Source organism: Papaver somniferum, chromosome 10, assembly GCF_003573695.1.
Source record: "Papaver somniferum cultivar HN1 chromosome 10, ASM357369v1, whole genome shotgun sequence".
Lineage (NCBI taxonomy): Eukaryota > Viridiplantae > Streptophyta > Magnoliopsida > Ranunculales > Papaveraceae > Papaver > Papaver somniferum.
In genome coordinates this window covers 21127542-21199630 of record NC_039367.1, presented here as the reverse complement: position 1 = coordinate 21199630, position 72089 = coordinate 21127542, and the positions used below count along the sequence as shown (strand labels likewise).

At 35.7% G+C, this 72089-nt stretch overlaps 1 protein-coding gene and 1 pseudogene across 1 annotated transcript; one reads left to right on the top strand and one right to left on the bottom strand.

Moving 5' to 3' along the window:
- The first annotated feature begins 28918 nt into the window (after window positions 1-28918).
- On the top strand, window positions 28919-33218 carry LOC113315383 (annotated as a pseudogene).
- A 5731-nt stretch (window positions 33219-38949) lies between these two features.
- Window positions 38950-45057, bottom strand: LOC113315381 (hypersensitive-induced reaction 1 protein-like). The gene is made up of 2 exons (XM_026563671.1): window positions 44821-45057; window positions 38950-39291 (listed from the first exon to the last, which is right to left on the bottom strand). Exons 1-2 carry the CDS (start codon window positions 45055-45057, stop codon window positions 38950-38952), a joined length of 579 nt encoding a protein of 192 aa, XP_026419456.1.
- Between the last annotated feature and the right edge of the window lie 27032 nt (window positions 45058-72089).

Below are 72089 nucleotides of genomic sequence, written 5' to 3'. Positions count from 1 at the left end.
ACGGAATTATAAAAAGATTTTAGTGATGGGCGTAATTTAAAAAGACATTCCACTTTCACGTATTTGTAAAATGCGTGTACTGGAAGACGCAGTTTTTAAAACCGTTTTCTTAAACACAGTTAGAAGAACCACACCAGGCAGGTTTTTAAATACCTTGTACTTTCGAAACGAAATTCAAAAACACGTTTACTGATGGAGGTAATTTAAATATGCGTTTCAACATAGACGGTATTTATAAGAACGTGATGCTATATTTGAGAATTGCCAAAAACAGTTTTCAAATATGGAAACTTGATTTGGCAATTTGGCAACAAATATGACTTTTGACAATCAACAGTGCTTTGTTTTGTTGCCAAATATGGTTTTCGGCAACAACGCTGCGGCTACTCTTAATAATGACGGTGATAAAAGTGATTTCTTAATAAACTTGAAACTCAAACAAATTTACCGATTTTTTGTTGAAAACTACGAGATAATGTTTTAAATAACAAAAAAATATTTTTTATAGGGTTTCATGTATATGTTTTCCTTGTTTCTTTGATAATGTTTCTCTATCGACCAAATCGGAGTAGAATTCGTTGACATGGTTATAATGACATAATTTTAACATGGTAGCACCCTTTTCTCTAGAAAATCTAAAAGACGATTAATTTGAAGCTAAGATTTTGGTGATATGTTCCTCGTATAAAACTCTACATTCTTACCAAAATTGAGAGTATTCCGATATACTAAACTTCACAATCCACAAATTTTAATTTCAACTGTTAATCTTCAATGGTTGATATTCAAAATGGTAAACGATGGTATTATACATCTTGGAATGCTCTAATTTTTGGTAGGAGTGTAGAAACTTATAATAAGAAAATGTCATTAAAAAAGTAGCTTCAAATTCATTACCAGTTAAGTTTAATGGAAAAATAGTCCTAAAATGTCAAGATTATGTCATTATAACCATGTCAACGGATCCGACCTCAAACCAAAATTATCAAAATTTTAGTTTTTTTTCTAATAATTATATCTAGCCACTCTCACAAGTCAGAAGTTGTAAAAGTGATCTAAAACACCAAGAGATACTCTAGTTAGTAATGGGCAAACGGGGAACTTTCGGGACCCATTAGTTGTATCTCATTTCATACAATTAAGAGGCAACGTCTCATGTACATTTTGCTATAAAAGCCTACAAGGAGAGAGCCCAAAAATGAGTACAAAAATAAATAAATAATGACTAACATCTTCATGGAAGCTTCAATCGGTTGAAACGACTAAAAGCATTTTGATCGCGCATTGCTTAAGCGTTCGTGATCTAGTAACGTTATAATCAACTAATTTACATACACATTCGTTATGATAATACTTGTGAAAATATTTGTTGATTAATACCGGCTCGAATTTAACTAGATTAAGTAACTGCCGTTCATATCTTAAAATGGTTGGTTGTGATAATATTAGACTAAAAAATATTCTAGCAGCGACTAATCTAAATACATCATTGCCGAAATCCAAAAACATATGTAGTATATATTAAATTTTGATGCGTAAAAATGTTTACATGTTCATAAGTGATAGTGGAAAAACGCCAACAAATATGGAGTCCGAATTTGTGCACACTCCTTTGAAGAGCGTGCACGCAACAAACCAATTCTACTGATTGTTGAAACAAACCCGTTAAACATATATTAAAATCATTTCTTTTATTATTTTTTATTAATTACAGTTCATTAACAGAAATAAATATATATTATACTCCCTCCGTTCTTTTTTAATATGCAAGTTTTTATAAATAAAAGTTTCAAAAAAATAAGCCAGTTTCTTAATTGGGAAAGTCAAATGTTACTTTAATTTTTTGGGACCACTTTTCTCTTAACTTCTTTTGGTGACAAGTGTCATGTGGACCACTTCACTTTACTTCTTTTGCTAACAAGTGTTACGGGGACCATTTCACTTCACTTCTTTCATTGACAAGTGTCATGAGGACCACTTTGAATGATTAGTTCTCTTAATTTTCTTAAATTTCGCTAAAAACAAAAATGGCCCATTAAAAAAGAACGAAGGGAGTAATAACTAATTCATTCTAAAATCTAGGATTCTAAAAATGGATATGGATTTTAGTTGCAAGTTGTAACTACTAAAAGACATGATGATCAAAACAACTTAAGGGTTTTTGGTCCAACGGAATCCCTCAAAGTCGATCAAATATGCGGCAAGGATGATTCAGATTTTATAATTAAAAGGGTCCCAAAAGTACGAAATCATATTTATTTGTGATCAATATTTGATTGCTTTCTATTTTAAAACTTTATCAACTATTGGTTTTAATCTACCAACTACTGGTTTTTTTTGTTTTTTTTTGATAGTTTCTTTGTACTATAATGTTTTGGTGTAAATAGGTTTACGGTGGCATCGATACTACAAAATCAGTCTGTATGGATGATACTTGTCATACTGGTTACAACACGGATTCACAAGATGGTAATGAAACATCTGAAACTGAACATGGTTCACGTATAGAAATGGTAGAACCTGAAATTGGAATGTTGTTCGACACCGCAAAGGAAGCATATGATTTCTACAACAGCTATGCGAGAAAGATTGGTTTTAGTGTGAGAAAAAATAGAACCAACATGAGCAAGGCTGACCGTAATAAGATTTTGAGGTAGTGGCTTATACCAAAGTACAGACACATGCGCAACATGAGCAAGGCTGACCGTAATAAAAAATAGAACCAACATGAGCAACGCCAAAAAAGAAACGAAGAGAAAATCGACGATTTAATTGTATGGCGTCGTTCGAATTTAAGCTCGTCTCTGGTGATAAGTATGCATTGGTTTCTTTCGTATCAGAACATACACATGCTCTTGTCCCACTTCAACAATCACATCTAATAAGGTCGCACAGGAATATTGAACCACCTCAAGTTGAAATTATCGATAAAATGCATGAATCTGGAATTCAACCGTCTGACATTTATCGTTTCATGTGTGAAACTTCTGGTGGAGCTCAAAACCTTAATTTCACTAGAACTGATTGCAAAAATTTGGTCCAGAGAAAAAGAACATCTTGTTTCAAGAATGGTGATGCAGCATGTCTCCTTAAGTACTTCGAACAAAAAAAAAAACAGGAAAACAAACATTTTTTTTGCAAGTTTAGAACCAATGCTGATAACCAGATTCGAGGCGTATTTTTTTGTGATGCTAAGTCGAGGAGGGATTATGGGTTATTTGGTGATGCGGTTTGCTTTGATACAACATTCAGAACAAATAATTATGATTTGTTATGTGCACCTATTGTAGGCGTCAACAATCATTGGCAGACTACGCTATTCGGTTGTGGTTTCTTGGATGGGGAAACAGGAGATGCAGTCGGGTGGATGTTTTCTACTTTCTTAGAGGCTATGGGAGGTAAGAAGCCAACTAGTATTTTTACGGATCAGTCTCAAGCAATTTCAAATGATGTTCGTGACGTATTTCCTGATTCACATCATGGATTGTGTATATGGCACATACCAAAATGCTGCAAAACATTTGAGTGAAGTTTTTCACGAAAACAGAAACTTTGCCCGTCATTTGAAAGCCTGTATATATGATCCTGAGACAGTAGAAGAATTTGAAAAAGACTGGGATAAGTTGCTTGTTGACTATGACCTTAGAGGCAATGAGTGGGGACCAAATTATATAAACTACGAAAAAAGTGGGCTCAAGTTTCTTCCCATGATCGATTTTGTGCTGGAATGACCACAACTCAAAGAAGTGAGAGCATCAACAAGTTCTTGAAAGCTTATTGTCTTTCTTCATAATAAGAGACTCCAGATCGCCACATGTCGCAGCCACAATCACTCTAGATCGTGGTGAAGCCATGTCAGCAGAAAGTATCTATGTCATCGGTACCTGATTGGCTATTCTAATAAGATATGATCCAGTAGATGATTCCTAAGTTTCCTTCCAAAAGTCGCAACTTCAAGAGTCACGATTTCCATAAGACATAATCCAATAGGAAACCCTAAAGACCCTTCCAACAGTCGCCACTGTTTTAGACTTAGTCCAACACAAAATTCAAACGGCAACTTAAAGAGTCGCCAGACATGCTGCATTGTGTAAACCTAATATATCTAGGAAGGTATCATAAGGGTATATATTGTGTCCTACCCGAATTATATGTTACATAAAAAGCAACTATATCAGTGACAGCTCCCCGTATCAAAATTAAAAACATACCTAAACCTAAGCGTACCTGTTCCAACCGTCGCAACCCATTAAAATTAAATTTTAATCTCAAATCATCACACCGTTTGGCAGTATTATAAATACACACAACAACCAGTACCATGCCTCAACGAACCATAGTTTTTACATTTCGAAAATCCCAAAACAATGGACGCATAAAGCGATCAAACAGCCAGGTACCTCATCATTTACGTGAATTATTCACCACATCTATTTTGCCGAATAACTAATCTAGCAGAACTTCGGAATCGACATTGGAGACAACTATTGATGATATTCTGCATCAATAAAAAGAAAAAAAGAAAAAAAATGAAGATCTTGAGATGGATGATCAAGACCTCAAAAACGCTGTTATATTGAAGTTGGGAAACCAATAAACCTAATCAATAATTCTCTCAAAGAATTCCCAAAGATCACATACCCTCTTCAACAAACCCAAACTTTTGAAGATTTCTTTCGGCTGTAAAAGAGACTGAACATCGAGCAAACATAGGTGTTGTAATGGAGGCAATTGCATCCAAGGTGCCTTCATTTCTGCAAGTGGCGGGAAGGGAAAAATATATGAAGTATCTATGAAAGCATTGGCAGTCGGCTTAAGATCCAGGAAAAATTTGTTTTAACAGTGGCTTCGTCGGGAATAGCTAATGGCAACTGCAAGATGAACTTAGCTTATATAAAGACAACTTTCTTTATTGATGTTTAGAAAATCTCTCAAAACTAAACACAAGCTCTAATCTTACTCATATGATCAACTACAACTTTGGTGATCATATATATATATAGAATTATGAATTCCTTTTCCTAATCCTATTACTTTATTACATGTCTTTCTTTTTTCTTAGAATTAGATGATTTCTAATTCCCTTATGATTACATCAATTTTTTAATCTTGTCCTAACCAACTTGTTAGTGACTTCTATGTTGAAGTTAATCCAACAATAACATCACTTTCATTGCCTGGATGGAGGACAGCTTGATGAAAACTCGGCGTGACATACGAAAGTGGAAAGATGTTAACAAATGGATGAAGATAACATAATGATCATGAAGGTGGAGCTTTTATAGATAACAAACTCCGTGAAATGGTTCCGAACCCTGTACTTGAAATTTGGTTTCTTTTGTCACCACTTCCGCTTATTATTTTTTTTTTTTATACTTCATTTTCATCCATGTCTTTCTCTATTATTCGTTTTACTAGGTGTCCAAAGCATTTACTACTCGCGATGTACATGGTATAATTTTTTAAGGTTAGCTCTATCGCGTTTAACCTGACTGAAAGAGAGAAAACACAACTTATATGATTTTCTCTTTTATACTGCAGTTTAACAATAAAAATGAGCAGGACATGCAGAACTATTTTTTTCTCACGTCAAATTGGAAATCAAGAAGAGTTAAATTTCTTTGATTAGCCTCTGCTAGATTTACAACATTGTTTTCCACTTTGGCCAATAATGATAACCGTCTTAATTACTTTTGGTTAACAGAAAATCAGGCGTCACTTATGGCTCTTCCCCGGGTAATAACAGTGAGTTATTATCTCCACCGCTTCAAGTTTGGATGCTACCGCACTGATCTCCAACACGGGCATTCGGAAGATAAGAAACGGATTTCGAAAAAACGTAATGGCTGCTAATATACCAATTTACAAAAGCATCTAGATGAATAAGAAAAACTCGGAAGCCACAGTAGCAGGCAATGGTTCAAACACCACGAAATAATCGTACGTATCGTATCCCTTGGGCTCAGTTCTGAACTCTGGATTGGTACTTATATATTCATACATGCGATTATTCCTATTCTCAATGGTAAAAGTGGTTCTATTCACAATTTCGTTCATAGGGCTGTACTTTCTCATGCCCTACGTTGTTGTGAATCGGTAGGCTATTCACTTCCAAGTTGTGACAATTCAAGCGGAACTCTTCAAAACTGATAGAAAACGACTTTTCTGTTGCTGGGATGTTCTTTCCTGTACAAGGTGATAACATAACCTTTTGAAAATAATCGTCGCAAATGAAGGATTATATGTCAAAATGTGAATCCATAACATGACAGATATTCATATTAAATTTCATCCTTCAGGCTTTACCTGACTAATAAGATTTTGATGTGGCCATTATGGTTGTGAGGAGCAGACTGCCGCTAATTGATTAGTGAAATTTCACAAAGAAAAATATTCCAGTCTAACATTAACCCTCGTGTTTACTCTCGATTTAGGAGACATGTTTACCAAATTCAGTTGTTGTGCTGGAGAAGATGTGTCTTAACAGGATATATGCTGGAAGATCCGAAGATTCATCCGTCGGTTTACCCAACAAAAGATATGATATATACATTCAACATTTGCAATATGGGTTAAATGTCAAAATGCCCCAATTTGGACTACAACGTTGTGAAAATGCCCTGGACGTTAGGCAAAAGATCAAAATGCCCCATTCCGTTACTTTTACCTTGAATAGTCAAAATCAGTCAAAATTGGTCAAAATACCCCAGCTTGACTAGTCAACTGTATTGTGAATTGGCGATTTTGCCCTTCAATAAAAATGACGGTAGACATGTTGCACGCGTGCTTATAATTTTGTGAGACACGTGGAAAATAAAACGTTGACACGTATGCAATGTAAAACGATGACACGTGGACTGTGGCCGACACCTGTACCATACGAGTGGGTTCGTACTTCTAGTCTTATCTTCAACCTTGGTGTTTCAACCACTGGAAAAAAAAAAAAAACCAGACCGATAGAGAGAGAGATCGAGAGATAGAGAGAAATTTCCAAAAAAGAGAGACAGAGAGAGATCAAGAAAGGATAAGAACAGTGAGGAACCAGATCGAGAAGAGAAGATAAATGAGACGGAGAAGATAAGATCCGCGTTCGAGGACATTGAAGAACATGTAATTTCCCTTTCTTCGTTAAACCCTAATTTTTTTTTTCGATTCGTTTGTTTTTATTGAAACCCAACCTTGTGAAAATGGATTTATGAACTTAGGGTTTCAGAGACTTGAAATGACATTAGGGTTTCAGAAGCTGTAACTAGGGTTTCATGAAACGAAATTAGGGATTATAATTTAGGGTTTTTCAATTTTAGCAGATGAATTGGTTTGTATGATGATTTATAATTGTGTCTCTGTCTCTCTTTCTCTGAATTTTGTCTATCTCTTTTGCTTTATAACCATGCCATGGCTAAGAATTGAATGAATCTACTAAGTGACCTTTGATTTTAGTGTGTTGATTAATTTTGATTACTGCATGATAACCCGTATCTTATATGTTTCAAATTGTATCCACACTTTTCAAATGACCTTTGGATTTAGTGTTTTAGTAACTTGAAGTGCCCTGACTTGAATGTGCACTAGTAGAATTAAGGGATAATTTGTGTTTTTGTATATAATTGAGTGTTTATAGTACAATTCTATTCAGTTGGTCACACTTTGATGCAATTAAATTAGTAAGAAATTGAATTAGGGTCTCAGATAAACAAATTATGTTCAATTTAGCATTTTTATTGGTGGGGTTAGTGGGCTTGATATTTGAAAAGTAAGCATTTTAATTTATGTAACCCCTGTAACAAATTGGGACACTCTTTGAATACTCGGAAGATTTTGATAATATATGTATTTGGAGCCATATCTTACTGAAATTATAAAGAGTTTTAGACACAAAATGAATGGCACATAAAGGTACTGAATGCATATATATCCAGTCAGCTCAGTCAGTTGAACATATGAAAATCACAGTCTGTATTATTTTCGTTTATGATATGCCATCATGGGGAGTTGTTTCACATATGTTTCTAGTGCTCGCTGTAGCAGTGTGAAGCTTAAAAAATGAAAACGGTTCTGAAAATCTATGATCTCTTTTTTTCAAGTAATCATTCGTTATTTCTCGACTGTTCTTACTCCTCGTTCCGTGCATAACAATAACTGAATCGATCGATTCATTTTGCTTTTTGCATTTTGAACTCTTAAAATGTCTAGCACATGTTTCATGTCATGTCTTTGAAATTTGATCTCTGTTGTCTTCAATACCACATTCTCTCAACTAGGTTCTCATAGAGAGACCAGGGATAGTGAGATCGGATAAACGGATAAATAGAGATTCATTTTTAAGGCCAAGACCTAGGGTCGGTAAGAAAGGGAATACACATCTTGGGACATAGTTTAAGGCAAGTATTTCGTTAAAGAGTAGTAGTTTACAAATTAATTGTAATTTTTCAGTGCCTCAATAGAATATTGGACTTTTTAGTTGCACTCTAGTTGTACTATTCTATATAGTCTATACTACTAGCAATCAGTTAGTCTAGTGATAAAATGGTTAAAGGTAACATAATTTGATAATGCTTATGCACAATTTGACTAGGAATGCTGTAATTTCCGTATCCCAGTCATACATGTGCCTTGCCTTAATGGTTCTTGAATATAGAAAAATGCAGTCTCCTCACTTTATATCTGTATTCAATTCACCATGACTGGCACTGCATTCTCTGTGAGAATCAGCAGGACAAGTATTCAGTTCACATTATTAGTGATCTTTTAATGTTTGTGGATGTTTTAAATTGTATAAGTTGCTTTTCAATCTTTTGTTTGCTGTTAAATGTAACTTGAAGTTGCCCTGACTTGCATTTATACTAGTTAGGTGACTCATGTAAAATCATATAGTGGTTAAGTGTGAGCAATTACCCTTGTAATCTCACCCTATAAGCTTGCTGCAATAGAATGAACTCTGTGTAGGGCTTGTTAAATGTTTCATTGATTTGTTTTATTTTTATTTAATGTTTCAGGATGGATAGTGAAGATAGGGATTTCTGGATAACTGATACAGGTGGCAGATTCAAGGACTTGTTATGATTGTAAACCTGGTACAAGTGGAGAGGAATTTATGGCTATGCTAAAGAGAAGATTGGTAAGGGAACAAGGTATGGATCCAAAACTTGGATTGTATTTATTTAATGATGCGGATGGGGATGTTGATGATAAGTGTGAATCAGAAGAGGAAGGCCTTGTTTGCACCAACATCTGCATCAAAGAAATCTGCTGATATACCACTATTGACTATTGTCAAAGGGCAAAGCAGCTGCTACTATACCATCTTCTTCTTCAGATGGTTCCCTGAAAAAAGGTAAGACAACTACACCATCCTCCTCTACTGCAGCTGATGTTGGTGCTAAAAAGAAGGTGACACATCCATCTACTTGTTCTGCGCCTTCTACTGCTTGTTTTAACCGGACATACAATAGCACAGTGAATATCTCTAACCAAACCATCAATATTAATGAACCATCATCTAAAAGGGTTAGAAAGCTAATTCAAAATATCAGTAGGTTTAAATGCTTTCACTTAATGACAGTTAACAATGGGTTCTTCTTTTTTATGCTTTTGTTTGTAATGGCGGACATCTTAATCACTATATGTTTGCAGTACTGATGGTGTTTTTAACTATCATTGTTTATGTAAGTGCAAACAGTTTAACAATTTAAATTATGCAGTGTTGTTTTTTTGGGTAAGAATGCAGTGGTTTGTTATCTCGTTCTAATTTCATTTAAAATTTCTAAATTGCTAGCATTATGTCCATTGAAAAATGGAATGTAAATGGCTTGGATATGTGGCCGTCCATTTTTAATCACATGACACGTGTCTCAATCTAACCATTTAGGATACGGTGGGCATTTCCGAAAAAGACTGTTAGAGTCAATAAAATACACTCTCACGTGAGAGTCATTTGACTCAAATTTCATTGGATAACCGTTGGATCAAAATGCCACGTGGCGTGCACTGGTTCAACCCAATTCTAAAGGTTAGAAATGTAAATGTTTCACAGGTGAGAGTTACATGTGTGGCGAATTTGACCATTTAACTCTCTTTAACGGCTAAACTAACAGATTGGGGCATTTTGATAACATTTTGGGGCATTTTCATCTTTTGCCTAATGTACGGGGCATTTTCACAACCTTGGGGTCTATTTTGGGGCATTCTGCCACTTAAAGATATATTCCAAGAAAATGACGAGAACACCATATAATACCATTCTTAGTATTTTACTTCTCGAGAACAAATTGAGGTGATTCCTTTGTCATTTACATTTTTATGTTTGCTTTTTTGATTATGTTATATTGTTATGCAAGTTTCATTCACCAAATATGTATACATCCTATAGGAATCATGGGAGCTGTTCCGTGGAGAAGACATTCATAGAGGTAGTTGCACTTGAATTTTTTAATAAAATTGCAGCACACTAACACTAAAGATCGTAGAAGTACTACAGTAACTGGGTACACTATTATTCGCCTTATGTTTTCAGAATTAATGGTTAGAATTATTATACAAAAAATTGGCACACTGCTAAAAGACGATGTCATCAAAACAATGACCTGAAATTTGCCCAACCATACATGATAGTCAAATTGAAGTAACCAGAAAATCGAGCACAGTTGGGGAATGAAACAACGAAAAACATTTGGAGAAAGTTGTCATCAAAGATTACCAAATAATGATGCCAAGGTAAAGGTTATGAGGTTGTAGTGCAAAATAATAAAGCAAGGTCAGTTCATGTGAATTGTACGCACAACAGTTACATACTCCCGGTGATAGTTTGCATATATAATTTGAGTACAAATTGCTTGCCCCACATTGAAAATTAGGCCAAAAACTTGAATTCTAGAACCAATAAGAAGAATTGAGAGCTTCCTTTTTTATGGTCGATTTTCTGCACCAAAAAATATTTGGTGCCGAACACCCATGGTTGTTGTATAAATCTTTTCCCAAACCCTAATTTTTATTTTCTTCTACGCCTTCTCTGTTCTCCCTCTATCTCTTTCATTCGTCGTTTCTTCTCAAATCAATTATCCTTTTCTTTCTTATATCTTAGCGCGTTGATTTGGTAATCTCAGACTTTTTATTTTGCTTAGACATCTATTCCCTCCGTTCCTTTTTAATAGGCTGGTTTCCTAAAATAAATGTTTCAAAAAAATAGACTGATTTCCTAATTGAAAAAGTCAAATGTTACTTTAGTTTTGTGAGACCACTTTTCTCTTAACATCTTTTGATGACAAGTGTCATGTGGACCATTTCACTAACTTCTTTTGCTGACAAGTGTCATGGGACCATTTCACTTCACTTCTTTTATTGACAAGTGTTCCCTCTAATATGGTGGTGCCAGAGGATTCTAATTATGGTGAGGTGTCTTGGAAACAAATGATATTATGGTTATGTTGCATGCACCTTGGTGAGCATAGTGTATAGGACTAGCATCTCATGAACAAAATGTCAACAACTCTCTATGAATGTTTTGAGACTTGCACTTTTTTTCTTTAACTTCGCAGGTGAGTTTTTAACAAAGGCCTTCTATTTGTAAGTACATTACCAAAACTATATCTCTCGCTCTAAAGATCATTAAGAAGTTGAAGGTTTTCATTTCAATTTTAAGAAACAAGGAAAATGTACATCAAAAGAGAATGAACCAGGTAACAGACTTGGTGACAAAAAGGTTGGTTATATACTAAAACAAGGATTACAACTTTAACTGTTCATCATTATTGTGGTTAATTTAAAAGGATTCCGTACCTAATATGTGTTTGGTTTAATTGTTTGCAAGTGTGGCAATTTGTTAAAAATCCCTTCTTTTTTTTTTTTTTTTTTGTAGAGAATCGACTCCATATACAGTATGCTATTGCTACGGGGTAGTTTGAAGAAGTAGAATGCACTTAATAGCATCCAGTTCAACATTCCAGCTGCAGCCTTGATGATTACAGGTATACCATGACATTAGAATCCCTTCAACAACCATGACAATCATATTTAATTATTAGATAGCAATTAATAAATAACCCGGTGTACATGGATTATATATGTGGGCATATCTCAATTAGTACTACCTGGCTATAGCTGCCAGTAATATATCGTAAACGTAAAGATCGAAACAACTTTTATTTGACCAGTTAAACTACTTTTGAATTGTACATAGTAAGTTGCCTATGAATCAACAGATCTACCTGCCAGATTTCATTTTCTAGCTTTAAGATTATTGTGCTAGCTGCTTGGGAAGATTAGAGTTTTCTTAAAAAAACCAAGTTCTTTCATGTTTTAGTTAGTACATGTTATTGGGTGTTTCCATGCTTTCTAAATAAATGCACAAAAAGTAGGGGATTGAAAATTTGTACCGTTTTTTTTGTTAGGCTCACAAGTCATGAACAACAATGGCATGTATCATGGGGAGCAGCTTAGATCATCTTATCAATGTGTCAGACACCACCTTAATTTAAGATCTAACAAGTTGCTGGATAGTTATTTCTTATTTATTTAATGATCTTCTAATGGTATTAAAACATTACCAACTCCATTTCTTCTAACTGATTTATGATGTTACCTTCTTTCACTGTTCAATCAGTACTCATATCAATAATATTGATTCTGTTATGTGATGCAGTACCTCTTTCAGTCCACTTGCTTAATTATATTGATTACTTGCATGGGAACATTGCGAGCCACACGCCTAATTTATAGCCGTGTTCGATATGAAAAATTTGTGGAGAAGGTACAGTATCATTACCCAAATTATGGCATATCAAGCATTTGAATAAGAGGAAATGAGGAGGGAACTGTTAAGTTTACTCCAACAAAATATGTGATGTAACCTCTAATACCTCCAACATGATTAGTAACCATTTTCTGTTGCTATAATTTTCCAGATTCGTAGACTGCCGAGTATCACTTCTAATGCAAGTAATGAAGGCTACAGTTGAAGACTAGCTTCGGTCCAATTCTAATTGATTACGAATTCAGTGGGGGAGGATACCACCTGTAGCTAGATTTAGTCAGCGTGTATATATATGTTTAGCCTTCCAAACATGAAACCATTTGGCACATGTATTATAATATTTGCGATGCCACGGTGGAAAAAATCATCCTAATTAATATGATAAAAATTTGTCTCCAGGCTCCTTAATTATTATTTTTTTCTATTAGTGTCATTTTTATGGATGAACTAATGATTAAATTTAAGATTCTCTCATATTTTAATTTGGATGCAAAAACATATGTCCAACGGAGAAAATCTGTCGAGAAAGTTATATATAAATTAGGTTTAGACCGTTGGAGGATCTAAGTGATGATGAAAATTCAGAATGCTTTTGAAGAAATTAAGAACAATGTGATGATAAAATATGAGGCATATTTTATCGCTTCCCCTCTCAATATTTTTCAGCAGAAAATAGTTGAAAGACTACCAAGTAGGGAACTACATTTGTCGTACGTAAACTTTAATGAGTAACATGTCTGCTAAACATAATCCCGTGCAACGCACAGGCAAGATACTAGTTTTAGTAAAGGCAGTATTGTGCTTCCAGAATTTGTCGATAGGTATTCTAAAGATAGACGTGAAAAAGAAAGAGAGGAAGAGCACAAAACATGGCAAACAGAACCTATTATCAATCTTGTAGAGCGGGAAGCATCAAAAGTTTATACTAAGGCGGTGTTTAACATTTTTCAAGAAGAGCTTGGGAAGATGACAGATATATTCTTAGAATTGGTGGAAGATAATGGAACAAGTAACTCGCACATATAAGGCTAGATTTGATGAGGATCGGAGGAAAACTCGCACACTTGTGTACAATCCAGGCGAGAAATCAATTTCTTGCAGTTGTAGAAATGTTGAGTTTACCGGTATCCTTTGCTCACATGCATTAAAGGTTTTTCATGAATTGCAATACAAGAGTCTATCTCCTCGATATTATTTCAAGAGGTGGACTCGGGAAATTAGTGAAGACGCTGCACTGGATCCTTACGGCGACTTGATACCAAATGATAACAATCCATCCGCAACGGCTCATTATAGTGAATTATCACACCGTTCACAGAAAATAATAAATAAGGGTTCGAGGTCGAAAGAAGTTTTTATATATACAAAGTCACTGATGTTAAACTTACAAGATACGGTTGATGCATATATAAATTCTAATGCAGAACGAAGAGTGGATCTAGAGAAAGAGAAATTAGAAGTGAACAAAAGTGCCGCACAACAGCCTGAAAAATGTCCATTACTTGAGCCACCAAAGAAGACCAGGGGACCAGCGAAAAGAAGGAAGAATGCTTTGGAACCTAAAGCACCACCAGCTGAGAGCAAAAATTCAACAAAAAAGAAAAGGTTAGTACTACTATATCTTTTTATTATATTGCGTACACTTTAAAGATTACAAAGCAATCGTTTTAAATGTTGCTGTAAGGTGACTAATGTACATGAATCAGGTGGAAATGCGGATAGTTCACAAGGAATCCAAACTGCGACAACACAAGCAATGGTTAACTACTTTTGAAGGGAGCTTCCACTGCGGCGCAAGGCACACGAAGCATTCATCAAGAGACCATGGTTTCTGGATGTGTTCTACAACCGTACAATAATCAAAGTACCTGGCAGTCAATGTATCCGTACAACATGATGTATCAACAGGGCGCTACTGTGAACCCTCATGGTGTATATTCTATACCCCCTATTCATCCATATCATTTTATGAGCACTCAACACCAAGGAATAAGCCCTCTAATTAACACGGTCATGCCGCAACCGGTAAAGAATTATACCTTGTCTTGTTTAAATTTTTCGCCATATACTATCTATTAGAAGTTAAATTTATGCACAACCTAATTTTGCTTTGTTAAATAATTTGATTTGATAGGGTTCCTCACACCAAGTTCCTCCTTCCCAATAAGAGCTTCCTCAAAACAAGAAGTGCTCAAAGTAGAACAAAGCATTGATCCAGTGAAGATTATGAGGAGCAGTTATTGATTTTGATCTTTTTATTTTTTTTATCAAAGCAAAACAATTGATACAATAACTCTGTTGCCAAAAGAATTGAGAATTTCAATTTCGTTATAGGATTTCTTAAATTTGTGTCTTCGTTTGTACAATGCTCATATTCTTTTACAGGGTTTCGTCAAATTTCGGTTTACTTTTAAGGTTTAAAATGCCACTTAATCCAAACTGCAAATTAGTTTTCCGGGCCTGCAACTGCAGTGGCCTGTACTCTTTTCTTTTTGTTTCTGCGGCGTTTACAGACTGTTGCAGGCTTAGTGCACTCTCAGCAAGCTGATGTAGTTGTTGTGTGTAGGTCTGTGGGCAAAGAAGGTTATGAATATGTACCTGCAGTATACTACGAGTTGGTTTAATTATTTGTTCCTCTTCTTCTTATCATAGAAAAACTGATAATGATTCGTAGTTGCAGTCAAGAATCGTCCGGCCTAACTAACCTCGAAAACCGGCTTGTAAGGTTAGGATTGCCCAAGCTTATTAAGTATGGGAGCTAGGTTGCCCTAGGCGATATGATACTATTTAACACCCTCCCTCAACGATTAGAACTACAATGACGGAGTGGCACGGAAGCGACGGATGCACACTGGCGAGAATACTTGAGTGGATACGGAAACCACGAACGCACACTGGCGGGAACACTAAGTGGTACGGAAACCACGGGCACATTGATGGACACGGATAGCGTTGAGTGGGCATACGATGTGGTACTATTTAACAGTTTCCACCAACGAATTCCCATTTTTAGAAGCCCTAGATTTTAGGATCAATTTAGATATTGTTTCCGTTTATGAAGCGTAATTAATTAAAAGAGAGAAAAAAACTGACTTTAATTGTTGGTTATAAAGAATGATTTTGATTGGTTTGTTATGTGCACACTCTTAAAGGAGTGTGCACGCATTCGGACTCCTCTGTTTAGCACTCGGTCAGAGGTGGCAATCCTAACTGTCTAATATGATCAGAGAAAAAAGAAACACGTAAGGGATCACGTGATACTCTCTCTTTTCCTATTATCTCAGAAATTTCCTCTCTCTTCACTTCTTTTTTATCCTTTTTTTTGTTTCCATCCATCATAATCTCCATTTCCTTAATCTCTATACCTCTGATCTTTTTTTTTTTTAACTACTGGTTTCTCTCCCAAAACACACGGTGAAATAAAAAACAGAAGAAGAAGCTATTAACCAGGGAATTTGCCTGTAAAATTAGAAACCAAAGCTTAAGAAAAAATCTGTAAATCTGATCCCACCTTTATATCTATGAATCTGGCTATATTTTGAATGTCTGCAAAAATTGGAAATGGAATTCTAGTTTTTCCTTTGAAATAGTCATTTAGGTACTGTATTTATAATTTCCACCTCTCTATTTGTGGTGTAATAAAGAAAGGAGTTAAAACCAGAAGGACCCATCTTTCTGATTTCTACTGTTGGAATATGTTGTAGGTTTTCTATGAATAGTGTTTCTCAAAATCAAATAGGGTGTCCCGTCACTCTAGTAAGGAGGAAGTCAGGGGTCCAATCGCCGCCGTCATAATAGTTTGTAGTGGATTAGTTGTATAGTGGGTTGAGTGATGTTGTGTCCGACAATAGGGCCAGTTCAACTGGCTAGGTTCGGGTAGGGACCTAGGTCCGGCTATCGCGTACCAAAAAAAAAAAAAAATCACTGTTCACTAGTTCGCCCAAATAAATCATGAACATCTCAAAATTAGGTTATTTCTTTTGAAATCAAATTGTGTATTGTGATGATTAGGTATGCCAGTTACAATTTTTTCTTTTCTTTTTGTAACTTGTAGCTGTTAAAATCTATCATGATGAGTTATGCCAAATGTATTGAATACATGTTTGACCAGGTAAGCATTACTTTGGTAATTTGATTGGTTGGTTTATTCAAATGTATTGAATACATGTTTTAGCACAAGTTAGTGATGAAGTGAGATTTGAGCATGTTCCTAGACCTGTTAATTTTATAGCTCATTCTTTATGCCAATTGGCAATGCATAACATAACAATGTAAATAGAGAGTGGGATGCAAATTCCCCACCTCCCTGTATTTCTGCAAACCTCAACATTATTAAGGTAGTTTAATAAATTTGGGCTCTTTTGAGTCCTTTTTTTTCTAATAAATAAAAAGAGATCCATTTTTTCCCTTCTATTAACAGGAGTCTTTTAAATCAACCCCGTGTTTAGAGGTATAAATTCGGCCGGGTTGGGATTTCCGGCCTAATTATTAAATGGGACGGTATAGGGCGGGCAGGAAAATCTCTTGCCCATGAAATTAAAAAAACCGCGATGACAGGATTATTTTTTATCTACAGTTAGTATCCATGGCCTGCCCAAACCTGTTATGTAATTTGGGCTCGCACGGATAAGGTCGGGAGAGCCTTACTTAAAATTAATATTACAAAAATATATATGTATTATTAAAACTAAAAAGAAAGTAATGTAATAACACGTAAGTATTACTTAAAACTAATAATTAAATACGAGATTGAGATGAGAACAAGATAAACCAAACCTCCTATAATTTTTCTTGAATTGAATCATTAGATAAAGAAACTGTTTTAGATTTTGCTCAATATTTTCTCTATATGGTTAACAATTTAGATTCCTATGGAGTAAAAGTTAAGAAACACATATGAGAATTATGAGGAAAATGAAAACAGTTATTTAGGCTAAGTAAATGGATACCATTGACGGGTTAATAGGACGGGTAACATTGATGAGCTAATAGGGAAGGTGTTGGGCAGGGAAATAAAATTTGACTTGTGGCCTGTGCCCGCCCTCTTATTTAAATGGATTAGGTCGGGCTAGGTCGGGCCAGCTCGTAATGGGCCACGGGCACCCATGAGTTGTCATGGGACAGGACGGGCGGTACTCGGCCTTGAGCTGCCGGGCAAAATTTACACCTCTACCCGTGTTGACCTAAAGTGAAATAAGCCAGATTCCCCACCTTCGCATTGAATGTGCATTGGTTTGGAAAAGTGAGATGTTGAAAAGAAAATGAACTGAATGTGCATTGGTTTGGAAAAGTGAGATGTTGAAAAGAAAATGAACGGTTATTAAACATTGCACTTGGGGCCATGAGCATAGATCAGTGGTATCCCATCAACTACGGTAAGGAGGAAGTCAGGGGTTCAATCCCCACCGCCATAAAAATTTGTAGTAGATTAGTTGTATAGTGGGTTGAGCGGTGTTGGGTCTGCCAGTGGGGCCAGTCCAACTGGCTGAATTCGGGTAGGGGCCTGGGTCCGGCTTTCGCGTATCAAAAAAAACAAAAAACATTGCATTTTCCAAAGAAATCTACCACCACCCAATAAGAAAAAGGAAAAATGTACACTACTAGTTTCTTTATAATAAAATCTTTGGGTACCAGAAATTAGGGCTGCACACTAACCGCACCGAGACCGCAAACCGCACCGAAACCGCACTAACCGCATCGAAACCGTACCGAACCGATGATCCAACGGTCGGTCACGGTTTTCATTTTAATAACCATTAGATCTATGGTTCGGTGAACGGTCCCACCCATAACCGCACACTAACCGCACTGAACAACCGATTAATAGGGACCGTCGATTAGTTTTTATCCTGATTAATCCTAGTCGTCTAGATTAAAGCCTCCACCATATATATTTTGAAACTCTAATCTCTTCGGCATTTTCTCTTCTTCGTTTCTCTTCCTCTCACTCTTCATTTTCTCTTCAGCCTTCACCTCAGTCGCCTCCACCACCAGTAGACAGCAGACCTTGATCTTTTAAACCACCTCCATCAAGAGCACCACCACCTCTATGTCTCTATCTAGTAAGTAAATAGATCTCATGTTCTATTTCTCATTCTCGTTTCGATTGATTTGTTTGTTTTTCAATTTCTAGGGTTTTTTTTTAATTATTCTTCTGTTAGGACTTAGGGTTTCTTTTATCGAAATCGTTTTCTTGTTGTTTTGTGTTTATCAATCAATTTCTTTTGTCAAATCTTATTTTTCTGATTACAGTCATGGGTTTTTTATTTTAGGTTTTGGTTGAGTTAAGGGGAGGAACTCAAGGAAGGAGTCTGAAAGCTATTATCATTGAGTTTGAGTTAAGGGAAGGAATGAGTCTGATTACAGGTAACTACTAACTAGTTCAATCTTCATTTTGACTTGTTCTGGTTTTGAACTTAGGGTTTGTTGATGTAAAATGTTTTGGAAAAGGTTTGTTGATTAATGAAGTGATTTATGATCTGTGACTGTGTGAAAAAGGGTTTTAATGGGTGTTGAATTAGTCAGGTTTACTCTGAAATTGAAAGAGCAGTTTGGATTTTGCTTGTGTAATTGAGATATTAATGGCATGTGCCTGAAATTGAATGAATAGTTTGGATTTTGGTGGAGATTTATCATGTTTGATGTGATGAAAATCATATCCAAATTATTTTTTCAAATTTTGTTGTATTAATAACTTTGTATGTGCTAGTTATTTCCAGCTTTTGTTGTTTGCTTTTAATTAAAATTGAGTTAGATGGCAGGCAATGTCACTCACATGAAATGCAGTTTCATTATCAAGTTCAGAATCAGAACTAACTTGATTGTTTTAAGAAATATGTGTTCTTGTATTAAGAAGTAAGAACTAACTTGTTTACCTTTGGCAGGGCAATGATTGGATCAAGTTAAGCTTCATTATCAAGCTGCAAGATGGCAAATGCATCTCCCTTTCCATCCACTGCAGCTGGTTCTACTGATGTGATACTATATATAACACCTCAAGTTGATGCTACTCAAGAAACACAAGCTACACAACAGGCTACACAGGACCTGTACCTGAAGTTGTACCGAAGAAGAAGGGGAAAACTAGATCAAAAGTTTGGAATGACTTTATAAGGATCGGCGAAGAAAAAGCACAGTGTAAGCATTGTCAGAAGAAATTACAAGCACATAGTAGAGGAAATGGAACTTCCAGCATGAAGACACATTTAGGCACATGTCCAGAGAATCCCAATAAGAATCTCAAGGGACAAAAGAGTTTGGTGTTTCCACCACCAAGGCATGGACAGTCATCACAGCTGGTTGTTGTAAGTTATGACAAGGATATGTGTAGAACAAGATTGACTGAGTTTGTCTTCATAGATGAACTGCCATTTAGAATTGTAGAAGGAGAAGGGTTTAGAAGATATAGTGAACATCTTGAACCTAGATTCAAGGTGCCAAGCAGGATGACCATTTACAAAGATCTTTTAATTATGTACAAAGATGAGAAAGAGAAGTTGAAGAAATACTTCAAGGAAAGTAAACAAAGAATCTGGTTTGAAATTTGATCTGGAATGTTTGTATGAGCAAGATGATTTCAGGGTTACAACTGTTTTGAAGGCTCTGAAACAAGATATGGGAAGACTTTATGATGAGTACACCAGCATGTATTCAAATTCCAATGCAGAGGAAGGTGAAATCATTACTTACTATTGATCATCATTAGTTCATTACTTAATATTTCTTATCTGCTTTTTATCATAAAGATTGTTATCACCATTACTTACTATTGATTGTTCTGATGTCTTAGGTACTGGGTCAACAGCTGCTGCTGGTGTTGATGACATGGTTGTTTCTGTGCAAGAAGAGAACATTGAGGATATGCTTGAATCAAGGAACAAAAGGCGAAGAATGAATGTTCATAGTACTCATCCAAAGTCAGAACTTGAAAGGTATTTGCTTGATGGTTGTGAAGCGTCTACCAGGGAGTTTGATATTCTGGCATGGTGGCAGGCTAATAGTACCAAGTACAAGGTGCTATCACTTATGGCGAAGGATATTTTGGCAATACCAGTGTCTTCTGTTGCATCAGAATCTGCATTCAGTATCGGAAAACGCATTCTTACCCCATGGAGAAGCTCGCTATCTGCCAGGACAGTTGAAGCACTTCTCTGTATGCAAAGCTGGTTGCAGAAACCTATCTCTCTAGATTTTCTGTGTGACTATGTACCAGATGACAATTCCAACATTGAAGATGGTAATAGAATCTCTTCTCTTTTGACTTGAAATTTGAATGAATGTTATCTCCTTTTATCTGTTAGTTTTTATACCTTTTATCATTAGACTTCATTGAATATATTTGAATATTTCTTCTTTGCATTCTTGTTGCAGACATTTTGGGAAAGGATGAAGATTAAGGGGATGATTGGATTGAGAGATGGATGGACTGCAATCTTTTACTGGTCTGCTACTTGAGAAATGAAGATCAAATGGATGACTCTTTTTCTTTTACTGGAAACTCTTTATGCTACTTGTTTTTTAACTTTGGTTTCATCAGACTTTTCGGTTAATCTTTAGACATAAGACTTTGGTCAACTTGTTTATGTACAGGTGCATGATATAGGTGAAAACCGAATCAAACCGAACCGTAACCGAATAGTATTGGTGCGGTTAAAAACCGAACCGAATACTAAACAGTTCGGCTGCAGTTTTAATTGTGATAACCGCACCGAACACAGTTAGGTGAACAGTTTTAGCTATAACCGCACCGAACCGAACCGTGTGCAGGCCTACCAGAAATCCATATGCAGAGCATTGGATTATTCGTTCGAGTCTCTATTACCCTTTATAAAAGGAAATTATGAGCTTTTAGTCCGTCTTTTCATTTATGTCTATATTATGCCTGCAGTGTGATGCGCAGCGGTGTGTTACTGTTTGTCTGTCTATATTTCAAGTTTGTATGGTCGTGTGTCCAAGGTGTTTGTTACTTGTGTTGCATATAAACGAATGTCGTTATTATGATGTATATTTTTGATGCCATGGTTAACCTTCTGTTCTAGCAAGAGTTAGTGGTTTGTTGTTACTGCAAGCACACACTGGATGTAAACACATTGCACAGGACAAGAGTCACATATCCTCCTAAAATAGGCATGAAGGGAGGGAATTACCAAATCCAAATAAACCTTGCTCATTGTGAACAAGTAAATCACGTAGGCATCTATATGTTCACAAACAATATTCAAACTCTAGGTACCAACTCGTGCTGATAATACAATGGCATTGATTCCTTGGCTCAAAACCTTCGGGTTTATCATAGCCTCATCTAAGAATACTGCGAGTGGCGTTTACGCAAGGGGAGATAAAGAAAACGAAGCATAAAAGTAAAACTCATGAAGCGTTAGACAAAAATAAAGTGCTGAAGTGTAAATGAGACCGGGATTTACGTGGTTCAGCACTAAGGCCTACATCCGCGGGGTTGTTGTTTCACTATGTACTTGATGATTACAAAGATAGTCGAGTGACTTTGTAGTTTACATAGGTCTATCTATTGTAAAGGACTAACTTACACTTACAATCTTTTCTCTCTCTCCTTCTTCCCCAGTTTTTTCGATCCCTTTACTCTTGGTGGAGAGGGGGTATTTATAGGGTTAGAGTGTGGGACCCATCTCTTAAGGCCGTTGGAACCTTATCTTCTTGTGTTTTGTGTCCATCACGCAGGGGTCTTCGTTCGTAACTTCATCACGCAGAGTCATCCTCGTTCGTTCCACGGGTTGATCGACACGTATGCTGCTCAGAGTGTTTAATGCGGGTAGTTGAGGCGCCTGCTCGTGTCAGGCAAGTGTTTTCTTCCTCTGTCGCGTCCATATCAGTACATCTTCTCTCCATCGTTGATCTTGGATTATTTTGGGGATGAGATAAACTAACTCTTTGGGAGTTATTTGGTTCTCCGCAGTACAGCGTGTTACCGGAACATCCTTTAACTTCTGCCCTTAGATTTGTTCGGGCAAAGATCCAACGTCGGAGGGATGGGCATCTTGGCTGTGGCCACATGTCATCATGCTTTGATGACTTTGTCCGCATGCTCTCCACGTATGTTCCTATATACACGTGTTTGATGATGAAATATGTGCACACACTCATTGATGTGGAGAGAAACATAGCACCACTGGATTAGTAATTTCCTGCGGAATTTGGTAATCATGTAGGCTGTACCATCCCTGGTTGGAGAGCTCACAGGTCAGGCCCTTTAATAGTGATTAATTCTCTTAAGTAACACAGTGTGACATTTTAAACAGTGCATACTACTACAATTTTATTATGAAAAATAATTTTAGACCATCACTAGTTCTTAAGCACTATTACAAACAACACTGAAGGGGGAAAAAACACAATCTTAAAGATCTCTAAGATCGTTTACAAACATCATTCGCGATAGTCATCATCGAACTTATCACTTGTTCCAAAATGTTCTCAAAGCGTGCAGTTCTCCCGCTTAGAATTTTTTCTTCCTTATTTACGTAGCTTGAGAATCCCATGGACGAAGTCCGAGGCTACATATTTTTCACACCACGACGATATCTTCAAAACAGAATGTGTGTCAGATTCACAATTGGTTAGTAATGTGCATTACTAACACAAAGAATAATATGTATATCACAGTATCTGGTTAGGTTTCCCCATTCCCCAAAACCAAATAACAAAATCAAACGACTTATTCAAAAAAGAACACCATACACATCCCCAGTAAATCGGAACATGGGGTCTGATACCAAACTGTAACTGACATGTAAATTTTCCCATATCAATCAGTTCACAAATTCCTTCATGTTGATTTGTTGATTGATTTGAGAAAGAGATATAACTCTTTGATATCTTTCCTTGATTGAGTTTGACTGTCTAGTTGATTCACTCGGAATTATATTGGAGTTAGACCATACAGATTGTCAAACGAATTATTGGGTGTGGTTGTTATACCCCGCTTTTTCAAATGCCGATCACTCATTAGCTATCGCCGCTAATATTGTTTGAAGACCAGATAAATTTTTGTTGATGAGCCAACAAAACCTGAAAATAAAACTTTGTCGAATGAAAACACAAAAAATATCTGGATTTTTAGAACAAAATCTATATCCACAAGCTTTCACAGGAACCAGAGAGAATCGATTTTGAATAATATTCCCTCAGTATCACTATTAATTGACCTAGTTCAAGTTTGCACAATTCTTAAGATAAGACCGGTTTCTATGGGTATGGCAAAGGAGTAAGTTTGCCATTTTTGCACCCACTATGGGCATGGAAAAATGGAAAACCGACCTGGCTAAGTGGCAAATTTTCCACTTAGCCAGGCCATGACCGAGCGATCGAGTATTTCCCGAGCGGTCAAGTATTGGTTGGACGACCTAATCAAAAGACGATCGCTTAATATACCGTGTGCAGGAGTTACAGTTTTGCACGGATTCAACTTTTGTTTTCATTATTTTACTAATATTTTTTATTACTCCCTCCGTCCCAAATTAGTTGAGCTATTTGTAGTTTGCACAATTACTAAGGCAAGGAGAAAAGGGGTGTATGTTTAAGTATTTTTTATAATTATACCCTTATGGATGATAACTAGTAAAACTTAGAAATGATTTATCTCTTACCACGGTTTTTCGTAAATTTTATACCGTTGAAAAGCATTTTAAAATACCTATGTAACGAATATAAACATGGCTATCAAATTATACATATTTGTTATAGTAACAATAATCAATCAAAAGGCTAGTTTTATAAATATCCCCTTGATTAGTGAGATAGCTCAATTATTTGTGGGACAAAATTCAAAACCAAATAGCTCAACTAATTTGTGATGGAGGGAGTATGTGGGGACACTTACACCTCTTAAATATATTGTTTATTACTCTTTAATATAAAATATCTTATATCTAATATAGTAACCAATATACTGTACTTATTTATAATATAAAAAATTGTTTAGCGATGGAGTTTAAGTCGCTCACGGGCGAGAATCTATCGCTCGGTATATACTCAATCGCTTAGGCGATTTTTCCATAGTGGCGAACATGGCTTGCCAGTCCACCTGGCCAGGCAAATTGATCTTTTTGTCTTCCATAGAAATCGGCCTAAGGAAAGGAAAGAAGTATTTTTAATTATTGTTTACAATTATACATTTATGGATAATAACTAGTAAATTTAGAAATGATTTATCTCTCACATTATACCACGGATGTTCACAAACTTTATATAATTGAAAAACATTTAAAACACCTACGTAACGAATATAAACATGCCTACCAAAAATCAATTAAATGTGTAATTTTAGAAGTATCCTCCTATTTGGTGAAATAGATCATCTATTACGAGGCATAATCTAAAATTAAATAGATCAATTAATAATGGGATGGAGGGAATATCATTTTGCCAAATAAAAATACATGACTGTCGGTGGGAGGTTAAATTTGGCGTTTTTTCAAAATAACAAAACCGTAAATAAGACGTAACCTACGAATAAACCTTCCATTTTATGCACAAATCTTTCATTTTCGGTTTCTTATATACAGAGAATTATCATACCCACCAAGTACTCTTTGAAAAAAAACAAATATCCACCCTATAACAACAACAAAGAAATCACCATATAACAACAACCAAGGAATTCTGGTAACTTTATGGGTTTCGCCCAGTTGGTCTGAGATCTGATTCTCAAACAGGAGGTCATCAGTTCCAATCTTCGCACCTAAGTAGGAGATCTCATGTAATTGCTATAGGGAATGGGCCAGATTTGCTACGGGGAGTAGGTTCAGTACCCTGCCAGGCGGCAGCTAGGGCCTATGCCAAGTTTCAAAAGAAGAAAAAAGAACAAAGAAAAAAAAATTGTTCTATAAGTTCAAAGTGAACTATGAACTATCAGCCTTTTTTTTTAAATAAATAAACAGGAAAACTCCGATGTTACACAGGGAATCCAAAACAAACTATCAAACTGTAACCATAGAATAACAACATCCGGCGGGAGAACTTGAATCGGTGATACATGACTCACGGCTCAGAACAACAATATTTTTTAAAATCATCTGATAGAAATCTCTTCCAAAGGAAAAGATACCATAGGATTCATCTTGATACTCCTCTTCTTTAACTGGTACAAACAAAGTCCGTCGGCGACGACAAGACTCTGTTTCCCACTGGAGAAGACGCGTAAAAACATTAGCCTTTTGGCAAACAACCATCGGAATCCAAACACCACACTTAGAGAACAGATCCAAAGAAAGGGTCACAAGACCAAAAATTACAGGGACTAAAAAGGGAAAGAAAAGATTTGGCTTAGACTTAAAATTAGTTCTAACAGCTGAAATAAAAATTGATCTAGTTGAAAATAGATCAAGAAGAAACCCTAATTGAAAAACCAGGGGATATCCATAGCTAATGAAGAACGCCGATGTAACCCAAGCCGCCGGAGTTGATGCTGAAACTGCACTTTGCCTGTAGATCGGAGTTGAAACTGATGCTAATTGACGGTCTCTATTTTTCATCGAAACCCCAATCATAGAATCACAAACAACCCAAAACCCAAACAAACAGAACCAAAATAGCAATACATCAAAAACCAAACTATGAACATAAATTAAAACAACACATAACTGAAAAAGAAAGCTATTATCAATCCATAAACAAGACAGGCGACAAACAGGGAAAGAAGGCTGCTCAGATCTGCTCCAAATGAGCCGATCTGAGCAGGAGGCGGCAAGAACAGGTAGGGTTTTCGTTTAGGGAAGAAAGGGAAGAGAGGAAAGAGAGAAAAATGTTTTTTTCTGCTCCATCATTTTACGGAAGGTATCATTTTACTGAAAAGCTATGAACTATCAGCCGCACCCAGGAATTCCGCTCTATCATTTTACAGAAGGTAAATTATTATTTTTCTGCTCTATACAAAATAATCATCAGTTGTGTTTCCACACATCGGTTGTGCAGATGCCACAAAACGCACTAAAAATATAAACTGCCAAAAGAAAGCAATTTTTTCACCTCCTGCAACAAATGAAACAAAAATTGCAGCATACCGTACTCAGTTATCTAAACATCGACGGACCGTCTTTCTTGACTGCACGGCAGACTGTCTTTCTTGACTGCACTACTGGAGTTGTCCTTTTGTACAGCGTCAGCCACATGCCGTTTCACCGATTCTGGAATTTTAGGGATACATTATTTTTTAGCTACTTTAAGCACATTTCTAGTGAGGCATGTTCCATGATATAGTGACAATAGATAGTGAAAAACTTACTTTAACTCGACGTTGCTGATAGTATTTCCAGCTGCTTGAGAGAATGATGGTTTTGTAGAAGCGCACGACATGCTCAAAATAGTTGTACCAGGAGCCACATGATCGAAGTGTGTTAGAAGCTGCTTCGATAAGCCTGAAGTGTAACAGAAAAGTAGGTGATGAATTTGTGTTCTAGAACAATCAGTAGGGGTGGGGGGATAAAGAACCTGCAAGCTTGTAAGCAATATGACTTACGCTTGTTCGAATTCCTCATCCAAATGGCTATCTGCAGGGAACATACTAATTTCACCCTTTTTAGATACGTTCGATGTATCATTCTTTACAAAATGCTTTTCACAAGATTCTTCCACATCCCTTGAAGTCCAGTACATGACTTAAGGAAGTTAGATAGCCACTCTGATGAAAGCATCTTACCATAAGGTGATAGAAAATTATGAAATAATGCAAACATCAGAATTGGAAAAGCTAAGAGAAATCAAAGAGAAAAGAAACCTTGATGTATGCATAGTAGTGTCCTGTGGACAATGTTGTACCAACATGAACAACGGTGCCGAAAAGGTCATACTCGACATGCTGGTCAAAATGAAGAAAGAACCAAAAATTAGAAAAAAAAACAAAACAAAAATGGGGGGGGGGGGGGTGGCATGGATCGGATAAGGCCACGGTATACCAAGGTGTTGTTATCACCAGTAGGCACTCACCACGAGAATAGCGGCCGACCAGATAAGGCCAAGGTATATCAAGGTGTTGTTATCAAGATCTACACACACCATACCAAACCGAACCGATTGGGGATGCAAAACTGGAAGTTTATATAATAAGACTTGAGATCCCATACAAGCAATGTGGGACTAAAATTTCCACCAGTAAAAACATAACCACAAGGATGAATAATCATCAACGGTTATTATTTTCTCAAGATGCGAGAAATAAAACGTGCGGCGTTGATGTTCTTGACTTGGTTTCGGGTTCAAAACCCTGTAAACGCATTTACATTAGCATGAGCAAAATCTGGTTTTCTGAGTTCAGCTGAATATAACCCTTGATTCCAGTTTAATTCTGATACACCCCTGATTCCAGCTGAATGACAACGCATTTTTAACCTAGGTAGATCGAGCTTCAGGTGCTGGTTATCATTCTCCTTCTGGTATCCATTTCCATCCCTCTCTATGTCTTAATTTCTTCATTCTATGTCTTAAAATTCATTATAATCAAAGGTTTTTATTGATTTAATTTCCTTGAAATGTTGATAGGAAGACAGATGCATTGGGTAGTGTTGATTTTTGCAGAAAATTTGTTTTGTATGCTTTGATTAATGTTGTTGTTGTTGTATGCATTTGGGATTTTTGGAAAAGGGGATTATTTTAAATAAAGTTAGGGTTACAGTTAGTGAAGAAATCGTTAATCGATTTGGTAATGATATAGTAATCAATTCTAAAGTATGTGCAAGATGTATTCAGAAACTTTAAGGTGAACTAGTGGTAGTAACTAACCAGGGATGGAGTCCAAAGCAGGGAATGACAGATGAAGGATAATCCTCACTCATCTTTTTCACTAAAATCCAATCATATTCAGACACACCATTTACTGCAAAGTGAGTGACACCGGATTCAATAGCTGTTTGAATGATTTGAGGGGCAAGATTGTATATTCTTGGATCCTGAAGGTGGCAGTGTGAATCAAATAGCTTCACATTCCTGCTACTACCACTATTACTGCTGCTGCAGCTGCAGCTGTCCATCATCATCATCATTATGAATCTGTTCATTCTCGCTTTTCGAATCAGTACTTGTGCTTCTTCTTCGTCTGTCTCTCCGTCTTGTGTGATGTATTTGATTCACATATAGATCGTGTTTTCTTTACATATGCATGGTTCCGATATCGCCTGAATTTAAGGCGCATGCATGTGCAACATGCAGGTGAATTCACAACAACTATAATGATTCATGGGAAAGATAATATTGATAATTCATTCATCGACTAAAACAAGTACAGGCCAGTACGATCTCCCCAAAAATAATAGGGGAAAATACGTCAGTCGGTGCTAATTACAGTTGGAGTTAATAAAGTTCCAAGCATTTTATTTTTGGTCGGCCAAACCAAAAATTCATTAACAAAACCCAGCAGACAACATCTTGGAATGGAAGAGAGTTCAAAGAAGCAACTCAGCCAAACCTGTAGTTCACTAAATCAGGCAAAGTTTTAAGCATAATGTAGCAAGCTAGGGTTTGCATTTATTGTAAATGCTAATTAATGATTAGCTAAGTCAACTGGAAGAATATGGAGAAAATAATAGTGAAGATAAGAACACCTTGGCTTTGTTGGCTCACTGGCTAGAAAGGGCTAAACATGCGACTAACATCAAGATTAAGAGAAACTTATTGTTAATTGTCTAATTATTGGTTAATTAATTTGATTACAAACAGCTAGAAAGTTCATTTTTGCTGGCTTTGTGGATGAAAGCGCTAAGCATGCGACTAACATCAATATTACTTATGTATTCTGTAATCATGTATAATGTTGGTATTCTCTGATGGTTCTACATGTTAATGATAACTTCCTCAAAAGCCCATACATTCACAACTCCAAAACTCTTTTCATACTTCTTTTTTGGTACAGAATACATTTTTTTATCTTCTTTTTCTTTTTACCGAATTTAGAATGAATCTGAAATTTAAAAGATGTTAGTTAACACTTAATGGTGACAAGTCATTGGTATTTTAATTTAATCTTTGATTTTGATTTGGATCATGTTTATTCGCATACAAACCAAAGACTCAAAAAAATTGGCGAATTGTGGTCACATGTTCAAGTCCCATCTCTAGTGAATCTAGGTCATCTAATTTTTTGCCGTGATTTTGGACTGAGAATCTGAATTTGGTGTGTTTTTTCAGGTATGTCAAGATATGATTGCTCCATTGTCTCATTACTTCATTTATACAGCGCATAATTCTTATTTAACTGGGAATCAACTCAATAGTGAAAGCAGTTGTGTGGCAATTATAAATGCTTTAAAGAATGGTGTGAGAGTTATTGAACTGGATATATGGCCTAGTTCTGCAGGAGATGACATTAAGGTCTATCATGGAAGGTAACGACCGACTAACTTTTTATTTGCCATTGATATCAAAATTTACCAAAACAGGTAGTTTGTTGTCTTTTACAACCATGTCAAAACTGAGGACTCTATTGGATTCCAAAATCATCGCTATACCTGCCTCACGTAACCTCGAATTTTAGGAACTCAGGTCCTTGTAGTCCATATAGAATGTTGAATTTGTTATGTATTACTTGTTTATCTTAGATATCTGACGTAAGCGGATAGAATCAACTGAAAAATGGGAAACCAACTTGGTGTGAAGAAGTATCAAGATACCATTTTGGTCATTTAAGAAATTGTAGCTTTTTTTTAAAGAGCTAATGAACTGACTTAATGTTGATCGACAGTGATTTCACTTTCCACAAATGTTTTCATGAGATTAGGGAATCTTGTTTGAAGTAATTCATATTTTTCTGTTTCTGTAGGACTCTGACTGCTAAAGTGCCATTCATTGATTGCTTGAAGTCCATCAGGGAATACGCATTTGTTGGGTCCGAATACCCTCTGGTGGTAACTTTGGAAGATCACCTTACTCCAGAACTACAGCTAAAGCTGCTGAGGTGGGTAATTGGTTCTATACAGTTTTAATGATTAGATTTAAGGCACGTACATACGTTTCGACTTTCAGGTGTTTTTTCATGACCTGCAGTCCATTGTTTTTGGTTTTTAGATGATCACTCAAACTCTTGGAGATGTGCTTTTTACATCCTTAGAATGCTTAGAGGAATTCCCATCACCAGAAGCATTGAAGGGTAAAATCCTTCTTTCGACTAAACCACCAAAAGAGTATTTGTATAGTAAGGATTCATATGAGAACGAAGCACTCTGCGAGGACGATAAAAATGATAAGAAAGTCACTGAAGATAAAAATGACCTAGACACTGAAGACAACGGTGGTGAAAGTGAAAATATTGATAATTCTGAAGATAAATCATGCTCATTAGGAGTTCATAAATACAAGAGTCTTATTGCAATTCATGCTAAGAAACACAGGGGTGGGTTCGCCACGTCTCTCACGCTAGATCCTAGTAAGGTTGAACGCCTCAGTTTGAGTGAACAACAGCTTGAAAAGGGAGCGGAGGATCATGGAACCGAACTTGTCAGGTAGTTATATACTCAAGCTTGAGTGTTGTTTTGTGATTACGTTCCTTTTTTCTGTGTATATGTATATATGGCTATTATCTTTTCTTAGTGAATGAAATTCTGTTTCTAGATTCACCCAGCGGAATCTGCTGCATATATATCCAAAAGGAACAAGGTTTAATTCATCAAATTATAACCCGATGATTGGGTGGATGCACGGAGCTCAAATGGTAGCATTTAACATGCAGGTAGTTCCTGCAGTCTGGAAATTTAATAAACTTTTACATAATTATATACTATATTTGGTTGGACTAGTTTCACTCTACTTGGCCAGCATCAAGTTTTTCCAATCTCTACTTCACTATTTCACCTGAGCGTGTTTTCTCCTCTTGAAACTAGACTGACAAATTTTCTTGGTCATCTGAAGGTTCACAAAACTTAAACTAACATGTGAATATTCCTATGGCAAGAAACTGTGTTTGATGCAGGGAATGTTCAGATCCAACGGAGGGTGTGGTTATGTGAAGAAACCTGATTTTTTTAATTAGAACGGATGAAGGAAACAAGTTATTTAATCCTGGGGAAAAGTTGTCAGTGAAGACATGCTTAAAAGTTAGTATTTTAATTTCAAATTTTAAGTGTAATCATTTTTCTTTTGGTTGATAAGCCATTGAATGAGCTCTTATTCTATGATATGACTGCTGTACATACACAGGGGAGAGTGCACATGGGTAATGGATGGGATTCTGATGTCAAGGCATCACATTTTGACTCATACTCTCCCCCGGACCTCTACTTGAAGGTAAGTATTTGATTCATTCTCTGCGTAGCTCTTAGCTTTAGAAGCCCTGCGTCTCACTAACGTTCAGTTGACAACGCTTAAATATCTGTGCCTTTAGACTACCAGGCATCACTTATTTAGTCACGATTATGATAAATGATGTTCTCATTTTAAATTTTTTTCTTCTAATAACCAATATCAGAATACAAATAGGTCGAGGGCTTAAAGTAGGCACCACTTGAATGCAAATAGGTTTAGCCACTTAAAACTGTAACATCCTGTACTTATTTTCTCAACACAATGAAGAAAAAAGTAGGTTAACGAAAACTTTTAGCTAATCCTGGCATAGATATGCTCTCTTAGCCATATAGCATCAGTAAAGAAATTCAATTCTCTGTACAAATGCTCGAAATTGTTTACTCACAACAGCCTTGGAGCCTCCTCCATCATGGTACTCTACCTGGTTGAAATTCTTGAAACTTTGAGTCGGAAACACTTTGATTTTAGAAACTCCCTGAGCTAATGTCCAATTCAAAACCTGTGATTACCGCTAAAACTTCTGCAATAAAATTACTTCCAGCACCCAAACCAACCGCCTGAAGATGTTCTCTTACAGCTGAAATTTTTAAACAAGTTCTGGTTTCAAACAATCCTTGTTTTAGTATTCTGGTTGCTCGATTCGGACTTGGATAATTAGTTTCCTCCCTTGAAAGTTAGTGGTTCTTAATTGCTGCATACCTCCAGTCAGATTGAAATGTACATTGAGTTAATGCGTTTAGATTATTGAGTACTGATGAAATTGGTCTTTGACAGGTGCATATAGTAGGAGTTCCAGCAGATGCTAAAATTTTTGAAACAGAACCTTTAGACGATAGTTGGACACCGGTTTGGGACCAAGAATTCTCATTCCCGTTGGCAGTTCCAGATTTAGCAATACTTCGTCTTGAAGCTAGCGACCATGATACGGGTGAGAAGGATGATTTTGGTGGCCAGAATTGTTTGCCTGTTCGGGAATTAAAATCTGGTATTCGAACAGTTCCTCTCTACGACCGAGAAGGCAAAAAATAAATTCGGCAAAACTTCTTATGCACTTTGAGTTTGTATAGGAGGAATAGTATCTTCTTTTAAGTTCTGTCATTGAATTATATAATTCTGTAATTATAATTATATTATATTCTACTCGGCTCTTGTAATCCAAGGAATAAAGCTGTAAGAACTTGGATTGTTACAGAGAAAAATTTCTTTTTCTGAAGAACTATTTTGTGTCGATATAATTTAAACAGCTAATAAGTGAACTGCAATGAATGATGCATCTAAATGGGTCTTGGGCCTCTTGGCGGCCAGCTGAACAATTCCCGACTACTGACATTTCTGTTTAGAGCAAGTCTTATTGTGGAATCCATCCATTTTCCATCTTCCACGCCACCTCAGCATTTGGAACTGTAGATGGAAGCGCAATTGTAATGGTGGAATAGTAGAAACACTATTCTTAATGGATCTAAAAAAACGTAATTAAGAATGGAGCTAAAAAAACGCAATTAAGAATGAAACTTTTTTTTCAGCCGTTAGATTTCAACAACTCATTTTAAATCTACGGATAAAAAAAAACGCAATTAAGAATGGAGCTTTTTTTCAGCCGTTAGATTTCAACAACTCATTTTAAATCTACGGATAAAAAATAAACGCAATTCTTAATTGCGTTGTTTTAGCTCCATTCTTAATTGCGTTTAACGTTATTCTTATTGGCGTTTAGATGGATTCCACGGACCCTTCCACCAAACCATGGAACCTTGCTTGGATTTTCTGTGGAAAACCTCAACTTGGAAGCCACTAGATTTGACATTCCATGAATTTTCCACACTTCGAATAGGTTGGATTCCACCATAAAACTTGCTCTTACAAGTTTAGCTTGATTTTCTATTGTTGCATCGCTGCAAACTCCATGGCAGTGGCAATACATTTTCATCGAAGAACTAGAAAGGCAACGAAGAAAGAAGCAAAAAAAAAAAAAAAAAAAAAAAAAAAAAAAAAAAAGTGGGGTGGAGGGGAGGGGGGTTGGACCGGACTGGTGTGCTACTCGTCTAGCCGGATCAGATCAAATCGGGTTATATTTCAAGTAAACACTTGGTCTATCAATTGTCGAAACCTATTAATCATCATTTCCGGCATCATGGACAAGAACGAGAACGACATAAAATAATTTTCATATTGTATTTTTATCAATGGTAGCACGATATTCGCTTTTTTTCTTAATTGATTGTTTTTTCGGATAATGGATCATTTGTCCAAATATTTTTAAAACATGGTTCTAATGGGTATAGGTGAAATGGACACAAAAAAAATAGCAAGGATAAAACTGGATTCATCCTGGCTTAAACTTAAAATAATAGCGAGGATGAAACTGGATGCATCCTGATGTGAATTAAAAATAAAAAAAAAGTATTTGAAAATGGGTAGGATGAAACTGTTTATATCCTGGCTATTTTTACATTTTTTCCATTTAAACAGTATCAAAATCTAGATTTTTTTTCACTTAGGAATTGTTGATTTTGGTCTTTTTAACCAATTTTGTGTTGTTTTTTTTTATGTAATATACGGGCTTGTTAAGAGCAGACTGAACCTTCTTTGTTGGTCGAGTCTGCAAGAAAACATATCTGAAGTACAGCTGATAAGATGATTTTTCAAAATCAATTATCTAGAAAATAGAAAAATATGAGCCCTTAGCCAAAAAATGAACTATGATTTTGGGCATACTGAAATCTTATTAGGCATACTGAATAAAAACTAAAAAGGATGTGAAATAACAAAATCAGAAATCCCCTTAACTCAATTTATTTTAATGGCAAATCTACCCTTTACATATTAGTGTTAGTAATCTGGATTAGTGATTAAAACTTTTGTTTAGTGATTAAGATAATTTTCAGAATTATAAAGGTTTGTTTAGATGAAAAAATTTGGGGAAAAAAATCAAAGTTTTTATTGAGAAGGAGAAAGTGAGAAAAATATTCTTCTTGATTCAATGGAGGATGAGGAGGGTCATTCTTCATCTAAAAAACCTAGGAAAATACATATCAACTACACCAATGATCCAGAAATGGGTGATTTCTTAGATTGTGAGAATGATTTTACACAAACTCAAACTCAAGATGATGATTTTTATGAGCCAAATCCATATGATGAATACATAGATGAGGAACCCAATGCTTCTAACACACATGTACACTTCTATTTTATGTTTAATCTCACTTTTGTAGCTTGAAATCATCAAAAAAAAATTGTATTTTTCATCATGGTTCGGCGAACCAGGACTATGTTCAGCTTAAAAATATAAGCCGAACCCATTAAATTGATGAACAGTTCGGCTAGCTGAATTTGTTAACGTTATACGCCGAACCTTCATTTTTCAACTTCCAACCTATTTGCAAGATCCTAGTTCGGCTTATATTAAAGTCTAATAACAAGCCGAACTTATTCTTGAGAGTTAGGTTCGGTTCTGACTCTAAATATCGTATCAGCCGAACTATATATTTTTCCAAGTTCGGCTCATATTCAAAAAATCACATCAACCGAACATGATACTGATTTTCCATGAAACACTTAAATTCATACACATTTAGGGGTTAGGCTTTTTATTACATATGTTTTCTATTGTGCAGCCTTTTCATAGGATGAACCAAACAAAAAAAGTGAAAATTACTAAAAGCGTTAAGAAAGTGAAGTCTAATGATGGAGAATACCAAGGTCCATATTAAAATCAATTAGATCTTATCTTCAACTTCAAGAGAATGAAAAGACAAACACAGTGCAAAAAGAATGAGGTCATTCCGACATCGGACGAAAAGGTTATGGCTAAAACAAGATCAAAAAACTTGAGTGTGCAAAGAGAAGGTTCGGCTGATAACTCAACAACACGAGCTAGCTGAACCTAGAGCCTGCAAATCAATATTTTCGAAGTGTTTACAGAGAGAGGTTCAACTTGAAAGTGATCTAATCGAGTCAGCCGAACCTGACAACCACCTGGGGTAAATTTCACTTCTCAGGTTCGCCGAGAAGGTTTGCAAGGTATTAGCTGAACCTGACACTGTTCTAGGACGTATTCAATACACATTTTGAGGTCCGGATAAAAATTGACATTTATGGTTTAGCCGAACTGTTCATAGACACTTTCAGAGTGAAATTTCAAGAACAGTTCGGCTCAAAACTCAACTCAATTATCAGCCGAACCCGCTACTATAACCGTCAAAAACCCTAAGTGTTTAGCAATTTAACCCATTCAATCCATGAAAAACAACAAATAAAAGATTGGGTTTGTAGGGAATACCTTCTTATCCTCATTTCAGTATTTGGATCTTCAAATAGTTGAATTTCCGATTCAATTTCCGGTTCAATTATAGTTTTTACACCTTCATCTTCAATTGGTTCTTCTTCTTTAATTCATGGATTGGAAGAGGATTTAGAACACCTGACGTTTTATTTTTTCTTTGTACGATCCATTATATAGTTCAATATAACTGATGATCGAATTTTCACGAATCGATAATTAATTACAGTGACGAAAAAAAATCTGAGAGAAAAGGAAGGTGGTTTGGATGGAGGAAGAAGAAGAGATGTTTAGGATAGTTTATTTTTAGGATTTTAGGTTCAAGGGTGTATAGGTAATTGAACTACCCAATAGACACCCCTTATAAGGTCACCTAGGATGGGAAAACTATTTTGTATGCCTTGAAAGTTTTTGGTATGCCTAAAATCATAGTTCCAAAAAATTCTTTGACCGGTTATATAACCTGTACAGCCCAGCTGGTGATACCTAGAGTGGTTGTATAACTTAAAGAGCCCAGCTGTTGGTTGATACCTACAGAATATGAATGTTTTTTTTGGGCACCGTTGTTTTTTTAGGACTATGATTTGATTTGAAAGGGACTATAGTTATAAGGGGTGTCCTAAAAGGTAGAGATGACTAGTTTAACCTGTAACGTAATTAAAATTATAACTAGTCTACAACTTCTTCCTCTATTCTACTATTTTTCTTCTTCATCAATTTATGATCATCTAAACCTGATCATATACAAATCTAATCAAAATCATCAAATTTTCATCGTCGTCGATTCATTGAAATTTCATCGTCGATTAATCAATTTGTTGTAAATAAACTCGTCCATAAGTATTTTCCCACAAACCCTTTATTTCTAATTCGTTTTTGATTGAAATTTTGAGCAGTAGTCATCAAAATAGTTTGAATATGGAGGTTATAATGGTAAGTTCGGTTAGGATAATTTTGAAAAAAAACCTAGTGTTACAACCGAACTTATAAAGATGAAGAAAACTTCGGTTACGAATTTTTTTTTGTTCCTAACCAAACGCCTGAGTTCGGTTAAGTCGCAAAAAAAAAACTCCAAACCGAATTCTTCTCTGTATAGCCAAATGTTGAGTTCGGTTAAATCGCAAAAATAAATTCCTAACCGAACTTTACTCTGAAAAGCTATATAATGAGTTCGGTTAAGTTGCAGTTTTTCTGCTAACCGAACGAAGAGTTCGGCAATGTTTTATAAACGTTGCGATCATGCGGAACTTATAGATTTTAAGTGCATGGAAAAACTAAGGGTTTGGATGAATGACTGGTTTGTAAAGATTTTGCGAACCTACCGAACTTTGTTGTTCAAAGTTCGATTACAACGTTGTCGGGTCGACCGAACCGAACAAAACTCTGTAAACTCAAGCATAATAGTTCGGTTACATTTGATTTTTCATCATCTAGCCGAACAAACAAAACTCCATTAAAGTTCATGTTGACTTACCTGCGTATTTTGGATTTATTAACCGAACTGCATTTGCAGAAAGTTCGGTTACATGTTCTTCATATAATATAACCGAACTATGTTGACCTAGTTGAAATTTTTTGTTATAATTTTCATTTTGAAGATATTTTAGTCCATGTACAGCAACATTAACTAAGTTACAAGCATATCTTTGTACCCAAAGGATGTTTTTTCTCCATATTCACCCATCTCAAAATATTTTTTTTCTCCGTCTTCTTCTTCTTCAACTACTTTAATATTCTACTTATTTAAAAAAAATCATCTATCAATTTAACCTTAATCAATGATTAATTACACTAACTAATCATTAGACAAAATTAATCAAAAGGGTAATGCTGACATTTAGATAAGGGGTGACTTAGTTTTACTTCAAATATCTTTCCAAGAAAAAAACAATGGTCCCCATCCAAAAAACAGTGGTGCCCAAAAAATCGTTCAAGAATATATGTAAAAACTTAAGGCGACAATACAATCCTAGGACCAGTACATACATGTCCTTGCATAATGCTAAAGGGGTTGACGTTGCTGTAGGCAGTAATACCTTTGTCACCTCTATGTGAACTTCCAAACGTGATTTCTTATTTCATCATTAGTTTGGCGAAGTATCTATGTATTTATTTATGCTATAAACTATTAAGTAACAAATGACTTTTCGATAAGGCACTCTGACTAATTGATTCACATCCCTGAGATTTTTCGATCAATTAAACTCACCACTTGCTTCTTTTTTGTACTTACAGTCTACTCCACACTTGCTTATTTTATATACTTGCAGTTTACTCCAACAGATATTCAAGAAGGTAAAAGATAAATAGAACAATAATGAGGTTTTAGCACATACTTATTATTTTGATACTTGAGCACTATTTTAGAAGTAAGCAGATTTATAAACTCTAACAAACCAATCCATATTACTTAATCAGTACTTCCAGTCACACAATTAATCCCAAAACGCAAACATAGGATATACATACTGCAATCTAAAGGTAATAAAATGCCGAGTGTTGCTAAAAGGAAACGTGAATATAGACACACTGCATTTTAAGTAGTACTATAAAAAAACAGGGATCGCTAGTTGTAGTTTCAGGACAAAGGCGAGTAGAGCTGGAGACTAAGTTATCATTGATTTATGGCATGTGAGAAGAAGATCCCTGAAGTAGACCATCAGGGGATTTGAGTGGCCACGTTGCGAACAACACCTGGAAACATTGCAGAGGATTTAGAGGCTGCACCAATTTCCTTCATTGTGTCGAAGTATTGTGTTACTAAAACCATGTCCGTAACATCCTTTGCATTAGTCCCAGGAACGTTGACTGAGAACCCTATTACATTGTCTCTGAGCCCATCAACAATGGCTTGATGCTGACGAGCGATACCCAGTCCAGAGAGGTATTTAGATTCAGCCTTACCCTCTGCTCTCTTTATCTGTAAAATTTTCTCACCCTTTGCCTTTTCTGTTGCTGCCAATCGTAGCCTTGAAGCAGAAACCAAATTTTGTGATGGGATCTAATAATTTATAACAAAGAGAGGAAAGATATGCAGAGATTGATGTACATATGAAGAGTGAAAGAGATACGAATAGAGCGATATAAAAAAAAGCATTAAGATAGATGATAATCAAAGATAATAATGTTAACTGAATAAATAATCGTAGTGGTTCTCCAAACAAGAAAACTAGGCCTTATATAAGATTACATGACCTGACTAGGTAAAGAAAAAGAACACTGCCTAAGCTAGGAAAGAAAATACTTGGAAGAAAAGTAATACTCAAACAAGAGTTTGATAAATAAAATAATAGGAAAAATGTACTACATCAGTTCCCCATTTTTGAAAGAAACTCGCCCTCGAGTTTATCATTAAAAAGAACCTCATTCCCTCCATGAAATGTGAAAATTTCTTACACATTGAAAACATTAGAAATGTCCAATTTGATGGAAGATCAATGACATAAGCATTGTCACTGATTTTCTTAAGTACCTTGAATGGTCCATACTTTTTCATCTTTGTCTTGTTGTAAGTTCTAGTAGGAAAGAGCTCTTTTCTTTGATGAACCAAAATAAATTCTCTGTCTTTAAAGGTCTTTGTTCTTCTATGTTTATCTGCAGCTTTTTTGTATTTGTTGGAATCTTCAAGTTTTGTTTTTACTTATTGATGAATCTAAGAAGCTTTCTCAAGCATATTATCTTCTTTTTCATTTGACTATCACAGCTTTGGAAGTACTACCAAATCTAAAATGTGATTAGGAACTTTAGAATATACTATCTCAAAAGGTGTCTTACCTGTAGATATGTTGACTGAAGTGTTAAAAAAAATCCATGCGTGGAAGGAGAATATCCCATTGTTTATCCTTACATCCAATATTCTTGGCTCGAATTAAATTTCTTAGAGAATGATTGACAACTTCAGTTTAGCCGTCAGTTTGAGGATGAGCAGTTGTGTTGTACTGCAACTTAGTGCCTAAACGCATCCATAATGACTTACAAAAGTAGCTCAGGAATTTAATTTCTCGATCGTAAGTGATTATTTTTGGAATTCCATGTAACCGAACCTGAAAAAGCAAGGGTACAACAACGACACCCAATATTTCGCTTAGTAATATGTATGGACAACTACAATATAATTCCAAGAGAATCAATTAGACAGTCAGACTCAATCGATGAAAATATATCCAAGACCTGTAACTCTATTTCTCAATTCAAATCCGCAATCAATCAAATAGGAATTTGCGAGCCCAATTGAATATAAGAAATAACTTGGACGGTATCAAAAACCAATATCCAAGTGTCAATCAATTTAATCAACAACCAAAGGTTGGATTACCAATTAATTGAACTTACGCACAACCTGTGATATTTCTATTATATAACAAAATATAATGCGGAAAAGAAATAACACAGATACCAGAAATTTTGTTAACGAGAAAATCGCAAATGCAGAAAAACCCTGGACCTAGTGCAGATATGAACACCACACTGTATTAAGCCGCTACAGACACTAGCCTACTCAAAGTTAACTTCGGACTGGGATATAGTTGAACCCTAATCAATCTCACGCTGATCAAGGTACAGTTGCGCTCCTTACGTCTCTGAATCCCAGCAGGACTCTACGCACTTGATTCCTTTAGCTGATCTCACCCACAACTAAGAGTAGATACGACCCAAAGTCGAAGACTTGATAAACAAATCTGTCTCACACAGAAAAGTCTATTGTATAGATAAATCTGTCTCCCACGGATAAACCTATGAGTTTTATTCTGTCTTTTGATAAATCAAGGTGAGCCGGAACCAATTGATATGCCGAACTTATATTCCCGAAAAATATCCTAGAAATTTCAATCACCTCATAATAATCTTAATCGTATGGTAGCGAAGCAAGATATTGTGGAATCACAAACGATGAGACGAAGATGTTTGTGACTACTTTTTATCTTGCCTATCGGAAAATAAATCTCGAGCCAATCTTAGAGAAGATAATACTCAATCACGATAGAAAACAACAAGATCAGATCACGCAACTACAAAGAAAATAGGTGGGTATGGCTTCACAATCCCAATGAAGTCTTCAAGTCGTTAACCTACAGAGTTTCGTGAAAAACCTAATGTTAAAGGAGAACCGACTCTAGTCACAACTAGTATCACACAGCAGGTGTGGGGATTAGGTTTCCCAGTTGCTAGAGTTCTCCTTTATATAGTCTTCAAATCATGGTTTGCAATCAATGTTACCTTGGTAACAAAGCATTCAATATCCACCGTTAGATGAAAACCTTATTAGACTCAAGCTAATATCCTTCAACCGTTAGATCGAACTTAGATTGTTACACACAAATGAAATGTACCTTCATTTAGATATGAGTAACCGTACCTAAACGTGTACACCTTGTTGGATCAACAATAGTTAACCGAAGTTAGCCATATGAACACTTTCATATCAACCATATTCATCTTAACCATAACTTGTTCAAATGACCGAAATTAAACTAGTTCTAGAGTTGTTCAACTGTTTATATTCTCATAGAAGTATATAAGGCACAATTGAAGCAAAATCGATTTTGATTCACTCGAATCAAGTCATGAACATTATAGCCGCGGTTTGCAAAAGATTGCATTCCTTAATATATAAATGTATTAGTTCATGAACAAACCGATTTTAGGACATCATCCATTTAGGTATGCGTACGTCTATGCGTACCTAAATGGCCAGACTAAGTTTGGGTTTTTCCAGTACGGGAACTGGTACGCATACCATCCATACTCAGCAGAAATTTCGTGACCTGAACCTTACGCCAGTACGCGTACCGGTTTGCATACCATCAAGAAAATCCCCGGACCTGAACCTTATGTGGTTAGGTGTTGTTAGGTTTCTGCTGTTGTTTTAAGTTGAGTAAATGGTCCAAAATCAAGCAACCCATCTGAGTTGTTCTGTTGCAAAGATGATTGTCGGAACTCTCCGCTTCTATGTGTTTGTAATAGTATTAGAGTATTGGTCAAGACCACGCGATCCATATTTTGACCAGCGCTCGGATTGTTGGTTTTCAGTTATTCTCATCCGTGTAGCCTGGAGAGTTTCCCATTAATATTAGCATGAACAAAAAATTATCACGTCACGATAATAATGTAATTCAAAATTCATCATAAGTTTTCTCTAAGGTACTAATCCTAAGATTTGAGTTTCTTCTGAAGTGCACTGCAAAGACATTGGTCAGAGCTTACCACTCGCTGTTGCACTGTGATATCCATTTGCATTAATATGAAGCGCAACAATGGAATTAGAGGAAGACCTGAAAGTCCATAACTTCTTATGGACTTTTTCTTTATGCAGTAATTAAGTTCGTACAAATCTGATAACACAGCAGCCGGACCTAGTTTGGGTTTCGCCAGTATGCGAACTGGTACGCATACCATCCAAACTTAGCAGAAATTCCCGGACTTGAACCTTACGTCGGACTTTCTCAAAATCAGGTACGCATACGGGTATGCATGCCATGGTTCCCAGACATGGATTACATATATGCAAGTATGCATACTACACTTAAATCCAATTGTTCTAAACTCTCATTTCAACCATTGAAACATTTTCGGAAGAAGGGAATAGCTATCTTACACAAACTATTAGCTTCAAAGCAATTTTCAAGTGTTCGAATGATCAATATGAAACATTCCGAGTCTACGTAAAATGATTGTCTCACACAAATCATGTAAGATGTTACCAGGCGATTTTCACATGATCACCTATTGACTTTCGTCAAGAATATAAGATTAACTTGGTTAAAGCGAAAACTTACCAACACATATTTCGAGAAATATGTAAGCAAGTTAAACTCAGCTCGAAATATCAAATGTGCATATATGAAGTCTATATAGTTATACGACTTTTGTCTCAAATAGAAGATAGAGTATATAGACTTTTGAGTGATGTATGAGTTCAAGTCTCCACATACCTTTTGTTGATGAAGTTCTTCAAGCTCCCCTTTAGTAGTTCTTCGTCTTCAATCGATGAACGTCGTGAAGTCTAATGCTCAACTACACTTTATATCCTAATCCGAGACTTATCTATAAGTAGACTTGAAATCAAGACTTATAGTTTTGACAACTAAACTTGACAACAAGCTTGAGATAGCAACGCTTGCGAGTTCGACCGAGCAGTGCTCTAACGATCTCCCCCTTTATCAATTTTAGTGACAATACTATCAATACATATGGAATACAAAATAGATAAACTTTGTAGATCTCAATCCAAATGATTGATTTCCTTGGTTCTTCAACATTACTCAAAACCTTCATCACTTTCAAGTACTCCAATGATTCTCAACGTGTTCAACTCAGCATCAACGTTGTTGAAGATTCGTATCCATAACAATGAGAATGTCATAGTATTATCACACAACATCAAAGTTCAATTGTATCACAACTTTGAAAACAATACTATCGTGATATGTATCACTTCCCCTTAGTCAATACTTCATCTCACATAAAAACCGCTTCCTCTTATATAATGATCCGTAAACCATATGTATTGGTAATGTGAACTACACATTAATTCTCCGCCTTTTTGTCTGTAAAAATTGGAAAAGGTACGAAAACTAGTGGGATCCTAATGAAATTTCCATAGAGATACTCCATGACCAAAAGATAACAACATATCAACTTGTTTAGATGCCATCAAATAACCAAAACTAAATGCATTCATCAATGAGTTTATAAAGATACAAGATAACCCCTACAATATTCCACATCCGCACTCCCCAATTTGGAAATTAAGCACAAGTTAAATTAAGAACTCTCCCCCATAAAATGTCATTCCCGAAAGAACAACAAGAGCGACCTTACTTTCACAAGAAAAGAAGGATTTCTTTGGATATTAAAAAATCATATGAAATATGAATTTGTATCCAAAATACTCAACTAAATTAACCACAAGAGAACCCATGATTAATTTAATCGGAAATGCTCACGTAAGAGAACTTACGAAGCCGCATAGTATTTACACAAAGATGTGGATCAGGGAAGACCAATATTGCGGAATAAACAAAGATTCATTCTATATTTCATCACTATTTGCATAGAGACATAATAGACTTAATCTTTGTAAACAAAAGTTCATCCTATCTTCCATCAATATTTGTATAATGACATAATAGGCTTAACTTTTGTTTGTCAAAAGTTCATTCAATCTTTTATCAATATTTGCATAATGACATAAGAAAGACTTAACTGTTGATATATATGGGACAATCATACTTCACGGACGCAAACACACATATCTCATAATAAGTTGCAATATATAAAACCATAAATATTAATATTGCAAAACCATCTTCCAAATAAACTCTAGAATTTAAATAAATCTAAAAACATTGCAAGATGAAAATCGTTGGAAATAGCTATGTGTACTCACAACAATGGCTATTCCAAACCCCAGTTATCCTTCTTAAAACACAAGAATAAATTCTCATAAGAAGTTACCTAATCACTAATTGAAAAACAAACAACTCAAAGACTAATACAGCTGAACCCACGTTAATTAGAGTTCGTTTACAATGTCTTCACGGGTTTCAAGACCTTCAAGCTTGTGACTGACAGCATCGACAACCTCTTTAGAGAAGATATCCTCTTTGAGAAGATCCTTAACATGTGAATTCATGAGAACAAGTTCAGAGTAAACCTTTTTCAGCTCAGTTCGTAACACATCAAGATCCTTCATAGAGTTCTCAAGCTTTAGTTTTGCTTTCCCGAGATCATTGAGAAAACCGTGAACCACTTCAGCAGAGACCATCTCAGCCTTTTATTTATCTTGATGATAATATGCATAATATCATGATGCACCAGGATTGGTTTCATCAGCTTCAACAATGGTCCTTCTCTTCTTTAAGACGAACTCAAAATATACAACATCATCAATAAAGTTTTCCGGTAAATCTCAAGGACAAGGAGGGGAAGTCATTCTTGATAAACAAAAACCTGGAGTAAACGTACTCATAAAAAAGATTTCTGTATTTAAATAGTTTCACAGGGAAACATGTTTTAGGGTTTCCAGAGATGGTTCGTGAAATATAACCTGGGTACCCGTACGAACACAAACTTGACCCGTCGCTGGAAAATACCCCAAGCATAACGCCAGAAAACTGTTTGTATAGCGATGTTTTGCTACGTGAATAATCACAAATTTTAGCTCAATAAATTTTACACTCTCACTGGAGAAGCATAACAGTAGCATTTTGACATAATTGAAATTTCAAAAATAAATTAAAAATCAAAATATTGACAGGACCAAATACAAATACTTATGCAGAAATGTTTGTAAATGATAATCCAGCTGAGAACGATAAGAAAAAAAAAACTAGAGAATCAGAAAACATCTTGCCATCAAGTATACCTGATCATATCTCACTCAACCAAGATTTTTTGTGAGTGAGTTTTCAACCTTGTGATCAATTAGCACAAGTATGAGCCCTATGCTCATTAAATAAGTGATGTTCACAGTTGAGTCTCTTTTTCCTTCCAATTCTAGAAAAAAATCCTTTTTGATGTGAAAAATCATAAAACTTATTGTCATCAAAATAAGAGACAAAGTTCCTTACCAGAAAAAGTTTGTTCGGAGGATTTTTACAGTCTGTTTATCAAATCCTTGTATCCTTCAATTATCAAATTAAGATTGTCATTCGCATCTCCACTATTTCTTCCATCTACAGGAACTACTTTCACATCTTGAACATCATCCTTTTCAACAGGTTGGGAGGGACCTCTCTGAAATCTCCTAGATCAAATTGTGTTTAAACTACAATTCGTCCGACCATTCGATGAGCAAATTGAACTGACTTTCCTGGAAGCAATAACATGGTGGGTACTACGACCAATAGGATTAGACATCCGAATGTCAATTACACCTTTGAGAATTAAATCCAAGGTGTGTTGAAGTCGAACAATAAAGTTGTCATTCAACCTTGATTTGGTTTTCCGTTCGATGTTTCCTTTTGAATCACAAAACAAACACATTTTATGATCACTTAAGGATAAGTGATTAGAGTGAACAGACTTAACGAAATTGTTAGGAGATTTCTTCCAAGCGATGTGAGGTATCCTTGATTAGAGGAAGATGAAAGCATATCTTTCTCAATATGAAGGGATTCTGATTTTACTTCTGGAACTGAAATTCTCACAGTTGAGACAGAAGCAGTTGGTATCGTGGACTCTTTGAAGCATCCTTGAATAGAGAGTTTACTCAAAAGATGTTCAAATTCCAAAGCATCCCTTTTTAGGTTCGCCTCGAGTAAGGTTCGTGATGAGCGAACTTCGGCGTTTTCCTTGCAAGGAGCCTTTACTTCAGAGTCACAATCTTTCACTATACCGAGAAGAACATTGACATTGTTTTTCAACCGATTGATTATGTTAGCCTAGATTCTAACAAGATTTAGAATTAGATCACTCTCTTCGGCTGATTTCCTTTCATCAACAGAGTCAGACTTGTTTGAAAGGTAATCGGGATAACACTTTTCGGTGCAAGTCTGTTTCGTTGAAACACTAGGTTCATCTATATCGAGTTTGAAAAATATTTCTGTTTAATAGATTCCATAGAAACAGAACTTCTGTTTTTGGTGATGTGATTGTCAGAGATAACACTATTGTCCATAGAGTCAGATCGCTACAAACACAGACTTATGAGGTCTTAAACGTGTTTGCCTTTTCTGATACCAATTGAAAAAGCGGGGGTACAACAATCGCACCCCATATTTCGCTTAGCAATCTGTATGGACAAACTCCATTATAATTCCAAGAGAATCAACAAAACAGCCAGACTCAATCAATGGAAATATATCAAAGAGTTCGTATCTTTGTTTCACAATGTAATAAGCAAATCATCAGATAAAAATCTGTGATCCTGATTATTATGTGAAACAACTTGAAAGGTATCAAAGACCAATGTTCAAGTGTCAATCAATATAATCAACAACCAAATGTTAGATTCTCTAATTGATTGAACAACGCACAACTTGTGATATTTCTACTATATAACAAAATATAATGCAAGAAAGACATAAAATAGACACCAGAAATTTTGTTAACGAAGAAACCGCAAATGCAGAAAAACCCCGGGACCTAGTCCAGATTTGTACACCACACTGTATTAAGCCGCTACAGACACTAGCCTACTCCAAGTTAACTTAGGACTGGAATGTAGTTGAGCCCTAACTAATCTCACATTGATCAAGGCACAGTTGTGTTAGAGCATTGCTCTATCTCAAGCATGTTTGTCAATGTTAGTGATCAAAACTGTAAGTCTTGATTTATAGTCTACTATAGCTAAGTCTAAGACTAGGATAGAAAGTGTAGTTGAGCTCAAGGACTCCATCGCGATTCATCATACAAGACGAAGAACTACTCAAGGACCGGTGGAACTTCTCGACAAAAAGGTATGTGGATACTTGAACTTATCTATCACTCAAAAGTCTATCTATTGTATCTCCTACTCTTTGAGACAAAAAGTCGTATGCTATATATAGACTTTGATTATGCACATTTGGTATTTCGAGCCGACTATACCTCGCCTATATATATCTCAAATATGTGTTGGTAAGATTTTCGCTTCGACCAAGTTTATCTTTACCTAGTGACGAAAGTCATGATATGTTTCAATCACTTCGAAAATTGCTTTGACGAGAAATGGTGTAACAATTATATAACGTCCTCTAAGAATGTTTCAATGATTGAAATGAGAGTTTAGATTACATAACCAATGATGGACATAAACATTGTTGTAGAAATAAACTTATGTATAAGTCCTATTCCTTGAACCAAAGTTTTCGAACTTTGTTGATCAAGAGAACCGGAGGAATGGCAAGTGCCAAGTCCGCGAACTACTGAAGTTCTCAAACCCGAGAATTTATGCTGGAGTTGACAAACTATTTGCGTGAAGTTAAGTCCGCGAACTCAGTCCGTGAACCCAGTCCGCGAACCGTCAAAGTTCTCATTCCCGAGAATTTCTGCTGGAGTTTGTAAACTCTCCGAGTAACTTAAGTCCGCGAACCTAGTCTGCGAACTTGAGAAGGTTATATATCTAAAGATGATTTCTGAACCTAAACTTAAAAAGACTAAGGAATCCAGTTTGCAAACCGTGGCTATAAAATTTCATGAACCGATTCAAGTGAATCAAATCATCTTTGCTTCAATTGTGTCTTGTGTAGTTACATAAGATTTCCTTGCAATTGAACAACTCTCTAACTAGTTCATTAGAAGTCATTTGAAATAGTTATGGTGAAGAAGAAAATGGTTGATATGAAATGCTCATATGGATAACCTTTTGTTTAACTATCGTTGAACCAATAATGTACACGTATGGGTACGGTTAACAAACCTAGAAGCGTGCATTTCATTTGTGTATAACAAGCTAAGTTTTCGATCTAACGGTTGAGAAATATTAGCTTGAATCTAAATCAGGTTTTCATCTAACGGTGTATATTGATTGCTTTGTTACCAAGGTAACTTAATGGCAAACCCTGGTTTGAAAGACTATATAAGGGGACATCTAGCAACTCTGCAAAACTAATACCCACACCTTACGTGTGATACTAATTTGCGTGCTAGAGTCGGTTCTCCTTTAACATTTGGTTTTCTTCTTCTAAAACCAGGTTAATGACTTAAAGACTTCATTGGGATTGTGAACCCATACCGATACTACTTTTATCTTAGTTGTGTGATCTGATATTGCATCTTCTATCGTACGAGTACAATCATATTGATTGGCTTGAGATTGATATCTCCGATAAGCAAGATATAAAAAGTAATCACAAACATCTTCATCTCATTGTTTGTGATTCCGCAACATCTTGTTTCGCTACCATACGATTAAGATTGTTGTCAGGTGGTTGATAACTCTAGGTTGTTCTTCGGAAATATAAGACCGGATTATCAATTGGTTCATGCTCACCTTGATTATTATCAAAAGACGGAACAAAACCTTTTTAGGGTTTATCTGTGGGAGACATATTAATCCTTCGATAAACTTGTCTGTGTGAGACATATTTGTTTATTATCAAGTCTTCGACTTTGGATCGTAGCAACTCTTAGTTGTGGGTGAGATCAGCTAAGGGAATCAAGTGCGCAGTATCCTGCTGGGATCAGAGGCGTAGGGAGTACAACTGTACCTTGGATCAGTGGGAGACTGATTGGGGTTCAACTATAGTCCAGTCCGAAGTTATCTTGGAGTAGGCTAGTGTCTGTAGCGGCTTAATACAGTGTGCATTCAATCTGTACTAGGTCCCAGGGTTTTTCTGCATTTGCGGTTTCCTCGTTAACAAAATTTCTGGTGTCTGTGTTATTTCAATTTCCGCATTATATTGTTTTATCTTTATAATTGAAATAATACAGGTTGTGCGTTTAGATCATCAATTAGAATAATCCAATCCTTGGTTGTTGATTGTCATTGATTGATCCTTGGATATTGGTCTTTGGTACCATCCAAGTTATTCCTTGTGTTTGATTAAAAACTCGTTGATTTCTATTAGCTTGAGTAAATCAAAAAAAGATAGAGATATTAACTCCTTGAGATACTTTTACCTAGATTGAGCCTGACTATCTAGTTGATTCTCTATAAAGTATTTCGGAGTTAGTCCATACAGATTGCTAAGCGAAATATTGGGTTCTGTTGTTGACCCCCGCTTTTTCAATTGGTATCAGAGCAGAAAAACACATTTAAGACCTTACAAGTTTGTGTTTGTAGTGATATGACTCTATGGACAGAGGTGATATCTCTATTAAAGTACCACCAGTCTTCGATGGCTCTAATTACTTATGGTGGAAAATTGCTATGCGAGATTTTCTTCAAGCACGTGATTTCAATCATGGGTATATGTTGTTAATGGCTATGATGCTCCCGTTGTGGCAGTTGGAGATGTAAACGTTCCCAAACCTATTGGTGAATACGCCCCTGCTGAGATAAATGCTGCAAAGCAAAATTCCGACGGGTTGAATGCTATCATACATGCCATTACCCCAAATCTTCAGCACCATGTGTCAAACTGCACTAGGTCTAAAGATTCTTGGGATATCTTAGAAACCGTATTTGAGGCTAAATCCAGTGAAAAGGAATCTAGGCTTCAAAACCTTAATTCCGATTGGGAGAACCTTCGTATGACAGATGAGGATACATTTGATGAATTTAAATACAAAGTGTCTAAAATTTTTAATGCATCTTTTGCATTGGGTAAGACTATTCCTGAAAAGGACATTGTGATGAAAATTCTCAGATCGCTGCCATCTAGATACGAGTCTAAGAAGCATTCCATCGTTGAGGAAGATAACCTTGATAATCTTTCCAGAAATGCATTGGTTGGAAAGCTAAAGATCATTGATCATGAGCATACATCCAAAATCAGAAAGGATGTTGCCTTTAAAGCACATAAGAACACTAAGTTACTTGATAAGATTCAAAGTGTTTATGTCTCTGAGGATGATCAGTCTGAGGGTGACTTTTCGGATGAAGATCTTGACAAATCAGTCTCCTTGATCACAAGACAGTTTACAGACCTTCTATTGAAGAGAAGTAAACGGTTTTCAAGAGACAAACCTAGGTCGTCAGATAAACCTCACAATCACATTCCTCTTAAAAACAGGGATGTTGACGAGGCTGATGACGAGGATATGCCACAGTGCTTTAAGTGTAAAGGTTTTGGTCATTTTGCAAACAAGTTCCCAAATCGTAGAAAATACACTGAGAACAAAGGTCTTGCTGTAACACTTGATGAGATGTATGAGATCTATGATTCTGATGAAGATAGGAAATCAAGTGTCGGCCTTATGTATGAAAACTTTGATTTTGATAGTTGTAGCAATACATATATCAATATTGATGGTTTCGGTGAAGAAGAGAACCCAATCAAGTTGGAAGAATCAATTGACCCATCTTTTGGAAACTCTGTTTCAGGCTCTTTGTGTCTAGCTGCAGTCACACCACAGATACCTGAATATTATCCAAGATTGACGTGCTCGTTTTGTTCTCAGAAGGGTCATGAACTGTCAAGATGTTACAAGTACAAACATCAAGTGAGGCACGCCAACAAACTTCAACGAAGAGCAAATCGATTAGCAAGGAATCTTAAACTTTCTCAGAAGACCGCTGAGGTATGTAGGATTTTATCTTCATCTAAGAAGTTAGTTTCCAAAGGCAAAACAAGACCATTTGAGAAGAAAGCATGGTCAAATCGTTTTGATAGACAGAGGTCAGAGGATTCCTCTCAAGAGGAAAATGTTGGACAAATTGTTGTTCACCACATCATAAATTAATTGTGTTGTTTGGTAAATCTTGTCTCATGTACCTGATCAAAAGAGACAAGGTTGTGAACGCACAGGCTTTAAGAAAAGTTTTTTTTCTTAGGTTGTTCTTTTCTGTCTATCAAATAAAAGAAAGTGTTATTATCAACAATTCTACTCTTTATAGGGTTTAGAGTTGGACGACCACGAACCTGCTTAAAGGTTGCGAACCCTACATTCCTTTTTCCTCTCTGATATTCTTTATATCTTAAGACTGCTTGTTAAGATTGTGAATTCCACACACAAAAACCAGTTGGTTATAGTTGTTCTCAAAGCATCATGTATTTGGATGGAAAATATGTCAACATGATTGTTAAGACATCAATCAAGGAAAAAGATAAATCTCCAGTAACTCCGTCCTTGAAAAGAAAAAGGAGGAATATAAGAAAGCCAAGGGCAGTCCCTTCTAACTCTCAGTAGTTTTCCGATGTTCTTGATGAGTTGAAGGAAGTAAGAAAGGAGATTCGTGAAATAAAGTCTTGCGTTTTAAGATCTTTGGAAATTCAGAAATCCCTGGTTCGACATCACCAGCCAAGTCGGTTTGTTGATATTAACTCCTATCTCCACGAACCTTATGTACCAATGGCTGTTGACAACAAGGAGTTCGGGAATGATAAAGAATTTCTCAAAGATATTATTGCCTAGTATGTTTTCTTTTTGGCTTAGTTAGAGGAATAACTAGTGCTTTGAATAGCAATGATTGTAACTACACATAACTATTATTTTTCATCTTCTTGTTTTTAGGTTTTTGGTTTAACTTCTAAAACTGTTTGGAGGATGATGTTTTGCAGTATTTAATCTTTATGATTTGTTATATTGCAACTTGTTATGGGATATTGGTGTTTACGTCCGTGAACTATGTTGTCCCATATTTTGTCAAAAGTAAAGTCGTTTGCGATCGGTATTCGTTTATTGATTAGAGAATGAATGGAATTTTGACAAACACAAAAGTTAAGCCTGTATTTTCAATCTTTGATGGAAGATAGGTTAAAATCTTTTGTGTACAAGGATTATGTCTATTAATTGTTGTTATATATATAATGATTGAAGATAGAATGAATCCTTGTGTATTCCAAAGTATTGATCTTCACTGATCCATATTTTATGTATTACTGTGAGGCTCCATAATGTGTCTTATGTTTAGCACGATACAACCAAGTTGATTATTTTATGATTGGCTTTGTTGGTTGTTCCGTAAGGTACTATATGTTGAGCATTTTGAACTAAATTAATCATCTTGTTTGGTTATTTAGTTATTACTCCATAAGTTTTTTCTTAGTTCATGAACAAACCAATTTTAGAACATCATCTACTTAGGTAGGCATACGGGTATGCGTACCTAAGTAGCCGAACCAAATTTGGGTTTCGCCACTTCGCGAACTAGTAAACATACCATCCAAACGCAGCAGAAATTCCTAGACCCGAACCTTACGTCAGTACGCGTACCGGTTTGGAAACCAGGTTCCTGGACTTTCTCAAAATCAGGTACACATACCATGGTTCTCGGACATGGATTACATATATGCAAGTACTCATACTATGCTTAAATCCAATTGTTCTAAACTCTTATTTCAACCATTGAAGCATTCTCGGAAAACGGGAATAGCTGTCTCACACAAACTATTATCTTCACAACAATTTTCAAGTGATCGAATGATCAATACGAAACATTCCGAGTCTACATCAAATGATTGTCTCACAAAAATCATGTAAGATGTTACCAGGCGATTTTCACATGATCACCTTTGACTTTCATCAAGAATATATGATGAACTTGGTTAAAGCGAAAGCTTAATTACCAACACATATCTGTAAGAAAGTTAAACTCAACTCGAAATATCAAATATGCATAGATGAAGTCTATATAGCTATACGACTTTTGTCTCAAATAGGAGATAGAGTAGATAAAATTTTGAGTGATAGATGAGTTCAAGTCTCCACATACCTTTTGTTGATGAAGTTCCACAAGCTCCCCTTAGTAGTTCTTCATCTTCAATCGATGAACGCCGTGAAGTCTAATACTCAAATACACTTTCTATCCTGATCCGAGACTTAGCTATGAGTAAACTAGAAATCAAGACTTATAGTTTTGACAACTAAACTTGACAACAAACTTGATATAGCAATGCTTGCGAGTTTGACCGAGCAGTGCTCTAACAGATTGTGGTATTGGTTGATTTGGTGATTTCAAATTCAACATAGAAGGTAATTCATATAGTTAAGCTAGGGTTTTGTTTTAAGTTTAAGATTATTTTATGAATTGATTCTTTGTGAAGGTTGGGCTTCTTTGAATTGAACTGTATGGTTTCTGATTTTGGTTAATTGTGAAGAGTGAGAATCTCAAGATTAGGGTTTCATATGTTCTTCCCCAAATTAGAGATTAAGGTCCTGAATTGGAAATTATAGATGAAGAAGATGAATTGAGATTATGATGATGTTAATTAATAGTTTTGTGTTATGATTGAACTGTAATTGATAAGATTGAAATGAAATGAATAATTTACCAATTGGCTATTGTATTACTGCAGTTGATGAGGAATTAACGGAGAAGATGGTTTGCATCTTGGGACTCAAAGATTGAGCAAGGGGTATAAGTTGCAGCTGAACTAATGGTGTTGGATGTAATAGTTTTAGGTGGACTGGTTGCTATTGAAGTGGAAGAATGGAGTTGATGGATGTGCAGTGATTGAATTACAAGTGACTGAGAAGTGGTTCGATGAGTTTGAAGGTGATGTTGGATTGAGATTTTGAAGCCATGATATGGGTGAAGGTTCAAGTGAAGGTTATGGCTCAGATTGAGATGATTTGGTAGTGGCACTGGAGTTTGGACCTAATAGTGCTTGTGATGTGCAACTTCAGATGTTGCCAGTCATGGTCTGTGAATGGAGGTTACAGTGAAATGGGTATTGATGTAAAGAGAATGAGGATGAATTTGTGTGGTGAGGTTACCAATTGGTATTGCAGAAAAAAAAATGGATATTGTTGATGGGGTTCATATTGATACAAAGATGGTGCTGAGATATGTACTCGGTGTTGGTTGCAGTTGCATGTCATGGGTTCTGGTGGAATTATGCAGCTGCAGTTGAGCCTGGTATTGAACCTAACTTGCAGGTGGTGATTAGGAAGTTGCGGGTGATAATGAATCTGTGGTGGAGATGTAATAGGTGGTGATTGCAATAGGTTTACAGGTTCTGATAACAAGGTTGGATCTGTGGATATGAAGCTATAGATTGTTGAGCTTAGATGCATGTTAGGACATGATGCAGAAATGGGTTGTAGCTGAATGATGTGCTGTTGTTGGTGTTCGAGAGAAGTAAGAGTTAATGCTTGGCTTGAGGCTGTGTTGCAGTTCAATCTTGTTGTGTTGCTTGCACAATGTAAGAACAATTAATGGTGATGTGGGTTGGTTGCATCAATTTGGTGCAGATTAGCTTGTTGTATCCTTACGAAAGTGAGAGTTTAAAACTTCCTCTTGGCTCAAAAGTTATTAAGGACTTGCATATTTTCGCTTCCGGTAAACTTGCACTCTGTGCTTCATTGGGGAAGAAAACATCTATTCTCAGGTTTTACTAAACTCATTAACAATTATGTATTGTTACTACTGTACCAACTAGTCTCAATGCCATAATTGTGCTGAATATTTTGATTGTTTTACAGCATGGAAAGGAACAATTTTGTTATCAAATATAAATTTCTAGTAAGTTTTACACCTTCTTTGCGTTACTATGTCTATGATTCTAAAGTAACTACGAGACTTTAACTATTTATCTGATCACAACTTATCATTGGGGATATGAAGAAAAATGTTCTTTAGCTTGATTTTTATCTTAAAACATATGTCATTTCATCAAATTAAGTGTCACTTATCAACAGTAAAATTATCTATTACAGTCTCCCCCTTGGTCTTGTTCATGAGATCTTGACAGTGAACACCACATGTACACTGGACTGCAGGTTTGTGTATCTACCAATTTCTCAAGCTTCTGCATTGGTGGAATTAGTGTTAAATTTTTTGGTATTTTCTTATGTTGATAATTGTCGCAGAATGGAATGTTATTGTTGTGTGACATGCGCCAAACATAAGGACATGTGAAGTCCATGAACGGTCTCACCTCTCACCCTATTCATATGATGCGTGTCGTGAATGGAACAAATTAAATCACTTATTTCCACACAATTAACTGGTAATTTAATGGACGCAAGGATCGTTCCCACGAAGAGCATGGAGTTTTCCGTTGTCAAAAGTCAAAAATTAGGGGTTGTTTGTAGGCTGCAAATAAAACAAAGTAAATAACAAAGCAAATAATTAATAAAGATGTAATCAAGGATGAGGAATATGATCGAGGAACCCTTCTTCGTTACTAAACATTCATCAAAGTAATATAATTATCTATTAATCATAGATTATCATCAACCGTAGGGTAACAGGTACGCTTGGATACCCCCAAGACTCCTAATATCACCGAATAACAGGTACGCTTAGCTATCGGATTATATCCATCTGACCCACTTTGAGGTATGTTTACAAGATGTAACTCAATCGAATGCTTTAGGGTTTATGAATCTAGGTTCAGTCCTAGCAGTTAAACTCGGTACGATCGGTTCACTTACTAGTATTATTTCTACACGCGATTTCTCCACAGAATCCCTCTGCAAGGTCTCACGTTTTCTACTTGTGTAAGGGTTATTCAACAATTATGGATATTCTAACCCGTAACTAGCAATAGATCAATCAAGGGATCAGTTTAGTAGGCCTCCTAAATCAACTAATCAATCAATCATAAATATTCATAATAATAGAAACAAACGATAATCATATGAAGAAATCAAAATAGATTCATATATTAAATCAAATCATGTTTAGCACTTAGAATTCATCCTCAGTCAAATAGGAGTTTAAGTACTCATGGATTTAGTGAAACCAATGATATACATATGATAAAATCAAAGATAAATAGTTTTGGTAATGGAAGAACCCAAAACCCAAGCTTCCGCTCCTTATCTTCTTGTCTCCACTTCCGTCTCTCTTGATAAAAATCTATGTTCTGTCCTTGGGACCCTTTGAAAAGTATTTGGAAGTCTCCTTAAATTTCTCTAAGAATCTTTGGGTTTGGGAATACTTCCAAAGTAAGAAAACCAATTTTGAAAATCATTTTCGTCACTTCTTGGAGGGTGTAACCGATCCTGGTAATAGGTGTGATCGGTCACACACTTTTTGTTATCTTTTTTCTCGTCTTTCTCCATTCTCTCGTCTTTTTGTTATCTTTCTTCTCCTAATTCTCCATTCTCTCGTCTTTCTCGTCTCTTCTTGGAGGGTGTAACCGATCCTGGTAATTGGTGTGATCGATCACACACTTTTTGTTATCTTTCTTATCCTTATTCTCTATTGTCTCATCTTTTTGTTATTATCTTTAAGAAAAGAGACCATGATATTTTCATCTTTCTTGATAAACCCATTTTGGAATTTGAATTGTTAGGTTCATTTACAACTTTCAACATGGTTAAACATATTTTCTTAATAATGTCAATTGAATATGGCCATGTTAGTTAAATCTGGGTCAAGCTTTACACCTGAGCTTGTTACAGATCAAGTTTTGTTAGCACCATTAGAATATATCACGAACTTAAGAAATCAGATTGAAAAGAACATGCAAGTAACGAACTTGAACTGAAAATAAAGAAGAATATAAGACAAAATTAACAATGTTAGTTTCCATGAACTAACTCAACAACAACAAAAATAAAATTCTCATTTCTTCTTCTGATATAAGCACTAATCACTAATAAAAAAAAAATTCAAACCCTAAAACTTTAAAACTTAGCCAATAAAGTCAGATTTAGTTTTCTTGATTGATCTTAAATATATAAAATAAATAGGATATTTGATCAATTATTAATTAGTTCTGTTTCATATGATTTTTTTCTTCTGTAAAGATGAATTCTGGAAGGGAGAGGGACACGAGACAGTGAAGTGGAATAAGGAGAAAACAGAAACTTGAAAACACTCAGGTATCCAGCAAACCCGGATTAAATAGATTAACTCTAGATAATCTAGAGTGTCATTATGTGGTGATTCGACGGTTCAAATAACTTGTTAGATACTGTCAAAATAGGCTCTGTCAACGGATCCTTCTTCAAATATCATATGCAAAAAGATATTCATTTGAAAAAAATTCATATGAAAAAAATTAAAATTCATATGACAAGACATTTTGTTGTTAACACATGTTGTTTTTTTAACATGTGAGATGTTGTATCTTTATTTTACCCATGAGAAACATTTAGACTATTTAGTTAGTATTAATAAGCGCAGTAAATACATAAATTAAGATAATGTGCATTATTGAGCTATGTTATCTATGTTTTTAAATTATTTTTTGTAATACTTTTGATATGGTCGCGACGTAATCGAACAATCCGAACTTTTGATATAATTAAATGATAATTCACCAATACAACGGCTTTGATGATCATCCAAAATCATAACTTTGTTAATTGGGTATTGCAGCTCAGATCCACCACCAACTAATGCAAGTATATTACAGCGAAACAACATCTCCACGACTCTGATACCTCTCACATGACCAAAATCACGTCGAAATATCTCACGGAAGGGATCACAATTGTAGATCCGCAACCCGTTATCAGTACCCGCTGCGAAACATCTGTGATATTGATTAAATGATACAAAGTAAAGACAGTGAAGAAGAATGTGAATCTGATGAATTAGGATTTGGGTTAGGAGTTTGAAGTAAAGGAGATGTAAGGTCAATTTTTAATTCATCAGTAGGGTTTGATTTTTGTTCTTTTTGTTGCATAGATAATTGTGCTGAAGAGAAAGAAATATTTGAGAATTGAGATTCGATTGAATCAGTTGAAGAAAAAATTAAGGATTGTGGTTATCAAGAATTGGGGTTTGTGGTTGATTCTTTGAAAAGAGAAAAAAGATGAGATGGTTGTAGCCATGGAAGGATAACCGTCCATGGTATTAGAGCCATTTAAACGGGGAGATAGAGTGTTATATATTAGTCGCAGTGAGCTCGTATAAACCTATTAAGAAATAAGAACTCATTAAATATAAAGTAGAGCACTGATTCATGTTGACCGTTTATATCTTTATAAACCTTAATTATGGCTAGCATTTTTAGATTGTTTTCAAAGAAAAATATTTTGAAAAATAAAATTACTCTTAATTCAGAAGAGGTCAAATGCATGACATTGAAAAACAATTTCAAAATTGAAATATTCCTAAAGTTCCAGTTAATGAAGTATATAAAAAAGATCTTTCCAATTCAAGAGCGATTACGCAATAAAAACCATAGAAAAGGCTATTTTTATAATTGATTTCAAAGATAATTTTGAGATTTTTGTTAGAGCATAGCTTGGTTGAACCAACCAAGCGTTGGTATGTTAATCTTGGTTATCATCTTTTAGTATCAAAACTCATCTAGAGTCGCTTGATTAAATACTAGAGTCAACTTCGTTTAGGTTAGACTAGAAAGTCTAGGAATGTTGAGACGTACAAGTATTACTCCGAAGACCTGAAGAATGAGAAGAAGTAACGACTACAGCGACGACATCATCCTTCATCTTGAGGTTAGTAATAATGACTTGGTCTTGTTTCCATTCTTAAGGTATCTTTCAAGTCGTGCTATATTGAAAACATAGCATGCGAAGCTGTGTATATTGTATATAATACTCAAGTGGTGAGACTTGATCATAATAGTATGATCAAAGTGTCAAGGAAAACATATTATGAAGTATAAACGCTTATCTTTTGGAACTTCTTGAAATACGGCATCGATATAATCTATTGTATACACATATCTATCCACCGTTGAAAGAAAGAATAGCTTGATGCCATGTTTAGTGTCGTGCATCAAGTAATATTCTATTCAGCTGGATAGATATGTTTCGTGAAAATACTTTAAAATCATTAATATGCTTTTGTTATCCATGGTTGATATAGTTCCGTGTTTATTCCAAATAACGATAATTTGGTTAAAATAATCATTTTTTTTATTCGTTGATTCTAAGATAATTGAGTGTGATATTTAAAGGTGAACATCATCCGTGAAAGTGAATGGCAGTCAAAGTATAATGTACTTAAATGGATGATCATACACATTTTTATCTAACAAATTAGAAATTTGGAACATGAAAGCATGGATTTAATATATAATCGTTTAATCAAAGTTGAATTATTTATTTTACCAACTTCATTGGGATTACCACCGACTTACGGTATCCAGCATAAACAAATTACGGTGTTAGATCATGTAAAAATATAACAAAGCAAATGGAGAAGATATTAGATGGTCTACCTTTATTAAGCATTTGTGAAAGATACATTTTCCAACACAAATGCATCTAGGTAAATATTTCGATCAAGGGTCAAGACAACGACATTTATTCCAAAACCAAATTATCTTTCGAGGAATGTTCCAACAACTTCTTCTCTGTTGGAAAAAACAATTAGCATGAACAAAACCAATCTTACTAATACTTGGAGCGAGCCCAAACCTCATGTGTCATGATGTTTTTTACATGCTCCCATCATAGTGGATAATTTGGTTGAGCTAGAGCTAAACCTTTTCAAGTTTTCTTCCAACACTTTGACCTTATCGTGAGCAGCAATTAGGTTAGCCTCTAATTGTTTTTCTCGAGAGAGAAAAGCATTTTCTCTGTCACTGAAACAACTTTGTTGAGAGGCACACCTTGCTTCAGATTCTGCAAGTTTTTCTTTCAACACAAAGAGATTTCGGTGAAGATTTTCACATTTCAGAATTTTTTGAACGCACATATTCTTCATGATCTTTAAGAAGGGATTGTAACAAATTATATCCACAATCATAACCCTTAAAGAGTTTTATCATTTTCTTGTTTTCTTGACAGAGAGGAGTCAGAAACTCAGTCAAACAAGACGTTGACCTCTTTTTCTTAATGAGATGGTCAAAAAGTTGATATATTGCGAGACTTCCTCATCGACATCTTTTTTCAAAAAGAGTGAGATATTGACCGTGGGAAAACAAATTAAAGACTAAGAGGCTATTGTTTAGCCGCTTGGAGAGAACATATCTCTCCCAAGTTTATTTTTTTAAACAATAAAATCTAACTTTGGGTCCCACATCCAAGAGTTTTAAACTAATGAAACTCTTAAAATATGCTTGAGAGGCACATCTTCAGTTGTTCAGGATGGTTTTTTTCTAAACGGCTGAAGATGAGCCTCTTATTCTTCAATGTCAAGCACTCTTTCACTTGAAGAGGTGTATGAAAAACTTTGGTTGATGGGATGAGTGTTCTCGTCCCATATAAACACCTAACTTGGTTTTTTTTTTTGGGAATACTCCTTCATATGGGACTGCCAGGAACTGGCAAGCCATCTACCTAAACTCATCTCCATAAGATAATCACCAAACACTCCCTAGATATTTTCTTTCTCCGAGAAACCAAATAAACAACCTTTCATCCAAGTTATCCTCACCAAGCTTAAATACCAAAACTTGGAAATTGTTAACCCAACATGTGTTATAGGAACCGCATGAGGTTTAACTTTAGCCTGGTCTAGTAAGGTATCTCTCACTGTTGTGAATTTTACTGACAACCAGATAGATGTCATTGTCAATTGTAAGGCTAGCAATAATATGTGGATGTTGTCTGGATCCTACGGGTGTTCCCTATAGAATAAGGAAGCACACAAGCTGGGAATACTTTAAAATTTTGGCTAGTAATATTCATGTCTCGCGACTAGTTTTAGGGGTCCTAAACTTCATTCTCTCTTGAGACGAAAAAAGAGGAGGCACCCCGGTAGACCAATTAGAGAGTTTTTTCTTCTCTAATTTGATAAATGATGTTGATCTCATGGAACCAGGTTATATGGGCTTTCAATTTACATAGTCAAACAAAAGTCGGAGAATGAATTCATAGAAGCTAGATTGGATAAAGCGCTAGCCAATCCTGGATGGTTAAATCTATATCCCAGAGCTATGGTTTATCATCTGACCCATGTTGGATCCGATCACACTCTCATTATACTTGAAACCTCTCACTGCTGGAAGGATGGAGCGAAACCTTTTAAGTTTTTTGGAATTTATATGGAGGAACCCTCTTTTTGGCATTTATACGGAGGAACCATCTTATTTCGGCAGCTTTTGGATTAATGTCAAGCTCAAAAACGTAAAGTACTTCATAAAAATATGGAACTAAGAATACTTTGGAAACATCCAATGGAACAATAAAAAGCTAAATCAAAATCTTAATCATGCTAAAAACAACCTCAATATCCAAGATAATAATCCAAGAGTTTTGAACGTCAAAAATGATCTGGAACAATGGTACAACTATGAAGAAGCTTTTTGGAAAACTAAAGACACCGACAACAATCTTCAACTCATAGAAAAAAATGCTGGGTACTTCCAATCTACGGCTACTTTTAGGGCTATCAAACTCAGGATATGGGGCAATACAAAAGAATGATGGCACTTGGTGCAGTGATAGACAAGGAATTGTAGACTCCTTTCACAATCACTTTACCTCTATGGCAACATCTTCCAACCCAAATATTAGTGACCAAATTCTCCAACTCATCCCAAATTGCTTAAATGATCTGGACAATACCAAGATGATGGCGATTCCAATAGAGCTCGAGATAAAACTCATAGTCTTTGATATGCACCGTAACGATTTTTGGGGCCTGGATGGCTTTCCTACAATTTTGTTTTAGAAAAATTGGTTCCTCCTAAAAGTTGAAGTTACAAAAATGGTACAAGAATTCTTTGAAACTAAACATATCCTGAAGGAATTCAAATCCACTTTCATTATCTTAATCCCCGAGATTGAATATCCCTCTACCCTTGAGGACTTCAGGCCAATATATTTATGCAACACCATTTATGAAATCATCTCAAAACTTATGGCTGGAAGAATTAAGCCATTCCTCGATAAGATCATCTCGCCTTTCCAAACGGCCTTTGTCCCTCGAAGAAAGATCGCAGATAACATTGTCGTAGCCTATGAGATCATCCATACTATGAGATCGGAACCAAAAAAGCACAAGAAAAAGGATACATGGGTCTTAAAATGGTCATGTATAAAGCATTTGATAGAGTGGAATGGAATTTCCTAATCAAAATTATGGAAAAAATGGGCTTTTGCAGAGATTGGATTGATCACATATTTCAATGGATAGGAACCTCTTCGAGTGTTGTCTTGGTCAACGAGTTCTCAACTGGGTTTTTCAAGCCCCAAGCGGACTTAAACAAGGGGACCCATTATCCCAGTATCTGTTCATTATTTGTATGGAAGCCCTTTCGAGAGTGCTGCAAGAGGCGGAAGTAATAAAATTAATTAGTGGAGTAAATTTTGGCCAAGTTTCTTCCTCCATCTCTGACCTTCTGTTCGCTGATGATTGCCTAATTTTTACAAAAGCAGGGAAGAAAGAATGCAAAAATATGGTTAAACTCCTTGATCTCTTCAGCCTAGGTTCATGCCAACAAATAAATTATGATACATCCGGAGCTTTTTTCAGTAACTCGGTCTCCAATAGAGAAATTAGGGAAATCTTGGATATTTTCAAAGTAGGTAGAATTAAGATGGATGACTGATAAGCATGAAAGTGCGACGTATTTTCACCCCTAAATACATTAGCTGGGACTCTTTTTATCACTAATAAACTTGTTTTAGTTGTTTTTGGAAGAATAAGCTTTTGTGGAGAATTGGCTCGAAAAACTGTTATTTGCACCCGGAGGACACATGTTATTCGGACTCTCGATGTAAGTTAAGGGGCACCTCAATTAATAAGGGGTGTTCAATCGCTAAGGGCCACCTTCCTTACTATTTACACCCCATAAGACAAGTGCTAAAGGGACACCCATACAGGATTAAGGGGGAGTTCATCTTCAATAATTCAAATTTCAGTTTTGGCGGGAATTTTTGGCAGCAGCGAACCAGATTAGGGTTCGTGTTTTGGAGGAAATTTAATTAGATTCAATGGCTGAAACTTCATGGGATGACTGGATTAAACTCAACAGGGCTGGTAATGGTCTTCTTTTGGACCAAAATTGGCTAAAATAGTGGATTTAATGATTCAACAGATTCTCGGGTTTATCTTCCGGCGGAAACCCTGTTAACAATTTGGACAAGTTTGAGTAAGACTCGAGCGCTGGATTTGGTTGTTTCGGGACTGTTTGGACAAAACATGGATGGTATATGTGATGGTTTCGATTCAGTTGGGATGGATACTCAAATTCGAAAAAAACAGAGAGAGTTCAAACAAATTGGTTTCTGCGGTATTCCCTGGATTTGGTTTGCATGAGTTCTACATGGATTCAGTTGCTGATTTGGTTTGCTATTATCCTGTTGCACTAAAACAGGACCGGTTAGTGACCTGGAATCGAAAAGAAAAAAAGATATCGTGTCCACACGATACAACAGGGGAGGAAAGAATATCAAGTATTATTGGATTCTATTTCATTACGGAAGGATTTCGATATATCTTAAACAAAGAAAGATATCTTGAGCCAACTCAGTCAACAGCGCACGAAGAGTATTCCCATTTCAAACTCGATCCGACAGGGTGTGAGATATTCCCGTGTTTACTGTGTAAATGGCATTGACTGCTCGTGTTTGACTCACTCTGTGACTTATTGGAGTTTGTTTTATGCGAGAATAATTCGTGTAGAAGATATTTGACAGCAGCGGAAGCCGTGCAGAAGTAAAGAAGGAAAGAAAATCTCAAGTTTTTCCAAGAAAAATAATGAGAAGATATTTGCATTTAATCGGAGGATTTGAAGGTGTTATGAGTATAAATAGGCTTCACATGATTCGTAGAAGTAACATCGAGAGTTTGGGACAGAGACTGAGCGTAAAATAGGAGGTTGCAGAGTGAATCATCACCTGCAGGAAGAATAAGCCAGGAAGAAAATAAGACTGCAAACTACAGTCGTTATTTCTAGTGTCTTATTTTTCCAACATCCTAGTGTCTTAAATTTTGTAACAGTCCATTGTAACAAGTAGCTTCAGTTTGCAACAAATATTGTAACAGTGATTTCTGTAACGCCTATACAGCGTTACAGATTCATTGTTTTATTAATAAAAACACCATTTGAGCTATAAATCATATTTTTTTGAGTGTGTTTTTATCATGAGAAGATAGACCCCAACACTGGGTCGACGGAGGAAGCCGGACTTCATACATGGATAAATTTGTTTTATTTTCTATTTGACTTTTGCACTTAATTAAAATAGAATTATGATTTGAAAAAATTAATTATTATTTTATTAGATGGGTCATGCTTGCTTAGATGTTTGATGTCCCATGCTTACGATTTATAACTAATGTTTGGAGAATCTACCTTGGCAAGAATAAGAGTCGATGTTGTTTTATTTGTCGAGCGATAATTGTTTGAGAATGAATAATTGAACCTATTGATATGAGTTTGGCCGAATCCTAGACCCAGTAACTCTTTATTTTATTCCTTTAAAATTAATCTTAACAAGTCTTAGAGTTCGAATCCTATTTACTAAAAAAAACAACGACAATCAAAAATCAGAATCATTTTGGCGCCGCCTACGCGGATTTGTTTTTAGATTAATTTTTAGGTTTTTATTTTATTTTTTTGTACAGTATTTTAATTTCATTTCAGATTTTATGTTTTTCCTTTTTATGCGTTTCTTTTTGTATTTGTTTTCAGGGACTTTTTGAGGATGATGACTTCTTCTGAGGAGACGTCATCTACGATGACGCTGGCGGAATATATGCGTAGAAATTCAAATTATCAGGAAACCTCATCTGCGGTGAATATATGCATAGTCAATGGTATGGAGTTTTTGATCCACATGCGGTAAGTGAAGAATCTCCTTTAGAGATATACGAGAAGTATTATAAACACACACCACCTAGTTTGGAACAAAGATTGAGAGTTCTTAAATGTCAAAGATTATTTGCTGATGATGATGATGAATCATGTAGTGACTCTCTGTACCATACTGAATATATAGATGACCCTGTGGATGATTGTGCAGAGGATTTTCTTAATTCTTTAGATGAATCTATCTCGCAAAAACATTCACCCGACTTACAGGTAGTTTATAGACCCCTAGACTTCCAAAAATTACCTAATTTAGGGTTAGAATTGTGTGCTTCTAAAATTTTATTGGAATACTTTGTATCTAAATACCCATAGGAATTGCCTATTCCTGATACAGTGCATGAGTCAATTGATAATTTCCCAGTCTCAATAGAATCCCCATATTTTGTTCTTTACGCACTTCCTTGTGCAGTAAAAACGTGGTTTAGTGGTAAATCTTTGTTTTTGATAGTTTCAGTGTCTCTGCATCGTTATAACATAAGGGTGAAGCTATCATTTACAAATGTTATATTTTGGGTCGATCCCCAAATTTTCAGGTTGTTAATTTTTGGGATCCTTTTTTGTACATTCCAGTAGGTGTATTTTATTTTCTTTTTATTTTTATATTTTCGTTTACTTTTTTTCATCTTATGGATTTCCCATCTTAAATTTTGCATTGGATGACTCAATTACATTGAGGAGAATGTAATGTTTAACTGTGGTGGAGTGGAGTGGTTAACATTTTACTTTTCTTTTTCAGGAATTTCCTTGCATTTTATGACCAGCTGTGTAGCGAGTCTCCAAAAAAAATAAAAAAAAATAAATAATAATAATAATAATAATCAGTTGTGTAACGGGTCTATATAAAAAAAATGATTGTTAGGGTTATGACCAGCTGTGTAGCGGGTCTCTTCTTTGTTCTTGCATTATATGACCAGCTGTGTAGCGGGTCTTAAAAAAAAATTATGACCAGCTGTGTAGCTGGTCTCTCTATGTCTCTTATTATATGACCAGCTGTGTAGCGGATCAGTTTTCTGTTTTGCTCGAGGACTAACAAAATGTAAGTGTGGGGGAATTTGATAAGCACGAAAGTGCGACGTATTTTCACCCATAAATACATTAGCTGGGACTCTTTTTATCACTAATAAACTTGTTTTAGTTGTTTTTGGAAGAATAAGCTCTTGTGGAGAATTGACTCGAAAAACTGTTATTTGCACCCGGAAGACACATGTTATTCGGACTCTCGATGTAGGTTAAGAGGCACCTCAATTACTAAGGGGCGTCCAGTCGCTAAGGGCCATCTTCCTTACTATTTACACCCCATAAGACAAGTGCTAAAGGGACACCCATATAGGATTAAGGGGGAGTTCATCTTCAACAATTCAAATTTCAGTTTTGGCGGGAATTTTTGGCAGCAGCGAACCAGATTAGGGTTCGTGTTTTGGAGGAAATTTAATTAAATTCAATGGCTGAAACTTCATGGGGATGACTGGATTAAACTCAACAGGGCTGGTAATGGTCTTATTATGGACCAGAATTGGCTAAAATAGTGGATTTAATGATTCAACAGATTCTCGGGTTTATCTTCCGGCGGAAACCCCGTTAACAATTTGGACAAGTTTGAGTAAGACTCGAGCACTGGATTTGGTTGTTTCGGGCCTGTTTGGACAAAACATGGATGGTATATGTGATGGTTTCGATTCAGTTGGGATGGATACTCAAATTCGAACAAAACAGAGAGAGTTCAAACAAATTGGTTTCTGCGGTATTCCCTGGATTTGGTTTGCATGAGTTCTACATGGATTCAGTTGCTTATTTGGTTTGCTATTATCCTGTTGCACTAAAACAGGACCGGTAAGTGACCTGGAATCGAAAAAAAAAAGATATCGTGTCCACGCGATACAACAGGGAAGGAAAGAATATCGAGTATTATTGGATTATATTTCATTACGGAAGGATTTCGATATATCTTAAAAAAAGAAAGATATCTTGAGCCAACTCAGTCAACAGCGCACGAAGAGTATTCCCATTCCAAACTCGATCTGACAGGGTGTGAGATATTCCCGTGTTTACTGTGTAAATGGCCTGTGACTGCTCGTGTTTGACTCACTCTGTGACTTATTGGAGTTTGTTTTATGCGAGAATAATTCGTGTAGAAGATATTTGACAGCAGCAGAAGTCGTGCAGAAGTAAAGAAGGAAAGAAAATCTCAAGTTTTTCCAAGAGAAATAATGAGAAGATATTTGCATTTAATCGGAGGATTTGAAGGTGTTATGAGTATAAATAGGCTTCACAGGATTCGTAGAAGTAACATCGAGAGTTTGGGGCAGAGACTGAGCGTAAAATAGGAGGTTGCAGAGTGAATCATCACCTGCAGGAAGAATAAGCCAGGAAGAAAATAAGACTGCAAACTGCAGTCGTTATTTCTAGTGTCTTATTTTTCCTAGTGTCTTAAATTTTGTAACAGTCCATTGTAACAAGTAGCTTCAGTTTGCAACAAATATTGTAACAGTGATTTCTGTAACGCCTATACAGCGTTACATATTCATTGTTTTATTAATAAAAACACCATTTGAGCTATAAATCATATTTTTTTGAGTGTGTTTTTATCATGAGAAGATAGACCCCAACACTGGGTCGACGGAGGAAGCCGGACTTCATACATGGATAAATTTGTTTTATTTTCTATTTGACTTTTGCACTTAATTAAAATAGAATTATGATTTGAAAAAATTAATTATTATTTTATTAGATGGGTCATGCTTGCTTAGATGTTTGATGTCCCATGCTTACGATTTATAACTAATGTTTGGAGAATCTACCTTGGCAAGAATAAGAGTCGATGTTGTTTTATTTGTCGAGCGATAATTGTTTGAGAATGAATAATTGAACCTATTGATATGAGTTTGGCCGAATCCTAGACCCAGTAACTCTTTATTTTATTCCTTTAAAATTAATCTTAACAAGTCTTAGAGTTCGAATCCTATTTACTAAAAAAAACAACGACAATCAAAAATCAGAATCATTTTGGCGCCGCCTACGCGGATTTGTTTTTAGATTAATTTTTAGGTTTTTTTTTATTTTTTTTGTACAGTATTTTAATTTCATTTTAGATTTTCTGTTTTTCCTTTTTATGCATTTCTTTTTGTATTTGTTTTCAGGGACTTTTTGAGGATGATGACTTCTTCTGAGGAGACGTCATCTACGATGACGCTGGCGGAATATATGCGTAGAAATTCAAATTATCAGGAAACATCATCTGCGGTGAATATATGCATAGGCAACGGTATGGAGTTTTTCATCCACATGCGGTAAGTGAAGAATATCCTTTAGAGATATACGAGAAGTATTATAAACACACACCACCTAGTTTGGAACAAAGATTGAGAGTTCTTAAATGTCAAAGATTATTTGCTGATGATGATGATGAATCATGTAGTGACTCTCTGTACCATACTGAATATATAGATGACCCTGTGGATGATTGTGCATAGGATTTGCTTAATTCTTTAGATGAATCTATCTCGCAAAAACATTCACCCGACTTACAGGTAGTTTATAGACCCCTAAACTTCCAAAAATTACCTAATTTAGGGTTAGAATTGTGTGCTTCTAAAATTTTATTGGAATACTTTGTATCTAAATACCCATAGGAATTGCCTATTCCTGATACAGTGCATGAGTCAATTGATAATTCCCAATCTCAATAGAATCCCCATATTTTGTTCTTTACGCACTTCCTTGTGCAGTAAAAACGTGGTTTAGTGGTAAATCTTTGTTTTTGATAGTTTCAGTGTCTCCGCATCGTTATAACATAAGGGTGAAGCTATCATTTACAAATGTTATATTTTGGGTCGATCCCCAAATTTTCAGGTTGTTAATTTTTGGGGATCCTTTTTTGTACATTCCAGTAGGTGTATTTTATTTTCTTTTTATTTTTATATTTTCGTTTACTTTTTTTCATCTTATGGATTTCCCATCTTAAATTTTGCATTGGATGACTCAATTACATTGAGGAGAATGTAATGTTTAAGTGTGGGGGAGTGGTTAACGTTTTACTTTTCTTTTTCAGGAATTTCCTTGCATTTTATGACCAGCTGTGTAGCGGGTCTCCAAAAAAAAATAAAAAAAAAAAATAATAATAATAATAATGATCAGTTGTGTAGCGGGTCTATATAAAAAAAATGATTGTTAGGGTTATGACCAGCTGTGTAGCGGGTCTTTTCTTTGTTCTTGCATTATATGACCAGCTGTGTAGCGGGTCTTAAAAAAAAATTATGACCAGCTGTGTAACTGGTCTCTCTATGTCTCTTATTATATGACCAGCTGTGTAGCGGGTCAGTTTTCTGTTTTGCTCGAGGACTAGCAAAATGTAAGTGTGGGGGAATTTGATAAGCACGAAAGTGCGACGTATTTTCACCCATAAATACATTAGCTGGGACTCTTTTTATCACTAATAAACTTGTTTTAGTTGTTTTTGGAAGAATAAGCTCTTGTGGAGAATTGACTCGAAAAACTGTTATTTGCACCTGGAAGACACATGTTATTCGGACTCTCGATGTAGGTTAAGAGGCACCTCAATTACTAAGGGGCGTCCAGTCGCTAAGGGCCATCTTCCTTACTATTTACACCCCATAAGACAAGTGCTAAAGGGACACCCATATAGGATTAATGGGGAGTTCATCTTCAACAATTCAAATTTCAGTTTTGGCGGGATTTTTGGCAGCAGCGAACCAGATTAGGGTTCGTGTTTTGGAGGAAATTTAATTAGATTCAATGGCTGAAACTTCATGGGATGACTGGATTAAACTCAACAGGCTGGTAATGGTCTTTTTTGGACCAGAATTGGCTAAATAGTGGATTTAATGATTCAACAGATTCTCGGGTTTATCTTCCGGCGGAAACCCTGTTAACAATTTGGACAAGTTTGAGTAAGACTCGAGCGCTGGATTTGGTTGTTTCGGGCCTGTTTGGACAAAACATGGATGGTATATGTGATGGTTTCGATTCAGTTGGGATGGATACTCAAATTCGAACAAAACAGATAGAGTTCAAACAAATTGGTTTCTGCGGTATTCCCTGGATTTGGTTTGCATGAGTTCTACATGGATTCAGTTGCTGATTTGGTTTGCTATTATCCTGTTGCACTAAAACAGGACCGGTAAGTGACCTGGAATCGAAAAAAAAAAAAGATATCGTGTCCACACGATACAACAGGGAAGGAAATAATATCGAGTATTATTGGATTATATTTCATTACGGAAGGATTTCGATATATCTTAAACAAAGAAAGATATCTTGAGCCAACTCATTCAACAGCGCACGAAGAGTATTCCCATTCCAAACTCGATCCGACAGGGTGTGAGATATTCCTGTGTTTACTGTGTAAATGGCCTGTGACTGCTCGTGTTTGACTCACTCTGTGACTTATTGGAGTTTTTTTCTGCGAGAATAATTCGTGTAGAAGATATTTGACAGCAGCAGAAGTCGTGCAGAAGTAAAGAAGGAAAGAAAATCTCAAGTTTTTCCAAGAGAAATAATGAGAAGATATTTGCATTTAATCGGAGGATTTGAAGGTGTTATGAGTATAAATAGGCTTCACAGGATTCGTAGAAGTAACATCGAGAGTTTGGGGCAGAGACTGAGCGTAAAATAGGAGGTTGCAGAGTGAATCATCACCTGCAGGAAGAATAAGCCAGGAAGAAAATAAGACTGCAAACTACAGTCGTTATTTCTAGTGTCTTATTTTTCCTAGTGTCTTAAATTTTGTAACAGCCCATTGTAACAAGTAGCTTCAGTTTGCAACAAATATTGTAACAGTGATTTCTGTAACGCCTATACAGCGTTACAGATTCATTGTTTTATTAATAAAAACACCATTTGAGCTATAAATCATATTTTTTTGAGTGTGTTTTTATCATGAGAAGTTAGACCCCAACACTGGGTCGACGGAGGAAGCCGGACTTCATACATGGGTGAATTTGTTTTATTTTCTATTTGACTTTTGCACTTAATTAAAATAGAATTATGATTTGAAAAAATTAATTATTATTTTATTAGATGGGTCATGCTTGCTTAGATGTTTGATGTCCCATGCTTACGATTTATAACTAATGTTTGGAGAATCTACCTTGGCAAGAATAAGAGTCGATGTTGTTTTATTTGTCGAGCGATAATTGTTTGAGAATGAATAATTGAACCTATTGATATGAGTTTGGCCGAATCCTAGACCCAGTAACTCTTTATTTTATTCCTTTAAAATTAATCTTAACAAGTCTTATATTTCGAATCCTATTTACTAAAAAGAACAACGACAATCAAAAATCAGAATTAATGACAAGTATCTAGGAGCTCCTCTCTTCACTCACCAATCCAAGATAAAATGTTTTGAACATATTTTAAGAAAGCCAAAAGTTAGACTCAAACGTTGGAGTAGCAAACTTTTATCCCCAATAGGTAGAGGAGTATGCATTGAACATGTGGCTGACACTATGGCAACATACCAAATGGCGTACTTTGTCATCCCTAAAGAGATAATAAAAAAATGGACACGTTAAATAGAAACTTCTGGTGGGGTCACTCAGCGGATAGCATTAGAGGTTGGTGTCCTAAATCCTGGACCTCAATCTACACACCAATAGAAAATGGGGGTTTA

Bases quoted from the DNA above. Each gene is read 5' to 3' on its own strand.
- LOC113315381 (XM_026563671.1), bottom strand. From the start codon at position 45,057: ATGGTCTCTGCTGAAGTGGTTCACGGTTTTCTCAATGATCTCGGGAAA. The intron at 39,292-44,820 runs GTAAACGAACTC...ATAAATTATTAG, and splicing joins TTGAAACCCGTGAAGACATT to ATCCCATCACAAAATTTGGT.